This window comes from Prunus persica, chromosome G6, assembly GCF_000346465.2.
Source record: "Prunus persica cultivar Lovell chromosome G6, Prunus_persica_NCBIv2, whole genome shotgun sequence".
NCBI lineage: Eukaryota > Viridiplantae > Streptophyta > Magnoliopsida > Rosales > Rosaceae > Prunus > Prunus persica.
In genome coordinates this window covers 26,642,945-26,712,576 of record NC_034014.1, presented here as the reverse complement: position 1 = coordinate 26,712,576, position 69,632 = coordinate 26,642,945, and the positions used below count along the sequence as shown (strand labels likewise).

The 69,632-nt window shown below is 38.2% G+C and overlaps 8 protein-coding genes and 1 long non-coding RNA gene across 15 annotated transcripts in view; 5 read left to right on the top strand and 4 right to left on the bottom strand.

Annotated features, from left to right (window-relative positions):
- The window catches only part of LOC18772274 (G-type lectin S-receptor-like serine/threonine-protein kinase SD2-5), a 2,029-nt gene extending 22 nt beyond the window's left edge, over window positions 1-2,007 (bottom strand). Inside the window, exons 1-2 of the mRNA XM_007207601.2 lie at window positions 1,464-2,007; window positions 1-1,325 (exon numbers count right to left, since the gene is read on the bottom strand). The exon at window positions 1-1,325 is cut by the window's left edge and continues 22 nt beyond it. Of these exons, the coding sequence (XP_007207663.1) occupies window positions 291-1,325; window positions 1,464-1,847 (1,419 nt within the window). The 5' untranslated portion in view covers window positions 1,848-2,007 and the 3' untranslated portion in view covers window positions 1-290. The remainder of the gene's footprint in view (window positions 1,326-1,463) is intronic.
- Window positions 3,018-7,139, top strand: LOC18775375. 3 transcript variants are annotated; one of them, XM_007205222.2, is made up of 9 exons: window positions 3,018-3,376; window positions 3,560-4,240; window positions 4,634-4,978; window positions 5,149-5,806; window positions 5,979-6,250; window positions 6,352-6,422; window positions 6,521-6,590; window positions 6,697-6,835; window positions 6,932-7,139. In XM_007205222.2, exons 1-4 carry the CDS (start codon window positions 3,206-3,208, stop codon window positions 5,422-5,424), a joined length of 1,473 nt encoding a protein of 490 aa, XP_007205284.2. In that variant the 5' UTR covers window positions 3,018-3,205; the 3' UTR covers window positions 5,425-5,806; window positions 5,979-6,250; window positions 6,352-6,422; window positions 6,521-6,590; window positions 6,697-6,835; window positions 6,932-7,139. The 3 variants fall into 3 exon arrangements, with proteins under 3 accessions (XP_007205284.2, XP_020421893.1, XP_020421892.1); XM_020566304.1 differs by having other exon boundaries at window positions 5,149-5,866; window positions 6,935-7,139; XM_020566303.1 differs by having other exon boundaries at window positions 5,149-5,866.
- Window positions 6,934-7,798, bottom strand: LOC109949805. The gene is made up of 2 exons (XR_002272097.1): window positions 7,642-7,798; window positions 6,934-7,521 (listed from the first exon to the last, which is right to left on the bottom strand). It is a non-coding gene; the product is annotated as an uncharacterized LOC109949805 (long non-coding RNA).
- Window positions 11,391-18,528, top strand: LOC18774330 (receptor-like protein 12). The gene is made up of 8 exons (XM_020565893.1): window positions 11,391-12,702; window positions 12,986-15,625; window positions 16,729-17,017; window positions 17,119-17,192; window positions 17,323-17,594; window positions 17,696-17,766; window positions 17,864-17,933; window positions 18,040-18,528. The coding sequence occupies exons 1-2, from the start codon at window positions 11,391-11,393 to the stop codon at window positions 14,584-14,586; spliced, it is 2,913 nt and encodes a 970-aa protein (XP_020421482.1). The 3' UTR covers window positions 14,587-15,625; window positions 16,729-17,017; window positions 17,119-17,192; window positions 17,323-17,594; window positions 17,696-17,766; window positions 17,864-17,933; window positions 18,040-18,528.
- On the top strand, window positions 22,738-27,203 carry LOC18774891 (alanine--glyoxylate aminotransferase 2 homolog 2, mitochondrial). Its single transcript, XM_007207375.2, has 9 exons — window positions 22,738-23,365; window positions 23,458-23,688; window positions 23,887-24,057; window positions 25,559-25,702; window positions 25,845-26,024; window positions 26,159-26,384; window positions 26,502-26,615; window positions 26,725-26,811; window positions 26,911-27,203. The coding sequence occupies exons 1-9, from the start codon at window positions 23,129-23,131 to the stop codon at window positions 26,952-26,954; spliced, it is 1,434 nt and encodes a 477-aa protein (XP_007207437.1). The 5' UTR covers window positions 22,738-23,128; the 3' UTR covers window positions 26,955-27,203.
- On the top strand, window positions 27,299-30,321 carry LOC18774413. Of its 2 annotated transcripts, XM_020566335.1 has the most exons (5): window positions 27,299-28,595; window positions 28,704-28,934; window positions 29,043-29,102; window positions 29,214-29,633; window positions 29,745-30,321. In XM_020566335.1, exons 1-5 carry the CDS (start codon window positions 27,972-27,974, stop codon window positions 30,126-30,128), a joined length of 1,719 nt encoding a protein of 572 aa, XP_020421924.1. In that variant the 5' UTR covers window positions 27,299-27,971; the 3' UTR covers window positions 30,129-30,321. The 2 variants fall into 2 exon arrangements, with proteins under 2 accessions (XP_020421924.1, XP_020421923.1); XM_020566334.1 differs by having other exon boundaries at window positions 29,214-30,321.
- LOC18775272 (zinc finger CCCH domain-containing protein 1) lies at window positions 34,923-67,954 on the bottom strand. Of its 2 annotated transcripts, XM_020566903.1 has the most exons (6): window positions 67,849-67,954; window positions 37,388-37,626; window positions 37,245-37,314; window positions 36,419-36,567; window positions 35,521-36,332; window positions 34,923-35,348 (listed from the first exon to the last, which is right to left on the bottom strand). In XM_020566903.1, exons 4-6 carry the CDS (start codon window positions 36,453-36,455, stop codon window positions 35,244-35,246), a joined length of 954 nt encoding a protein of 317 aa, XP_020422492.1. In that variant the 5' UTR covers window positions 36,456-36,567; window positions 37,245-37,314; window positions 37,388-37,626; window positions 67,849-67,954; the 3' UTR covers window positions 34,923-35,243. The 2 variants fall into 2 exon arrangements, with proteins under 2 accessions (XP_020422492.1, XP_020422491.1); XM_020566902.1 differs by lacking the exon at window positions 37,245-37,314.
- LOC109949931 lies at window positions 41,459-48,884 on the top strand. Of its 3 annotated transcripts, none has more exons than XR_002272253.1 (4): window positions 41,459-41,736; window positions 44,667-44,772; window positions 47,332-47,411; window positions 48,433-48,884. XR_002272253.1 is itself a non-coding variant. In XM_020566904.1 (3 exons), exons 1-3 carry the CDS (start codon window positions 41,543-41,545, stop codon window positions 48,504-48,506), a joined length of 342 nt encoding a protein of 113 aa, XP_020422493.1. In that variant the 5' UTR covers window positions 41,460-41,542; the 3' UTR covers window positions 48,507-48,875. The 3 variants fall into 3 exon arrangements, 1 of the variants encoding a protein (XP_020422493.1); XR_002272252.1 differs by having other exon boundaries at window positions 41,461-41,736; window positions 48,465-48,875; XM_020566904.1 differs by lacking the exon at window positions 47,332-47,411 and having other exon boundaries at window positions 41,460-41,736; window positions 48,465-48,875.
- LOC109949748 (zinc finger CCCH domain-containing protein 1-like) lies at window positions 54,080-54,519 on the bottom strand. Its single transcript, XM_020565892.1, has 2 exons — window positions 54,483-54,519; window positions 54,080-54,396 (listed from the first exon to the last, which is right to left on the bottom strand). The coding sequence occupies exons 1-2, from the start codon at window positions 54,517-54,519 to the stop codon at window positions 54,080-54,082; spliced, it is 354 nt and encodes a 117-aa protein (XP_020421481.1).

Here is a 69,632-nt window from a genome sequence, read left to right as displayed (position 1 = left end):
GGACAATGTCTTTTCTCCTACATAACGCAACTTTTTGAGTCGAATCCTTGAGAAATTGCCTAACCCAGAAAACAAAGTACAAACCAAAAATTGGTTTTAGCTGTTGAATTGCAAATTCTAGTGTTTGAACAAAATCACATTGTTTCTCTTATGAACATTTCAAAAACAACCAAAAGTGTGTTTTCCTTTCTTTTCCAACTTGAATTCGGAAAAGATAAAAATAAAAAAAATAAAAAATTGTATCATGGCCTTGAAATCTGACTGACAAGAAAACCTGGTAACAAATACAGTCAATTGTTATGGCCATTAGGCAATGTCTGTTTTCTTCTCTTCTTTATCAAGTAGTAGCCAAGGCCTCCAAAAACCAGAAGAATAATCAACCCATCAACCACACCCACCAGGACCAAAACCCACCTTTTCAAATTGGACTTTCCATGGCCCCCATGAGCTCCTTTTCGAACCTTAACCATGTAGCTTAATCCACTTCCCCTTTCAACCTGTTTAACCCCAATTACCATTCCATAAAGAAAGCACTCTTCTACTTCCATGCCTCCTTTTGCAGTTGAATACAATGCAGATGTACAATTACAGTCTTCTAAGCACAAATTAGCACATGCTTCTTTGCTCACATTAACTATTTTAGGAGCACCCCTCAAAACACTACCAACACCCTTTAATTCAAGCATCTCTGCTTTAGTCTTGCCATTGCCACAAACACCTGAAATTCCTTGACTGCAATCAGAATTACCACTTATACTGGTCTCATTTTCAGCTATCAAAACTTGAATGCATGAACAAGCACTGGACAAGGTGCAAATCCCATAAGGCTTACAAGCCAATGGAAGATCACATGTGGTGTTGAGTGCTTGAAAAGCAACATCAAATTTAGCAATGCTGGGTGAGTAAAAATATAGCTTCAAATTTCCTGTTCTGTTCCCCAATGCTAAGAACCTCAGGGGCTGACCAAACTGAACTGTTTGATGATCAGATGGATGAATCTGCGCAATTTTCTTTAGTTTGTCATTGAATAACTCCAAACCCTTGCGACCCAGTTGAACATAAGCGATGTTTCTGTTCTTGGTAGGCTTAAATTCCCAATAGGAATAGTTCCACTTACCAGAATTCAAGTAGAGAGCAATCCTGCTCTGTTCAATTTCAAGTGAGTAGTATGAAGTGGAGTTGGTTGGAAATGAAATCAACCTAGAAGCCACACTTAGTCTCTGACCCCAAAGCATTACATCAGTTGGAAAATTAAAACTCTGCCACTTGATATTGCCCAACCCATCTAGCAGAACTAAATTTCCTGTCCTTAATATCTCTAACCTCTGCATCAAAATGACCAAAAAAGCAAAAAAAAAAAAGAAAAAAGATATATTTCAACATTGATCACATATATTGTACAAACAGGAAAAATAACATAAATTTCTTGGGTTTTTTCTTTTTCTTTTTGGCTATTGCTTTACCTGCACACCTTGTCCAGAAGTCCCAGTTCTCCATCCGACTCTGTCTTTTGGACCCTTCAACTTCAAATCTCCATCTTGGGTAAGTTGAAGGACGCATATATTTGAAGTATAAAACTTTGAGTAATGACCAGAGTTCCAAACCTTGACATCTCCAAGAAAGACTTCTAAGGAGCATGAGTATTTGTCATTCACAGCTTCAACACTCAATGCAGTTTTAAAAGTTGGTGTGATTTCATTTGTCTCCATCAAAAAAGCTCTCCCAATGAATCCCAAACTGTATTCAATAGGCACTGCCACAGTGAGCTGGTACCCAAGAGAGATATCTGTTTTGGAATGGCCATAAGTGAAGAAAAGAGAGAGAGAAATGAACAAATAGAGCTGCATGTGTGAATTTGCAGTCTCAAATTTCGCTTAGCAAGGCATTGAGATTTCCCTTTTCTTTTCGTTTCTTTTCTGGCAAGAATTGAGAAGAGAGGCCGAGAAGGACAAAGGGTAGGTATAAAATGCGCAGCTTTGCTAAAAGGGTTTGAGCTTTCATTTTGCTTTGTTTAATGTCTGCAAATGTGGGGAATTTAGTGGGGTTACTCATATGGCACGCTGGAATGGCTTATGAATATTCTTGTTAAGGTATAATAAAAAGTGAAGGTATTAAAAGGTGATTCTCTACAGGCTGCCCACGTGAGGATGTTTTTGGTAAAGAGCATTAATTCACCAAAAATTCTCCTAAATTTTTGTACTCTAATTTTTGGTAAATTTGTGTTAGATTGTGAAGATTTGGGAAACTCCTAATCCTAAATACATAAAAAAGAATTCCAACACTATAGGGATTCACATTTAAAAGAGTTGGCTTTAGAAATCTATACAAGGTAAGGCAGCATTAACCAAAGAGAATTAAGATGGTCTAACCAATTATAATCTCTTAAAACAAAATTTTGTTAAATATTGACAAATCTTTCTAAACTATTCAATTGCATAGGAGGGAGAGAGGAATCGAATTTGAGTGTAAAAAATAAACACACTGTCTTTACCAATTAATCTACTCGGATAAAACCTCCTCAAATATGAACCAAAAATCTGATTTATAGTGAAATAACTTAATATTTGTAAACGATTTTGCTTGTATTATTGTGCAGTAAAAATAGCGTACAAGTGCAGCTTGCGCCTGCTTGAGGGACCCCCGCCCATCTAAATGCGTTGGGTGTTAAAACATTAATCGAGTGCCATTCTCTCTAGTGGGCAGCAGCAGGGTCCTCTAAGATTTTGAGTGGCATAATGGAAAAAATGGGGCATGTTGCCACGTGTACACTCAGGGTGCGGTACACGTGTCAGAATATATCGTGCTGACATTGTTCTCGCGCCACAATGACGTGTGGGGTTTGCAAAACTGATGGGCTGGCTGAGGTTGATTGAGTCTGCAACTAAATTTGGGCCACCATATCTAATAGACTAAGTTCTTATGTTTTTATTGGGCTTTTGGTTAAGCCCATATATTTACGCTGGCTTTCGTATTTGGAAGTATGTCACACCCCCTCGTGATTGTTCCTACGTATGCTGGCTTTCTGGCTCCATTGAGAAACCCGCAGCAATAAGAATCGGACCCTACCCGATTACAGTAGAGTAAAGTAACCGCCAAAAGCCAAACGACCAAACCAAGAAACAGAGCATTGAATTCGAATCTCCCTCCCCGACGATTCATCACCGTCGTTCAATCTTCTTCGTTTTAGAATATTAATGGCTCGAGCATGTGGCTCCTGCGCCGTTCGATATCGGGGCTGTTCTTTCTCCGCCAAGTACTTTCTCCACTGCCAGTGCCAGAGAAGATGACTTGTAGAAATGACAGGCTTCCTGCGAGCTCTGGAGCACCAGCATCACCCGCCACCCCCAGTGGCAATTCTGTAGTTCCTTACGATTCCGTGAGTATTTTGTTTTCTAATTTGGGTATAATTAGTATGACATTTTTATTATTTTTCTTTTCATTTATTTCCGTTTGTTCGTTTGTTTTTTTTAATTTTTTGATTTAAAAAGATGATTGATACATGCTGTAAGAAGCAAAGCGAGAAGAAATTCACTAGCAATGTTGTTAAAATGTATAACAGGTGTCAAGCTGTGGGTCTTGGTCCAATATTTCTGCTGGTTTTAAGAGTGGAAAGCCCCATAACAGAAACGAAAATTGGCAGATGATAATGGTCGGAAGTTTTGAGATTTATTACAAGATTTCTGCTGTTGCATCTGGTATTAGATTAAGGCAACTTGTTCCCATGTCTGCATCAGGTCCTACTGATAAGGGAATATCAAATAGTGCTTATATTAATTTCAATAAAAGGAAATATCAAATGGATTCAATATCAAAGCTAGTTAATATGGAAGATGCTGCTGCAAGTTCAAGTTCTGAGAATGTAACTAAGTTTCCACATGAGAGCCCTATGTCTGATTGCCGAAGCGAGATGGAGAAATATTGTTTGCCTACAGAGTTTGGGAATAAAAGAAAGCATTTCAGTGCAGTAAAGCCTCATTCTGAACCAAGAAATATGAAATATGGATGTGCTTCCAAGAATTCAGATTGTTCCAAGGGTTTTCATTATAATGAACCTTTCGATATATGCTTGTCTGGAAGCAGAAGTTATGAACTTAAAGCTTCTTATGCAAGAAATATGGAAAACCAGAATGAAGAAGATCACATGGTTGAATTTACAAATCCAGAAGCACTGAATTCCACCAATCTAATACTGAGGCCGGGGATGGTATTATTGAAACATTATGTCACCCACACTGAACAGGTATTGCTTTCTTTCATTTTAAATCTTAGTCTAGCAAATTAGCAATTCTATTCAAGAGCATTAATCAGAAAATGATATGAAGTTTTGCGGACATGTATGCCTTTGATCAATAATATAGTATTAGTAGTGTCTTTTGTTTTCTGAAATCAGAAAATGGCATTCGGATATGTATTAATGCCCATTAACTGACTCCTAAGTTGACATCTCAATTTTTTTGTCTCTGATGGTTATTCAGAGACAATGTCTGGGTTGATCTTTTGGTTGTCCCTGATGGGGTAGTACATTTCTGTTTTGTGAATGAAGACTCATTTTTCAGTTCTTTGAAAGTTTATTGTTTCGTATTCTTCGTCGTGCAAGCTTGTTTTTAATACCTCTGTACCATCTAAATTACAGGTTGAAATTGTGAAGAAGTGCAGGCAGCTTGGTCTAGGTCCTGGGGGCTTTTATCAGCCTGGTTACAAAGATGGAGCAAAACTTCGTCTGCAGATGATGTGCCTTGGCCACGACTGGGATCCTGAGACTAGGAAATATGGCTCTAGACGAACAATCGATGGTACTCAGCCTCCTGGTATTCCTCATGAATTTAGTCTGTTGGTTAAAAGAGCAATTGAAGAGGCGCATGCCCATATTAAAGAGGAACTCAGAGTTAGCAGTGTGGAAGAGATACTCCCTTCAATTTCTCCTGATATATGCATTGCCAACTTTTATACAACCAGTGGACGACTTGGCCTCCATCAGGTATGTTTATGCATGTTAGTTAATGAGCATATTCATATATAACTTTGAGTCAATGCAGTTAATTTTGGTCAATCGTATTCATAATTACTCTATGTGGGTTTCAAAGATTCTGAATGTTTCTTAATAACAACAATAGCTGTTTGGTGCTGAAATGAAGTTTTTATTTTCAGGATCGCGACGAAAGCGAAAAGTCTCTCAGAGAAGGATTACCTGTGGTCTCCATTTCTATAGGTGATTCAGCAGACTTCCTCTATGGGGATCAGAGAGACATTGGAAAGGCAGAGAGTGTTGTTCTGGAATCAGGAGATGTGTTGATATTCGGAGGTCGTTCCAGACATATATTTCATGGTGTGACATCCATCATACCAGACTCAGCTCCAATGAATTTGTTGGAAGAAACTAAGCTTCGTCCTGGCCGTCTTAACCTTACCTTCAGACAGTATTAGAGACACTTTGTTTTCTATCGTACACATTGTTTAGTTTTCATTATCGAAAGATCACAATCCAATGGATGGAGTAATTTATTTCTAATATTTCTACCAGTTCATGTCCACCACAAGCTTTCTATAGAATCTTTTATTGAGCTATGTTTATAATCAACCCTAATCCAATTGTCGAATTTGAGATTTACGCTGTGACTGCAACATGTTTTAGTAGTTCTAGAGAAGCCAAGACGGTGAGCTCAGTTCTTCCCTCTCTCTTACACTGTGGTGAAACAATTTGATCATGGCGGATTCTGCGAAAGGCGAATTCCAGGAGATCAAGAAAATGGTCAGCCTAATGATATATATTATTACCAGACAACTGCATGGTGTTGTACGCAAGAAGGTTAGATGTCACGTGGGGTTTCCCTCCATACTGGGTTTGGAATTGTTACAAAGAAACAAGGTACCATTTAATTTATATATGACTATCGTCATAGATTTTGATTCTTAATTAAGGACAGTACTAATCCATCATTATTGGTGAAACGGCGATTAACTATACGTTTGATTCGCAGTGAGGACAACGTCGAGGTAGTCAAGCTATTGTCTGTATGCTTTCTGAATGTGAGGGGACAATTCAAGATGTCAGAGCTCTCAGCAGGAGTTGTTTATGTGGGTGGCCCGAAGAAGTGCCAAGCAAGAACTCCATGCATAGTCTGCACCTGAACTTCAATGCATATATACATATGTGGATTTACATATATGTATGCATATGCTGGCTTTCATGATGGTGTTCAATATATGAATTGCTAGCTCGAGTGTTTACTGTACCACTCAGGCTCATGAGGTACTGAATGGTTTCTGATTTTCTTTATCAGCAGCATTTTTGTTACAAGTTATCCTGATGTTTTGCCAGTGGCCAATGAATTTGTGCAATTTCTGTTGCAGATATTGACCCTTTGGTATAGGACTCCTGAAGTCCTTCTGGGAGCTACACATTACTGTTGGCTGTATATTTGGTACTTATCCGTTTCCTACAGAGTGTGTTTGAACTTCAATATAATTGAATTGTACAATTGTGTCATTGGTTTAACAGTATATTCTATCTGATTTATAGCTTTACTTGTAACAAAACAAGCACTCTTCTCTGGAGATTCTGAACTGCAGCAGCTCCTACATATATTCAGGTTCAGCAATATGGCATCCACTTCTTCCTTACCCAAAAAGGTGCCGTTTACTTTGTTCTTTGTCATTTGGACTAATTGGAATTCATGGAATTTTTTTTTTCTGTAGGTTGATTAGGTGCTCCAAATGAACAAGTGTGGCCAGGTATAAACAACTCATGAACTGGCATGAATACCCCCAGTGGAGCCCTCAAAGTTTGTCCAAGGATGTCCCCAATTTGGATGAGATGGGGTTGGATCTTTTGTTGGTATGTCAGTTTGCTTTACTCAAAGTGGTTGTTTGGTGCTTCGTTATTCTGCGTTGGAAGTAATACCTGCTGTAATTTAAATGTTTGTGCTTGCAGCAGCGAATGTTGCAAAATGAGCCTGCAAAACGCATTTCAGCAAAGAAAGCTATGTAACACCCTTACTTTTATTTGTTTTCCTCCAGCATTTTTGCACTTGTGTTAAATCTTATGATCCGTATTGCTTTTAGCCTAAATTTATAGTCGGTAGTACAGATTTTCAGTTTAAATGTCTATTAATTTGAGCTTTGAATATTACTTTTAGGAATATTGGGATTCCAAAAATCTAATGCCAAAATAAATTATTCATTAGGCAAACGACAGTGAAAAATAAAAATACAGCTCCAATTATTTTTTTCATCAGAGCAGCATCAACTCTGGTTTTATACAATTAACAATGGAGGCTGATTAACTGCGTCCATCCTGTCCATATCTTTGCAGTTACTTGACATCAATCATCATTTTCGCTCCCTTAATACAGTAAGCTTTAGTTATAGCTACGAAGTAGATTGTGCCTTGCTGTAATACCACAAGATCGTTTCCTGATCCGTGAAATGTCCGGGTCAAGTCTAAAATTATGTTACAGTTCTTATACGCATCGCTATTCGTAAGAGCAACTACGCCGAGGTCTTCTGAGGAATATTTGAAAACTGTTTCAAAATGGGCAAAAAAAGAAATTAAATAAGTAAATAAACGAACTAAACAAATATACGTAATTTGTAAAGAATAAACTTGAAACTTGAAGATGCATGGAAAAAATAATATCTTACATAAAACATCTCCAGCCTTGAAACTCATGTCTTTGGGCCAGTCTGTAATGCTAGGATCTGCCCTCCATCCTTCTGCACCCCCCACTGTATAATATGCTTCACATTGGAGCAGCAAGCAGACTAAAATGCCAACTCCAATGACGAAAAGGTCGCTCATTCTGGTCGACATCTTTGGGCCAAAAACAAGTGAAATAAGGTCAATTTCAAATGCAAAACCACATTGCTTATCAATTTATAGAATTGTTAGTCTATACTGCATTTAATTTTCTTGAATATATGGGTTAGTGGGTTTAATCCTAAGTATGTACAGTTGTATAATTTATTAATTTAACCAATATTCTCATCCCATAACCGTCGTCAATTCATGAAACGATGAGTCCAATTTATTTCCTTTCTATTTATTATTATCCATAACTCCTTTCTATTTATTATTCATAACTCATTTTATATATATATATATACACACACACACTAGTCTATCTGCGTGTGCAAGAGAGTTTTATTTATTCATGTGACTTAAAATTTTCTTATTTTATTTCTCGTTTTATAATACTCTACTCTAACATGTAATGATGATCAAGACAGCTAATCTAAAACTAACTACAAAGGATTATACAACGACCATCTGTAACTTATATGCTTTGATTTGTTGTCACTTCATAATGTGTCTTCATCTGTAAAACACGAAGATCGGCCCAGTAAAATAAAATATGTTCATACAATCATAATGTATTTGTCCATATTACATATATATATATCGACATAACAATATATAATGTCGTTTATAATCAAGTTTAATAACAAATCTATGTAGAAAAGAAAACAACAAATTAATCTGCTCAATCAGGATGGATATGTCGGATGCATATTGGTCCAATTAATAGTCCAAAATGGCCTTTAAAGTTACTCATAAAATCTACCGGCACATACTTTCTCCTAAACATAGATTACTTAAAAATAGACAATAAATAAAATTATTATCCAATCATCACGAAAATTTTCAGTACTTAAGAAGACATGTATATGTTCAACATATCAAAAATTCAAGTCATTTCATGATTTGTAGATGAGTCGTTCATCAATATTGAATCATAACACAAAATCTGTCAGGAAAATTTCTTTTCAACAGTCCCAACTTCATAAATTTCCATAAATTCAATTATAAACATGTTTTCATGAAATCAGTGCGTAAAGAAACATGAGAAAGTCTACTTCATCACCTAATTTTATCATGAATTAATTTGAATTACAACATTATCCAAATAGACATCATAGTAGAATAGTTTTTATATAAATAAATAAAAAACTAAAAAAAAAAGTTAAGTGAGCCGGGCTCAAGCCAAGCCCCCATGTTGGGCCACAGGCCGGCCTGGTTCATTGCACCTCATTTTTTGATCCCAATTCGGCCCAAGTTTTCGTGCCGTGCTGAGCACGGCCCACTAATATTCGTATTTGTGTCGTGCCATGGCTCATTTAAGCGGACTCCGTGCTAGACCAGCCCGTCTCGTTTGACACCTCTACCTCTACCACACACTCTCTCTCTTAATAGAGTTTTGAAAATCAAGTGATGTTAAAACAAGAAGAGAATCAATGTTCGTTGCACTAAGTCATGGAACGGACACCTTGAGACGCAGCCCACTTCGGAGTTGAAGAATAGCAGCAACTCGAGCTTTGGGGGAACCACCTTTGGCATTCCCATTCCCCAGGCCAAATACATTGGCTTCACCGGCTACAAAGTTTCTAGGGTGTGCAACCTTCAATTCAATTCAATTTTAATCAGTTTCGATGATTTGTTGGATTAAATTGGATTGGACTTTTAATTTCCACAACTAATATGATTGGATGGAATGACGGATTTTCTTGTGAGAATCCAATACTTTTTTGCTTGTGTATGTATTTTTAATTAAAAAGGATATGAATATTTTAAGTCATATGATGGAGTTATGCTTAATATATTATAGAGTCAAAACAAATTTCTCTAGCAATTCATTTATATTTTATATTTTCGCTTATTAATATGTTTGATTAGATTAAACCTCACGATTATAGGTATATTGTAAAGTAGACATACATAAGTATCAAATCTTATAAGTCATAACCAGCTGCACCTTAATTGCATTTATAACTTGTAAAGTTTGTAAAAACAAATTCAACCTTAAAATCTCATAAAAAAACTCAACACACTAAAAATAAAAGGGTAAAACCAAAAATTAGTATGTTAAGTAAACTCACAAAAGAGGACAACTAACAATCATAGTCTTTTTTTGGTTCTGTTTATGAAAACTAAATGATATAGTATTTATCTATAATATTAGTATTAAAAATGAATATAAAACTAAACATCGCTTCTTTCTTTTTCGGCGAGAGCTTGTATTAGTGTAATGTATAGTATTAGATGTTACTCGAGATTGCCATTCTCTCTCTCTCTCTAGTGGGCAGCAGCAGGGCAGGGGGCCCTTTCAGATTTTGAGTGGCACCATAAAAAAAAATGGAGCATTTCGCCACGTGTACAAAACAAGGTGCGTCAGAATAGATCGTTTGTTCTCGCGCCATAATGACGTGTTGGGTTTGCCAAGGTGGACAAAGTTTCGCGCCATTTAGTTGGAGGAAAGACTTCGAAACATGTTTACAACCAGAGTCAAACAAACAAAGAAACAAGTATGAATGGATGCGAGGTAATTAAGGACTAATAAGGACCTCGTACGTTGTTGTTGGTATGACTGAGGCTTAATTTCTTGCTGACCCCAGTGGCAACGGCAGCCCCAACAAGATCATTCTTTGGTTCTTCTACTTTTGGAAATATTCTCTCTTTCATTTCAAATTCAAAGCTTGTTTTCAAAAATTAGCCAAAAAGGAAAGCTTCTTATCTATTCTTCTCATGTGTTTCCTCCACATATTTAGTAAGTTAATACAAGATTGGGTTGCTTGTGTAGGTAGTAGATATTAAGGCTGTTGAAAGCGTGTCTTAGTCTTAGGTTAGATTAGCTGAGTTTTTAGATCAAACGTGTTGAATCCCCATTCAAAGTTTTTGAGAGATCTTAACCAAACCCATACTAATTAAGATGAGGAGGAAAAACTGTTGTAACATTAAGATGATGGAAATACACTAGTATTCACATCTCTGGTCTTTGAAGACTTCCATTATTGTTATTGATAATGCAGACCAACTCTTGAACACTTCTTGCTTGATCCTCAGTCAACCACCATAATTGATCTGAATTCTAAAAAAATAGGAGTTTTTATTTTTAGATTTTCCCAAATATGGGCAAGTATTATGTTTTGAATTCTCTATATGACCCACAAGCTATATATGCCACATTTTGTTTTTAGTTTCTTTTCTTTTGTTAAAAACAGAAGGGGAATTAATGCATATAGATTAGCTCTTAGGTACTTTGACCATTTGGGATTATCACTGTAATCACTGAAAACAACATCCTGTTATAATTATTACGTTTAGTTAGAGCAGAAGCTCGATTGTTGTCTTTGACCCAAGAAAAGCTCGATTGTTAACTCTGTTCTATATATAGCCATAATCATTGTAATCAGAACAATCAACTTAAGTTTCCTTCAGCAATCTCAAACCAGTTTTAAGCACCTGAGTTTCCTTCAGTAATCTCAAACCCTCGTAAGCACCTCACTTTCTTTCCTTCTGTAATCTCAAACACCTGTAAGCCCCAGAGTTTCCTTTAGTAACCTCAAACACTTGTAAGCACCTGAGTTTCATTCAGTGTCTCTAAGAGTTGATCAAGATGAAAACTTTGCTCCATTTCGTTCTCTTTTTGATCCACCTCTGTGTTAATGTCATCTCAGTTCATGGCCAATGTATTGAAGGCCAGAAGTCATCATTGCTCCAGTTGAAAAAAAGCCTTATATTTGATTCTTCTGCTTCCTCCAAACTTATATCATGGAATTCAAGTACCGACTGCTGTTCTTGGGTTGGTGTTACTTGCACCAGTGGGCGTGTTGTTGGTCTTGACATTAGCAGTGAATCTGTCTCAGGTGGAATTGACAATTCAAGCAGTCTCTTTGATCTTCAACATCTTCAAAGTCTCAATTTGGCCTATAATGGATTAGGCTATGGCTCTCAAATTCCATCAGCAGTTGGAAAGCTTACAAATTTGAGCTGTCTAAACTTATCTTATACTGCTTATTCTGGGCAGATTCCTGTTGAGATTTCACGCTTGACAGGGTTGCAAGTTCTTGATTTATCCAGTGACCCTTCCTTATATGGAACAACAATACTCAAACTTGAGAACCCAAATTTGAGTTTGCTCATTCGGAACCTTTTGGAGCTTACTGAACTTCATCTTGATGGTGTAAGCATATCAGCGCAGGGGACTGACTGGTGCCAAGCAATATCGTCTTCACTGCCAAAGTTGAGGGTCTTGAGCTTGATCAATTGTAACCTATCAGGCCCTTTTGATATTTCATTACTGAAGCTTCATTCACTCTCAGTCATTCGTTTAGATTACAACGAATTGTCTATTGAAGTTCCAGAGTTCTTGTCAAAATTCCGAAATTTGACTTCCTTGCACCTTAGTGAATGTGGGTTACATGGCTCATTCCCAAAGCAGATCTTCCAAATTCCTACATTACAGACTATCGACCTATCTTTTAATCCACAGCTCCAAGGCTCCTTACCAGAATTTCCCAAGAATGGATCTCTTCGTTCTTTGGTTCTAAACAACGCAAACTTTACAGGGCTTCTTCCAAACTCTATCGGCGAACTCAAAATGTTGTACAATATAGATATTTCAAGTTGCAATTTCACTGGATCAATACCAAGATCAATGGAAGGCCTTACACAATTGAGTTATGTGGACTTGTCGTCAAACAAGTTCAATGGTTCTGTTCCGTTCTTCAGTATGGCCAGGAATCTGACCGACATAAATCTTTCATCCAATCTTCTAATGGGTCAGATTAATTCCTCTCACTGGGAAAGCCTTACTATTCTCAAAAGTCTCGAGTTGAGTTTCAATCTACTTGATGGTACTATTCCTCCGTCTCTGTTTTCTCTTCCCATGCTGCAGAACCTAATGCTTTCTGACAATCAATTCTCAGGTCAGTTGCCTGTATTTTCTAGTAGCATCTCTCTTTTGGAGACCCTTTATTTGAAAAGAAACAAGTTGGAAGGGCCTATCCCAATGAATATCTTTAATCTCCCAAGGCTTAGGACGCTTCAACTTTCTTCAAACAACTTGAACAACTCCTTCTCTCTTAATGTTATTCAGCAATCGAAAAATCTTTTTTTTCTTGATCTTTCCCACAACAGCTTGTCGATCAGTTAATGATGATACCAATCCCTCTTATTCTTTATTTCCTCAACTTTCCATATTGAGATTAGCTTCTTGCAAGTTGAGAAGATTCCCAGGTTTCTTGAGAAATCAATCCGAATTATACAATTTGGACCTTTCACAAAACCAGATTCATGGGGAGATACCCAACTGGATTTGGAGGCTTGGTTATCTTGCTATGCTAAATCTTTCTTGCAACTCTCTGGTAACTCTAGAGGGTCCTTTCCTCAATCTGACTTCTAACTTGCTTCTACTTGACCTTCATTCCAACCAGCTTCAGGGACGAATCCCAATTTTCCAACCAGTTGTCAATTATCTAGATTACTCAAAGAATAATTTCAGTTTCAACATACCATATGACATTGGTGATTTTCTTACTCAAACTAGGTTCTTCTCTCTTTCAAATAATAACTTGCACGGGATCATTCCGGGATCACTGTGCAATGTGAAGTCTCTTCAAGTTCTTGATTTGTCCAGCAATTCTTTGAGTGGCATGATTCCTCGATGCTTATCTGCAACGACCAATCTTGTAGTACTTAATTTAAGGAGAAACAATCTTGCTGGCACAATTTCTGATAAGTTTTCAGCAAATTGTAGTTTGGGAACTTTGGACCTCGGTGCAAACAAAATAGGAGGCAAGTTTCCAAAATCTCTAGCCCGGTGTGAAATGTTAGCAGTGTTAAACCTTGGACACAATCAGATAACTGATGTTTTCCCTCACTTGCTAAAGGAAATATCCACTTTGCGTGTCCTTGTCTTGCGATCCAATAGATTCTATGGGAACATTGGATGTCCCAAAACCAATGGAACCTGGTCAAAGCTTCAAATTATTGACCTTGCTGACAACCATTTTAGTGGAGAAATTCCAGGAGATTGCTTGACAACATGGCCAGAAATGATGGTTGATGGAGATGATCCAGCTCAAGTGCTCAACCACCCTGAATTTCAGGTCAATACCTTCCCCATGGTTTACTATCAAGATGCTGTAACTGTAGTGAGCAAAGGTTCAGAGGTGGAACTAGTAAAGATTCTCACTATCTACACCTCCCTTGACTTGTCGTGCAACAACTTCAGTGGATCAATACCTAAGGAAATTGGAGAGCTCAAAGCACTTTACATCCTCAACTTGTCCAGCAATGCTCTCACAGGTGAAATTCCATCCTCATTGGGTAACTTGTTGAAAGTGGAATCCTTAGACCTCTCAAACAATAGCCTGAGCGGGGAAATTCCACCACAGCTTGCAAGACTTACGTTCCTATCATTCTTGAATGTGTCCTGTAATCACCTCGTTGGGAGGATCCCAACCAGCACTCAATTTTCAACGTTTCCAGCAGCTTCTTTCACTGGTAATGAAGGGTTATGGGGGCCTCCTTTGACAGGAGATAACACAACAGAGCTGTCACCACCACCACCATCAGAAAAAGGGTTTTCCCATTCTGGGCCTGAGATTGATTTTGATGTTTTAAGCGTTGAAATTGGATGCATCTTTGGGTTTGGAACTGTGGTCATGCCACTTGTGTTCTGCAAGAGATGGAGGAAATGGTATTACAGAAGTGTGCAGAACATTTTCTTCAAGATGTTCCCTAGTCTGGACAAAAGAAGGGATAGCCGAGGACGACGTGTTTCGAGGAATAGAAGGAGGAGACATTGATGTTTTCCTGTGTCCTATTAATCAGTGATAAGGGTACTAGTGTTTCCTATAAATCAGTGAGATTTTTCCGTTTGCTGTTTGTTTCCGTTTGCTGATCGTTAGGTGTGGTGGCTTCTGTAACTTTTGGATGTTCTGTTCTGTTCTGTTCGTTCTGTTCTGTTCTGATATATGTAGTTGTTGGATATGAAGTGTTCAGTGTTAGAGTTTCGATTGAGTCGATATGTAATTCACTACCTTTTATTTGAATAAAATACCATGTTCTATATGATCTGGATATACCTGTAACTGTAACCTAACTTGGACTTATCTGTGTGGGGTTAGTTTTTTGCTTGTCTTATCTGAGATTCATATTTAATATTCGCATGGATAGTATTGTAATTGAAAAATAAAGAACAGCAAATAAATAATAAATAAAAAGGAGAAACATGGGAGCGCACCAGAAGTGAGGAGGTTTTGAACATCATCTCGCGTTCTGGAGGTTAGTGAGTCAATGGGCCGCCTACCCACGCCACTCCAGTCTCCTCCAATTCGTTTTTCTGTAAGTGGCTTCTTCTCCAATTCGTTTTCTGCATCAGATTTTTCCTCCCAAGAGAACTGAAGATTTTGCCTCTCTTTAATTTTCTACTACAAGAAAGAACCGAGTAAAAGGAATTTTCTACCATCAAATTTGAGCGAGTTAGTTGGTCTCTGTAATTTGAGCAAGTTAGGAATTTTCTACCATCGAATTTGAGGAAGTGAGTCCGAGAATGGTTTTTAAGATTCTCAGTTGCCAAGTGTTGCTGCCTAGGTGTTTGATGAAATGCCAGAACGCGATTTTGGGTCCCTAAATGGAGAGGATCCATCTCAGCTTCGGTAATCCTGCGCCTATTGAGGTAATCAGTAGCATTTCTTTTTCATCTTAAATATGTTTATGTTTAGTGCAAAGGAATTAGCACAACTGCTATAATATTATCTAATTTTTGTGTGTTTTAAATTAATTTTCTAATCTCTGGAATGGCCAACTGCGTGGGGGACGGGGGACTGGGGACATCCTGTCATGGTAAAAATGATTTCTCCACTCTCTCACTTGATTCTGACATGCTTATTTGTGTGTTTTGAAGAATCTTTCACTGCTTCTGTTTATATAAATTGGGTCTTGAGTTATCTCGGGTAAGATTTCTATATAAATAACCTTTGATTCACTTGGTTGTTTTGGCCAATTTGGAGTGTTATTTTTTCTGTAACTTCTTGGTAAGCAGAGCATACAAATGTATTTATTGCCCTGATGTTTTGCGAATTTCACAATGGTTTAAAAGAAAGTAGATGACAGAAACACAGAAGAAAACCAGAATCATACAGAGAAAAAAAGAGAGAGGGAGAAAGTAGACCACTCTGCCTTAATTAAAGGATATATAGTGCCTTCTTTTCTAATAGACTTTTGGTATGGCTACCTTGAAGAAATTTGTTATGTTTGCCTATTTTGTCATGCTGAAGAAATTTGTACAATTGTTGTTTTAAAGATAGTGATGTTTCACAAAGCTTCTTTAGTTCAACCCTTCTCTAGCAGTCAACACAATATATTGATGGATAGGCATTTAGGATCAGTCAACACAATATATCCTTCAAGTTTGTTGCATTATCTTCAATCATGCTCTCTAATATGTTGTCATGACATCAATGCTTCTACTGTTTGATGTTTTGGAGTGATAGATGAATTGTTGGGTTATCTTCAGTCTTCTGATTTATATTAATGAAAAGGGTCAGGATTATTCACCCCTAATAAATCACACAAGTTGGACGCCATTTTGACGCCCTTGGATACATAATTTTCAATAGTAAGCCTGAATTTGTAACCAGAAAAAGGGATTTAGACTAACGCTAGTGAAAAGCTTTATGTCTTAGTCTCCTATTCAGTGTAACTAGTTGAGCTAGTGTTAGTAGATATTCTTTATTCACTTGATTTAGTTGGGTAGCCATCCTCTGGTCATCCAACTATGTTCAAATTGTTCACATGGTCTCCCTAAGATTGTATTTAGGATCGCCAAGCACAATATTTTTCTGTGCCCTTTTAGATTCATATCCTTGTAGGTTTATATTTTTGCTGGCTGCACTATGGCAAGCTCTTGCCGATAAGACAGTATTTACCTGCTGTTTTCTCCTCAGGGTGGCGGGGAGGCAGGGAGGCGGGGGCAGTGCAGAGGTGAGGGAATATGATATCTCTCTATTTTTTTGGTTCTGTTAAGGTCTTGATGTTGATGGAGCAAAATGTAACTGAAGATGCCCGAAGAAGTGCCAAGCAAGAACTCAATGCATAGTCTGCACCTGAACTTCAATGCATATATATATGTGGATGTACATATATGCATGCATATGTTGACTATCATGATGGCGTTGAATATATGAATTGGTAGCTAGAGCATTTACTGTACCACTCAGGAAGTATACTCATGAGGTACTGAATGCTTTCTGATTTTCTTTTTCAGCAGCATTTTTGTTACAAGTTATCCTAATGTTTTGCCAGTAGCCAATGAATTTGTGCAATTTCTGTTGCAGATATTGACTCTTTGGTTAGATGTCACTTGGGGTTTCCCTCCATACTGGGTTTGGAATTGTTACAAAGAAACAAGGTACCATTTAAATTGTTTCCCTCCTTTAAATTATATATGATTATCGTCATAGATTTTGATTCTTAATTAAGGACAGTGTTAATCCATCATTATTGGTGAAACGGAGATTAACCATACGTTTGATTCGCAGTGAGGACAACGTCGAGGTAGTCGAGCTATCGTCTGTATGCTTTCTGAATGTGAGAGGACAATTCAAGATGTCAGAGCTCTCAGCAGGAGTTGTTTATGTGGGTGGCCCGAAGAAGTGCCAAGCACGAACTCCATGCATAGTGTGCACCTGAACTTCAATGCATATATACATATGTGGATGTACATACATGTATGCATATGCTGACTTTCATGATGGTGTTCAATATATGAATTGCTAGCTCAAGTGTTTACTGTACCACTCAGGCTCATGAGGTAATGAATGCTTTCTGATTTTCTTTATCAGCAGCATTTTTGTTACAAGTTATCCTGATGTTTTGCCAGTATCCAATGAATTTGTGCAATTTCTGTTGCAGATATTGGCCCTTTGGTATAGGACTCCTGTAGTCCTTCTGGGAGCTACACATTACTGTTGGCTGTATATTTGGTACTTATCCGTTTCCTACAGAGTGTGTTTGAACTTCAATATATTGAATTGTACAATTGTGCCGTTGGTTTAACAGTATATTCTGTCTGATTTATAGCTGAACTTGTAACGAAACAAGCACTCTTCTCTGGAGATTCTGAACTGCAGCAGCTCCTACATATATTCAGGTTCAGCAATATGGCATCCACTTCTTCCTTACCCAAAAAGGTGCCGTTTACTTTGTTCTTTGTTATTTGGACTAATTGGAATTCATGGAATTTTTTTTTTCGGTAGGTTGATTAGGTGCTCCAAATGAACAAGTGTGGCCAGGTATAAACAACTCATGAACTGGCATGAATACCCCCAGTGGAGCCCTCAAAGTTTGTCCAAGGATGTCCCCAATTTGGATGAGATGGGGTTGGATTTTTTGTTGGTATGTCAGTTTGCTTTACTCAAAGTGGTTGTTTGGTGCTTTGTTATTCTGCATTGGAAGTAATACCTGCTGTAATTTAAATGTTTATGCTTGCAGCAGCAAATGTTGCAAAATGAGCCTGCAAAACGCATTTCAGCAAAGAAAGCTATGTAACACCCATACTTTTATTTGTTTTCCTCCAGCATTTTTGCACTTGTGTTAAATCTTATGATACGTATTGCTTTTAGCCTAAATTTATAGTCGGTAGTACAGATTCTCAGTTTAAATATCTATTAATTTGAGCTTTGAATATTACTTTTAGGAATATTGGGATTCCAAAAATCTAATGCCAAAATAAATTATTCATTAGGCAAACGACAGTGAAAAATAAAATACAGCTCCAATTAATTTTTTCATCCGAGCAGCATCAACTCTCGTTTGATACAATTAACAATGGAGGCTGATTAACTGCATCCATCCTCGGAACAAAAAAAAACAAAAACACTGCATCCATCCTGTCCAAATCCTTGCAGTTACTTGACATCAATCATCATTTTCGCTCCCTTAATACAGTTAGTTTTATTTACAGCTACGAAGTAGATTGTGCCTTGCTGTAATACCACAAGATCGTTTCCTGATCCGTAAACTCTCGGGGTCCGGTCTAAAGCGATGTTACAGTTCTTAAGAGCAACAACGTCGAGGCCTCGTCCAGCATGGAATATCTGAAATCTGTTTCAAAAATGGACAAAAATAATAAATTAAATTTCTTGCATAATTTTTTAGGGCCCCAAATTCTTCTATGTGTATATATATTGAAATGTTGTATATTGTTGACACAAAGATGTTTTCTCGTTGTGTTGGTTTGCGAGGCTTCCAATGCGGCTTCAAAACCTGCTATGTGCATCATAGTTTTAGGTTTTTTACTTTTTTACTTTTTTACTTTTTATTTTTTATCTTTTTTTATAAAAACAATTATTGTATGACATTATGTAATGGTGTAAGTTTGTATTAGCTTATGTGAGATCTCAGTTTAAATTTCGCACAATACCTTCAAAATTTCAAGACCAGCCTTGATAGGCATAGGCAGAGTCAATAAAAGCCCACAAGGATCAGCTGACCCTTCTGAAGTTCCTTAAATAACCTTTTTCTTTTTATTATTTATATTTACCCTTTGTTTATAATTTATTCTTAAAATCTGACTCTTCTGACTGAAGTTCCGCAAGTTGTTATAACTCTCTTTTTTTGTTTTCTTTACTTCTTTTAATAACTTAAGAATTACTAACCCAAAACAACTTCTTCTTTTTTTTTTTTTTTATGATTTCTTTATTATCTCAAATTAAGAACAATAATGTTTATATGATTTCTTTATTATCTGAACTATGAAATTTGATATTATTGATAATGAAGTGGTTATGAAAATATTTCAAGAGATAAACGATTGTGAATATATTAGAATGACATATATGAGTTATTACTAAAGACTTTGTATTATTAGATAAATTTATCTTGTTTTGCAATGATTCTATTATTTGAGGTTGACCCTCCTTGATTAATTTTCTGGCTCTGCCCTTGCTGATAGGTCCCAATCACAAGTGGTTCTGTTCCTGTGGAACCATACCAAGGGAGGAAACTCAAAGAGAACCTTCTTCTGCTGTGTAGTTTGGATAACGGGTGCTTGTTTATAGAAAAATATTATCTCTTCCGCTCAATATATTATTTGAGAATATCATGGTACGGGTAATGCGTTTTTCCTCCTCAAATTGAATACATAGAAAATGGAGAACAAAATATGGATTAGAGATGAGAATATACCAACTTTTCGACACACACTTGGAGAAACGACAGGCTTGCTGCGAGCTCTGGAGCACCAGCATCACCCCCCACCCTTCCGTGAGTATTTTGTTTTCTAATTTGGGTATAATTAGTATGACATTTTCATTATTTTTCTTTTCATTTATTTCCGTTTGTTTTTTATTTAATTTTTTGGTTTAAAAAGATGATTGATACGTGCTGTAAGAAGCAAAGCGAGAAGAAGTTCACTAGCAATGTTGTTTTGTCCACTAGCGGGAAGAATTTTTTGGTTACGCTACGTTACTGTGACTTGTTTTGTTCACTAATATCAAATTAGAGGCTTCAATCATTTACGTAACATCTGAGCATAAATTGTTTTGTTCTTCTTGTCTAAATTGTCGATGGTCTACTTTCTTATAGTATTATGAGTTCCCCATTTGTTAATGCGTTTTCCTACAGGGTCTTTTGGCTGTATAGCTGTTTGATTGGTTCATGAGTTGGCTTTTAATAATCTTGAACACGTCAGAAATCTAGATAATCTGTGGGAATTATAAAATAAAAATTATCAAGCCACATTGTAAGGCATCTAATTGGAGCTGTCAAGATAAGATACTTGTCCCAAAAACAATATGGACTTTGATCTGACATAGGCCCCTTGTCCTCTGACTATTTGCTATCGGGCATCAATTCTGCTGTTCCAAATCCAGTACGTTTAACATGCTGACTGTGTCAATGAGTCATTGGCGTGGCTTGCATTGATACATGGTTTGAATAGATGAGTTTCTTTGGTTGGATATGTTGATATGCGATTCAAATTGATAGTCTGATAACATAATATGTTAGATTTTTCAAAATTCGAAAATATCACTTAGACACGAATCAAAGGGATTTCCATGGAGGTCTTTAGTTTAATTTGTTGACACTTGTTTTTTTAAGTAACTTAGCCTCCATGATAGGGATGTGGAAATCCTACGCAGAAAACACGCAATGGTGGCATCTGATTAACTTGGATGTCGAAATCCATTTTGTTATTGTAATGATGACTTCAGGGTTACACAGTTTCGTTTGCACTTGGGTCATTCTGCTTATAATTATCTGATTGAATCTTTAGTTTAAGATTTTCAAGTCCATTATTGTCCTGCTTACCCTTCAACCACAGCCACAATTTCAAAGCCTCTGCTTTATATATTAATCTATTAACTATATTATTTAAACCAGTTTATCAATTTTTTGTTGCACCCCCGTGAAGCCAAACTTGCATAAACCTCCCACCCACCTCACTAGTGATTCTCTCCCAGATATACATGGTGTCGTGACCCCATAGATAAAACAGTTGCATTACATAATATACCAACTTAGCTCTCACTTGGCCTAAATTTTCGACCAAGTTCATTATAGGCTGATTAGTCAGGGCTTCAATTATTGGCTAATCACCTTTTTTAGTGGAGTTGGGACTAAGTGCATGCTTTGCTTTGCTAGATTAACATAAACCCTTTTTTCGTCAATTGCTTTGCTTAATTACTCCACTCCATGGCTTGTTAGGGTTGTTTGGTTGGGAGGCACTTGTAACTAAAGTAAAGAAATTAACTCCTTTTATTGGTTTTTGTAGACTTGTCGTTTTATGTCCAAAGAGAATTCCAATCAAGTAAACGCAATGTTGAAACCTACATATCAGAGTCTTTGGAAGTGAAACATCTCTGAAAATGACTTTCACCTTCATCTCACTTTCTTTTTGGTGTTTAATGCGAAATATCTTTCGTATGGTTAGACAATAAAGAAAAAGGTGAACCCTAGCTTTCCTCTACATCATAATCTATGGTGCTTTTCTGGACATTTCTTTTGGTTTCTCACATCATTATTTATTTGGTTTCTCACATCAGATCACATGCCATTTCAGTTTGATTGAACTTTAAACAGAATTATTAGGCTGGTGTCACATTTTTTGGATGCGTCAAGCAAACCATCTATCCTTCCTCCTCACGAAACTGAAAGCACAAAAAAATATAAAAAATTCGATGCGTTGAGAGAATAATTGACTAGAAAGTAGACCATAAGAAACCAACGTAGTGAATGAATCGAAGGAAGCACTAAAGCAAAGCATGGCACCTTTTTTTGACTAGTGCGCACCTTACCTGATTACCATTTGGCTACCATTTTCATTCCCTAATATGCTTAGATTTGCAATATTTGTTTGATATTTTTCCTCTCATTTGTTTGGAATATCAACCACCTCCATCTTACATTTACCCCAACCAAAAATATTATTTAATTATCTTTCTCAGTTATTTAATATTAATATTAAATAATTGAGAGAACCATTTTAATGGCATTCCTCCATGTAAGGAATCATCCAAGGCTCATGTGGGGACTATGATGACTAACAGATACTAAATATAAAAAGATATTTTGAGTTCAATTCCTTTTTGAGAGAAGCATTTTGTTTTACTCTATGTTGTCAAATTAGGATATAAAAATATTTACCAATCAATTAAATTCTTATAATCTAGACTAATTCTAAAATATCTTATCTATTCATGTATGAAAAGTGTTAAAAATTCACGACTCTTTTGAGGACATGTAAGTTCTCAATATCGATATGTACAATTTAAAATTAACAATTTGACAATATAGTGTGTGATGGATTAAAAATGCATTCAATACAAATATATCTTGAATTTGATCCATTTGGGCTTGAAACAGTTGTTGACAGGACGTGTGTTGCAATGTGATTGAAGAAGGAAAAGCACATCCCCCATATTTTTGCAAAAACAATAAGTGACGTTAGGGTGCAGCATAATTTGAAGATGGAAGACGAGTCATAATTGGAATGTGCAGCAGTAAACCGGATAGATTCATCTCACCAAATAACAATACACATAGGGCTTGGTTGGTCTCTCAACTCAAATGGCCATTTACTTATTTTAAGCTTTTCAACCCTTTTTCCTTTTTACCACCATAGGATATTAGTTGTAAAATTTTAAACGCGATTACGAAACTAATTAAGCTAATTAACAACAAACCAACACGTCCAGCTATATAAACCCCTCTCCGCCTTCCCCTCTATTAGCTCCACTACTCTCTCTCTCTCCAACCTTCCCATATTTTCTCTGTCTCACAACCAAAACTCCTGCATTTTCGGAATCTTCAGAAACCAACACACACAGAGGCAGCCAAAAAAATATGCAGGGATTAATAGGGAGAAGGGTATTATCTGGAACAGCACAATCCCTGCTAAGGCAGCGCTGCTTCTCTCAGGTGGCCCAAAGCGAAGTTCTCCCAGACAATGGCGTCGCTACTCCGAAAATGCCCCTCTTCGATTACACCCCTCCTCCCTACACCGGCCCCACCGCCGACGAGATCTTGGCCCAGCGCAAGGAGTATCTCAGCCCTTCGATGTTCTACTTCTACAACAAACCAGTAACCCCTCGCGCACCTGATTCCACCTCCTCGTCCTTCAATTTCATCACATGTTTCACGTGCTTAATTTTTTTTTTTTTGGGTGTTTGCAGCTAAACATAGTGGACGGGAAGAGGCAGTACTTGTTCGACGAAAGCGGGCGGAGGTATTTGGACGGTTTCGGAGGGATTGCTACGGTGAGCTGCGGACACTGCCACCCCGATGTGGTGGAGGCCATAGTTAACCAAACCAAGCGCATCCAACACTCCACCATCCTCTACCTCAATCACGCCATCGGCGATTTCGCTCAGGCGCTCGCCTCCAAGTTGCCCGCCAATCTCAAGGTCCCTACCCAACTCATTCTTTAATACTGGATTGAGGATCAGACGGTCCCCATTTTTTTGATTTTGAATTAAGTGATAATAGCTAAGCAACTTTGTGAAGAATTGTCATTTTCAGTGACGAGTGATGCTATCTTTTGTTGTTATGCGTCGAGAGATCATCATGAATTTTGTTTTTGTTTTTAAAATTTTTTTTGTTAGGTGGTGTTTTTTACAAACTCGGGGACGGAAGCGAACGAGTTGGCGATGTTGATAGCGAGGTTGTACACGGGGAGCCATGACATTATCTCGTTGAGAAACGCTTATCATGGCAACGCAGCTGGCACCATGGGGGCCACCGCTCAGGGCAACTGGAAATTCAATGTCATCCAGGTTATTTTCTTTTATATAAAGTGGTATAAGAATGTGGTATATAAATGTGATAAAAGTAGCATTATTCTATCATATTTTTTACTACTTCACTCTCAATATTTTTCTTTTTCTAAAGAAAGAAATTTTATTTATTTATAAAATAAGTTTTAATTAGCTGAAACATTAAGTTAACTAGAGTTGCAGTCTTGATCTCTTGGACTACAGGGGTCCAAGAAATTTGTGGTCACTCACCATTGAAACATCTTGGATTATCACAATCTCTTGGATTCTTGTGGTCTAAGAGATCGAAAATGACTAGAGTTAATCTTTTTTTATAAAAATGCGATAGAATTTTATTAGATAAGCAAGAAGAAAAAGTTACAAATGACCGACGTCATCCAATAAGAATATAGCAACCAGAGTAAACCTTCCCCATTCATATCTAGCATTATTTTTGCTTTAGATATAATTTAACTTGGTCAATTGTATTAATTGATTAGAGCACCATTAGTGATGCTAATTGATGAGAGGTTAAAGTTTGTGACAATTTAATTTAGTAGCTCCATTCTATGAATCTACACATGGTCTTGTGGAATACAGCATGAAAATAATAACAATGTATTTTCATTGATGATCAGGTATAAGGTAAAGAGCCCCATGATATGATAGGATATATATGGACAGCACCTAATGTCAGCCGAATTGGATACTTTAATCATACCCAAATTGAACCCACTACTATATAAAATTAATAGGGCCAAACGATAAGGATGTCCAAATCAATGCTTTATGAAAATAAAATATTTTCCTCTATTATTATTATTATTTTATTTTGGGATGGGGCAGGCTTAGATCATTTGGGGTCAATTTCTATACTGAGAAAAAAGTGGACCGCCCATAAGCAAATCGTTTTTCAACTACATACTGGTGAATGAAAAACGTGACACATACTTACATTTTATTTAATATCATGTTAAATTATGGCACATATTTATAGGATCTGATTTAATAGCAAAAACGTGACTCTATTATTGACACACCAAAATAATTTATTAGGATGTCCAAAGAGAAAGTTAGGTGTTCAAACCAAAACTCAATAATTTGTTAGATTAAGTGAGAGAAGGAGACATACGCAAGTTTGGTGTGCATTCTTAAAACTCTTTTGCTTCTCCAACAAAGATATTAGATGCTTTTTTTTTAAGACCTCAAGTTCAGTGAAGTTCTATTTCTGAGACGTGCAATGAAGAGGAGTAGAAAACCCACTGCATTTCATTTGTCCAATTCTAATTCCATGAATGAGAAGTAAAGAGGTGCATATCAATTATAACTAGAAATGAATTTTCACAGAGATTTTTAATTCATAAAAAGAAAATACCTTATGCACGTATTACTTAACTGCTAATAAATTGATAAGCTTTACTTGCACCATATATCTCAATGAATGGAGGACTTGCTGTTGTATTTTTCTCTTGCAATTGTATGGAGTTTGCTAACATTCATATTATGTGGGTTTGACCTACAGAGCGGAGTTCATCATGCCGTAAACCCGGACCCATACAGAGGAGTTTTTGGTGCAGATGGAGAGAAGTATGCCAATGATGTTCAAGATCTCATAGACTTTGGAACCTCAGGTCATGTTGCTGGTTTTATGTGTGAAGCCATACAGGTATGTCATCCCCTTCTTACTCAAATTATCACTAACCATTTTATTATTACTTGATGCTCTCCTTCCGTACCCTTCTTAACTTCTTATTTATGGAACAGGGCTCTCCTTCCATACCCTTCTTAACTTCTTATTTATGGAACAGGGAGTAGGTGGAATTGTAGAATTGGCTCAAGGTTACTTGCCAGCCGTTTATAATAGTGTGAAGAAAGCAGGAGGCCTTTTCATTGCTGATGAGGTCCAGTGTGGTTTTGCTCGCACAGGAAGCAACTTCTGGGGATTTGAGGGCCATGGTGTTGTGCCTGACATTGTAACAATGGCCAAGGTTAACCAACTTAATCTCATCATTCTTTTCTTCCACCCCATGCAATATAATATCTTGCCTATGCTTATTTGAGCTGTATGGTATCAGAAGCCCCTTTTTCTTTGTTTGACTTGTTCTTTCTCTGGCTTCTGCAGGGTATTGGAAATGGCATTCCTCTTGGTGCTGTTGTAACCACTCCTGAGGTTGCAGAGGTCCTGACTCGCCGCAATTACTTCAACACCTTCGGTGGGAATCCAGTATGTACAGCCGCGGGACTTGCTGTTCTAAAAGTGATTGAGAAAGAAAAGCTTCAGGATAATGCTTTCGTCGTGGGATCATATCTGAAAGAAAGACTCAATGCCCTCAAGGATAAATATGAACGTAAACTCTCTTACTACTGCTTTTCTGTTTATGCATTAAGCAATATTTGGCTCTAGAGTTGGAATATATATCACAAATTATCTTTATCTCAACCTCTGGCGACCGTTGCTTACCCAGTTATTGGGGATGTGAGGGGAAGGGGATTAATGCTTGGAGTTGAGCTAGTCACTGATCGTGAGCTGAAGACACCTGCAAAGGCTGAAACTGTACATATAATGGAAAAGATGAAAGGTGTGTTACTTTGTGTTAACTTCTCAACCCAACACCGCCCCCCCCCCACTCCCTCGTCCTCCTCAGTGCTTTAATGTTATATGATCTACTAATTCATCTTTATTATTAGATTTGGGAGTGTTGATTGGCAAAGGCGGCTTCTATGGAAATGTTTTCAGAATCACACCTCCTCTGTGCTTCACCAAGGATGATGCAGGTATAGCTCTTTTTCAACCAGCTTTCTTCTTCTTCTTTTTGTCCTACCAGTTCTAGTACCAATTGGGTTGCGTTTTTTTTTTTTTTTTTTTTGCTGCAGATTTTCTTGTGGATGCAATGGACTACACAATATCTAAGATTTGAAGCCTCAAGTCTAATTGTACATAAGGTGTCTAATTATCGTTCACCAATTGGTCTAAGCACCGTTGTACTGTTATCTTCTGAAAAGAAAAAAAATTATCAATATATATAGGTTTGTGCTTCAATAATTCACTGTGATCCTGAAAAACGAAGGGTCAACAACTCGTTGTCTCTCACTCAGATACCCTTGCTATGTTTACTTCTTATGATCTTATAAATATTTTATGGGTGTCTCTCTCTGTTTAAATATTATGCATATGTTACAATTTTAGCTTATGTAAATTGCGTCACCAATTTTCGAAGTTTTGAGATTTGTATTTACTATCAAATTAAAATGTTTAAATTTAAAACAAAAAACAAAAAAACAAAGAAATTATTTTTAAAAAATTGTGATTGAAACTTCTACTCTGATGCAAGCTTTGCACATTCAGGTTTCCAAAATGAATAATGTTAGTGAATGGCTCTCGTTAGAGATGTGGTCAAGAGAATAGTATTTTCAAATCCAATTTCAGTTATGCAAATACAAGCTTAGATAACTATGTTGATATTGAAATTAAAGACAATTTCCTGACCTTTTCCGTCGGCCAAGGGACAACCGTGGTGCATCAGCGCCGAAGTTTCGGTAGAGCATAACTTTGCTGTTAATCATTATCAGAAGAAGAAGAAACAAAACTGATGTGAGCTTGGGACTAAAATATATTCATCTTCCCGCTGTACTTGAAAATGAAATGGAAACTCCAAAAAACAATTAGACAAAATTGTGTGAAGGCTGGCTCTCCAAGGGGAACCATTGAAATCAACAACCAAAGCGTTGACATCATATTTTATTTTGGATTTGTGATCCCTCATGATCTTTATCCATAGCTGACTTGTATAAGGTGGTGCAATTACTAATTTGCCTTGTATATAACGGCAGTTTTTTCCTGAAGTTTCCGTTGCAAACAAGGAGCAAGTAGCTGACTATGGTATGCTATAAAAGTCCATTGCCGTAAGTTCGTTCAATTCCTGTTTTGTACAACCATGGCATGCACTTCATTATCAATTCCTACCTCTCCGGCTAACTCAACCAAAAGAACAAACCCCATCTTCAAAGACCACGTTCCCATCCGCAGGTCTTGTTCAGATCATAACCATCTTTGTTCTTACACCAATCGTATTCGTGCCGCATCATCAACACAACCAAACAACAGCCGTTCCATAGGAATTTTCCCTTTTAAAATTTCAAGTTCCCTTGTCCCAAATTGTCTTGGCTCATTTTTGTTTGGTCCGTATAAGCCTATGGACGTGGTGGAAAAGAACATGAACATGAATATGGTGGAGAAGTCTGGGGAGAGTACTGGTAATGAAGGAGAGGAGATAAAGAGAGCTAATTGGATGGAGTGGCTTGTGGAACTCAGAAGTAAGTGGAGCAATATATGGCAGCAAAAACAGGTTGAGGATGAGGAGGAAGACAACAATAATGGAGAGGAGGGTTGCTGTGCAGAGGGTTGTAGTTTAGAAGAAAAGAATGGAGAAAAGGGATACAAATCATATGATCCTGAATCTTTCTCAAGATTTTTGGTTAGAGTTCCATGGTCTGAAACCAAGCTATTTTCTAAACTAGCTTTCTTGTGCAACATGGTTTATGTGATACCAGAGATCAAGGTATGTTTGACTGTTTTTAGCATATATAGATTTACAGTTATAGTTTATAGCCAGACAAAAGTTTAGGTATTTCTAGCATGAGAAGTAAATTCACACTACAATGCGCAGGGTGAGGTTTTGCAGAGATATTATGACCTACAATTTGTAACATCTTCATTCGAAAAGAAAGCCGAGGCAGCTGCTTACATGGAAGCTTCAACAATGACAGTAGTGGTAGCAGCAAACGAAAGTGAAAAACATGAGACAACGAAGGACTTTCGAGCAAGCCAGCATTCCTCACCATGTGAATGGCTTGTTTGTGATGACTCTAGTACTTTTACTCGCTGCTTTGTGGTTCAGGTAACTTCTAATAAGTCATTAACTGATCTGCCTTTGTAGAATTCACATGGCACATTAATCTCGTTGTTTTTCACCCAAGAAGATATTTGTGCAATTCTTGACTTGCAGGGACTAGACTCCCATGCATCTTGGCAGGCATACCTCTTATTCGAACCGACTAAATTTGAGGTAAAGCATAGAGAGTAGTGTTATTAGATACATAACTCTTGTTTTGAAAGGGAAGAAAATAAGAAATTAGCCATGGATAATCTAGGCCTAGCTAATAACATCCTTGTGTAGGGGACAAATGTACTTGTTCACAGAGGAATCTATGAAGCAGCAGAGGCAATGTACGAGCAATTCATGCCAGAAATTTTAGACCACTTAGAAAGAAAGGGGGAGCAAGCGAAGTTTCAATTTACCGGCCATTGCATTGGAGGAAGCATTGCTCTTCTAGTCCACTTGATGCTACTAACTAGGAACCTTGTCAAGCCCTCCACTCTTCGGCCAGTTGTCACGTTCGGCTCACCATTTGTGTTCTGCAAAGGGCACAAAATATTTGAGCAGCTGAGTTTGGATGAGAGTGATCACATCCATTGTGTGATGATGCACAGAGATATTGTCCCTAGAGCGTTCTCTTCCAACTACAATAACCAAGTGATTACACTCCTAAGGCGTTTAAATGGTTCATTTCAAACACACCCTTGTCTAATTAAAAGTGTAAGTACCATCCCTAAAATTCATAAAACATCCAAAAAAACACTTATATTGGTTAATTTGGATTTAAAACATGAGCTGTCACTGCTTCTAATGTCTTTTTTTCTTGTGCAGAAACGTTTGTACTCGCCAATGGGCAATCTATTCATTCTCCAACCTGATGAAAAGTCATCTCCTCCACACCCTCTGCTCCCTCCGGGGAGTGCCCTCTATGTTTTGAACAAAACACAGTGTGGGTCCTCTTCAGGTGTCTTGATGGCCTTCTTGAATTCCCCACATCCACTAGAAACCTTTAGTGACCCTGCAGCTTATGGTTCAGAAGGTACAATCTTACGGGACCATGACTCTTGCAACTATCTAAAGGCTATGAATATGGTTCTAAGGCAACACACAAGGATGGTTGTGAGGAAAGTGAGGAAGCAAAGGAATCTCTTGTGGCCGATCCTTACTTCACCATCTCCACACTCATGGAATGATGAAGATAAAAGTGACCTGTAGAGAACCAAATTGGTAACACGGGAATGATACTGATAGGAACTTAATTGTTTTTTTTCTCTTTCGATTTCTGACGTATAAATGTAGAGGATGTTCTTAAGAAATTTATGACTCGCTGATTCTCTCCGTTTTAAACAACCACCAAATCCGGTTCATGAGATATTATTAATATATAGATTCTAATCTATTCACATTAGTTATTGATTAAATTTACAATCATTTAACCAATAAAATCGTTACAATAAGTTTTTTTTTTTTTGGACGAATTACAATAAGATTTAATCTTGATATAGCTAGCAATATTAAAATAATCAGTCCCGATCTCTTGGACCACGGGAGTCTAAGAGATTGTGATCACTCACTGTTGGATATTAATCAAATGGTTTTAAAAAGTTTCTTAAAAAGAGTGCAAGAGTGAGTGAACAGTTGAATTTACATCCAATGATGAGTGACCACAAATCTCTTGGACCCCTGTAGTACAAGAGATCAAAAATTTTAGTTGGATATTAATCAAATAGTTTTAAAAAGTTTCTTAAAAAGAGTGCAAGAGTGAGTGAACCGTTGAATTTACATCCAATGGTGAGTAACCACAAATCTCTTAGACCCATGTAGTCCAAGAGATCAGAACTTTTAAAATGATATCATTGTTAAAAAGGTAATGCCAATTTGTTCAATCTGGACATAATTTTAGAATACTTTAATTTGGGAAAAACCAATTAGTCGAATTCTATATAAATAGTGTACTCTTATTCTCCTCCAACCTAATAAAATTACTTGATTTAATTAAGGGAGATTCACTATTATACCCAATATAGGGGCCCAAATTATAAAAATACCTCATATGAAATGGACTTTAGAAACACACTCAAAACTCATTTACAACATAACAAAAAAGCTTTTAACTTCTTATAAATTACAAAATTGCCATCAATTTCTTAAAACAAGCTCAACCCCAAAATCTTATAAAAATACCCAAAACACTCAATAGGGCATCAAAGTAATTTAATAATCAATATTAAATTCAATAAGGTCAACTGTCATTTTTTGGGTTTTTTTTGGGTTTGTTTATAGAAGTTCAATTGTGTAGGGTTTATTTATAATATTAGTGCTAAGAATGGATATATCACTAAATATCTGTATAAATAATTGTCCTACATTTCCGAAACTCGCAACCAAAAACTCCAATCACATTGCTCGATTCTTGGAAGTTGAATTTTGTTGGAGAACAAACAAGTCTTTATGGTGTGTTCAACTCCCCCATAGAAGCTCAAACTTTATGGTGTGTTCAAATACAGATGTTATATCACATGTACTCAAGATGTTTATAACAACCAATACTTGAACCTCCACAAGAATCAATAGGAGAATTATTATTTAAAAGAAAATGTATTACAATAAACAATTGGCCTTCAAAATAACTTTAATGTTGTTTGACCTTCAAAATAACTAATTGACTCCAATATCTTATAGTAGTTGGTCAGAACAAATGAATATACATGCTTAGATATTAAGCATATCACTCGTCCCAAATGAGCATAATTTAAACATGTGAAGTAATTTTGCATTTTGCAAGTTTATATATTGTTGTTTGATTAAGAGATATGGTAGTTACAATAGTTTCAAATTTAAATAGCAAATGTGCTTGAATAACGCAATCCTACTAAAATCATATTTTCTGCTGAAATATCTAATTCACGACTGATACATGACATAAATTAGTTGATTTGGCTCATACATAGAAAACTTGTTCTACAAAATTGTAGCATGTAACCTATGTGCAATTTCAAAAATTCCAAGTGAAATTTTAAACAAACTAGTAGATCCAATTTAACCCTTTTTCTTTTTGTTCAATAGGATTGGATTTGATGTTTGAAAAACTAGTAGATCCAAAATGGTACCATCTGTTGTCGGCTTTTAAGGATTGAAACCTACTAAAAACAAACCATCCAATCGCATATCATTGAGAGATTTGAATCCAAGTCAAAGCAAAACCCAAACGACCAGAACAACTCAAAGCAGAAACTCAAACAAAGTACTTAAAACCAATCTAATTCGACCTTGACTTAGGTTGTGAAGCATTAAACTCAAGTGTAATTGATGTTCAAAAATATTCTGAAAATATAGTAATAAGTTTTAAATAGTGAATACTCTTCAAATTACATAAAAATTTAGAGCCACTTTTTATAAGGGAAGCATAAATTCATCATCCTCGAGTTTTTTTTTTTTTTTTTCAAATTAAAGAGAGAGAGAAAATCATTGAAGAAACATTGGAACATAGATTACAAACATCAACAATTGACTTAATTTAAAAATTAAAAAAAACAAGTGAGTCCTAAGTGGCCTCATTAAAACCTCGCCATAAAAAACACATAAATAAGGAAATTCTGGTTGAGAAAAAAGACAGGGATATATCGAACTCTCTTATATATGAAAGTACTTATTCTTATTTCTTTCATATGTTAGCCATCCCAAATCTTTAATATACTCTTAGATTACACAACAACAACAACAACAACAACAAAAATGAAAACTTTTTGCATTTATTACTTGGGTGTGGTAGTAGCAAGTAATTAGTTTCATCTATATAGGGTTGTAGGGTGCTCAAATAATCTGCAACCAGTTGTACTCTTTGTGCAGAATTGGGGTTTCGTCAAGGAGCTAGCATAGCATGCATGTTGATTTTCTAAAAGTTCATGAATCAGTAATGGAGCCAATTGGTTCAATCATAAACAAAAATTAATGCATGCAATGCAATATCCAACAAAAATAATGAAACACATGAGAGAAGTTATAATTAAGTTGCAAAGATTTAAATAAATATATAATAAAAATACGAACTGACAATAATAAACAACGCTCACAGCTCCAACACCAAAATGGAACATATTGATCCACTTACAGTTGAAAAACTCACGAATTTAAATTTTGAAGAGCAATGTAGCTACCGATGGGGTCGAGCTAACATAGAAGACATGGGAGAGGTCCTGCCTATGTTTCCGTTGCAAACAAGGAGCAAGTAGCTGACTATGGTGTTCTATAAAAGTCCATTGCCGTAAGTTTGTTCAATGATATATTTGTGATGACTATTGTACTTTTACTGTTGCTTTGTGGTTCAGGTAATTTATAATGAGTCATTAACTAATCTGCCTTTGTATGCCAGAGTTCACATGGCACATTACTCTTTCTGTTTTTCATCCAGGAAGATAATTGTGCAAAGGGAATGGTGAATGGATGACATGCAAATTGATTGTTCTTGACTTGAAGGGACTAGACTCCCATCCATCTTGGCAGGCATACCTCTTATTCGAACCCCAAATTTGAGGTAAAGCATAGAGATTAGTCTTATTAGATGCATAACCCTTGTCTTGAAAGGGAAGAAAATAAGAAATTAGGCACGGATAAACTATGCCTAGCTAATAATATCCTTGTGTAGGGGGCAAATGTACTTGTTCACGTAGGAATCTTTGAAGCGGCAAAGGGAATATACCAGCAATTCATGCCAGAAAAATTAGACCACTTGAAAAGAAATGGGGAGAAAGCGAAGTTTCAATTTACAGGCCATTGCATTGGACGAAGCATTCTAAAAGTTCATGAAGCAGTAAATATGGAAACAAAAATTAATGCATGCAATGCAATCCAACCCAAATAAATATTCATATTTCAGCTGTGTGCCAAAAACGAACTGATAATAATAACATTTGAATCTAAAACTTCAAAATAAACGAAGCTCACAGCTCCAACACCAAAATGGAAAATATTGATCCACTTACAGTTGAAAAACTCACGAATTAAAATTTTGATGAGAATTGTAGCTACCGATCGGGTCGAGCTAACATAGAAGACATGGGAGAGGTCCTGCCTGTAGAATTAGAGACCCTTGTACTTCTGTGGAAAACAAAACCAGAAACTTGGATGGTGGATGTTACAACAGAAACGAAGTCTATTAACAAAACCCCGAATTCCTCGTACACGTAAATGCTCTTCCTCAGAAATATTACGGCCATGGCTGTCGACATGACATCCTTAAATCTAGCCATACTCTTTTGCTTGCTCAGCTGCTGCTCCCTCTGATGGTCCTAGACTTAGATTTGAGTGTTCATGTTACGTCAAACACTGGTTATGTTAAAGGACCAGATTAACAATATAGTATAATATATGCCCAAAAAAAAGCCAAATTACTGATGTACCCTTTTGTTTTATCACCTGATATATATGTTCATCATGCTCAAATTTGGGTGCAAGGAGGCGAACTCATTACTCTAGCCGAGTAGCTTAACCCACATCTGGTTTAGATATATTACTTGATATTTACTTAAAACGTCTCAATGACCAGCGTTTTCTGATGAGCTTCTTGTTTGCATGAGGCAAATAATACCTACAAACTTCAAACTGTTTTTTCTTTCCATATTTTGTAGAAAATTTTGAGGCTAATATAGTAATTGCACGAGTCCATGTCAGAGAAACAATCCTTCAACAAAGATGAGGACATTGTGGAGACATTTTGTGGCAGATGTAGCTTATGCATCACTGTCAACACTGAAAGTTCAAAAACCTTCCTTGAAAAATGTCGACACCCATTGATTTATTTCAATTTGACAGTTCAACAACTTTTTGTTTTACACCACCAAACCAAACCAAACCTTCCGTAATTTTGTTAACTTCATTTTGTTTTCTCTCAAACCTCATGTACTCTTTCGTCTTGGATGATCAAAGGTTATTTTAACAACTTCGAAATAGCAAATGGATTTTATTAATTATTATTGTTTATTTATTTTGTATTGATGATTGCTACCTACATATTGAACGGAAGTTCAAATTTAATAAATCAATAATCTGCATAAGATGAATAGAACAGCTACATAGGTGACGCAAAACTTGAGGCCCTGCTACGGGCAACGTTGATATACCACCAAAGAAAGAAAGATTAAAACAGATTTACATTAACAAAGTAAAACGAATTTCATCTAGCTCTGCCATGGAGTGTGGAAATGTTACTGCTCACATGCCTTGAAAGAGTCACAAGTGAACTTTCTCTTCAAAACTTGACCATGGAGTGTGGAAATGTTACTGCTCACAGGCCTTGAAAACAAAGAGTTCAATAAGTGAATTTAGTGGCTGTTATTTGCCCTCTGCGGCCATCCTTTTGCGTATCTCATGAGCTGTGTTGAATATGCCAAGGGTAGGCTTCTCGCACACAAAGCACTTCTTGTTCTTTGAATGATGCTGTGAATGAAAAACGCAGATTGACGTTAGAAAATGCTGGAAAGAAACCCAAAATGGAAACAAAAAGACTCGATTATACTTGATTCGCAAGTCTAAAACGACAACTGAATTCCACAAGAGTTATTGCAACCACAGGAGTTAAGATGATGATACATTAAGAAAGAGGACTCACCTTTAGTGCACAGTGCTCGCAGAAGTAGTGGTTGCATTTAGTCACAACAGGATCAACAAATGGTTGGCGGCAGATGAAACATGCAAACGGCAACGAGCCATCCTCATCATCCTCGTCATCTTCGTCAGTCTGGTCCACATCATCCTCACCCAAAGCTAAATTTCTCTTCCTTATTTTCTCTGCTTCGTCCCACTCCCTTTCCATCTGCCACCCAGACTTGTAGTCTCCACGATCATGCATAAACTTGCAGGAATCTCCATAACCACAGTAGCCAGTCTCTTTGTAATCCTTACAGATGTCTGGCTGGTAATCAAATCTTGTGGTAGCTCTGATGTGAGCAGAAGCCCTGAGAGGCCCATGGGAACCTCCCGCTTTCTCACTGGCCACTGTTAGCTCTCTTCGGAACCCAGCCTTGTAATCAGTATATCCATGGATCCCTTTATACAACTTGTCGTTCTCAGTGCCTTTGCTCTTCCCCTTCAAAGCTTCCTCTGCCTGCTTAAGAACTCTCTCACGAACTGCTCGAGCATCTCTAGAGAAGTCTGTCTCAGTCTCCAAAGTCGCAGTTGCTCTACTATCATGTTCAACTTGGATTTCTTTGGAAGACTTGAACTCAAAGATTGCACCACTACCAGGAGTAGAGCTCTTAGCAGGTCCACTAGAAAAATACAGCTTGCCATCAAGCTTTGAGGCTTTTCTTTGACTTGGTAATGATGTGCCCCCAGATTTTGAGCCGTCATCCTCCTCATCTTCATCAACCCTTCGCTTTCTAATGTTTTGCTTCTTTATTGGCTTCCGGAAGAAGTTGCAAACTAGAAATGCAAAAGAACAATGTCAAAAACTTAATAGTGTATACAATGGAAACAGATGGAAAAAATCCAAACAGTACTAAACATACCTTCTCCAGGTTCTGCATTTCCACCTGAATCCGCCATATAGACACAAGCAACCAAAGCAAGGAAGCGGTTCAATCACTGTTACTTGGGCTATTGCAGCTGAGTCGCCTAATTAGGGTTTTGAGGGGTAATTTTTCCCTTTTTATGGCCGCTGCTGACAAAAAAACAAATTTCACTTAATAATTTAACAAAAAAACTCAAACAAACAGAGAAACCATCATACATGGATTTATACAAGAATGTCATAAAATGCAGTGAAACTCAACCAATTGGAAATCAACCAACTTAAAATTTATTGGAAAAAGGAGAAAAGATATGTATAAATTCCATTATATTCTGTGGTTTATCAGTACTCTAAAATAAAAAAATTCAGAAAATAAATACCTCCTATATGAAGATGAATCAATCAAGCAAAATATCATTCAATCATCAAATCTTTCAAAGGTATGCACTATCATATTTCCTTCTTAGACTCTGTCTAACAAGCCTTCATAGAACATAATCTACATAGAACCCAATTTAGACAAGCTCATGCCAAGTCTATTCAAAGCTTGATTTTTCATAACAGTAGAACAACTTTCAACAGCCTTCAATGGAAAAAATTGCAGAGAAGCATCAAATGAACAATTCAACATAAGCAGGATCTCAGAAATTACAAGTAACCCATGAATAGCATCACTGAGCAAATATCATTCAGACTTCTGAGTACTAGAGACTTCAAATGAGATTTAAAAAAAACAAAAAAAAGAACTGAAAAAACTGAAACCAAAGAATTCTATAACCAGAATAGGAAACACAGTGGACCCATAATGCCGGAATTGGACATACCCTGAAAAATGGGCGGAAGTGGCCGGAATTGCGATTCCAAAACCGGCCAAACCCTAACTCGAAAATTAACCTGCCAAACCTAGAAATTCTCAAATCCTACCCAACCATCAAGTAGAACACGAAAAATAGTCGAAAATCCATACCTTACTCAACTGATTTGGTGCCGGAAGACGGCGTGCAACGGCGGCGAAATTTCGCCTGAAACCGGTCGGATTTCGAGATTTTCCGACGAAACTGTGAAGGCAGAACGGCAGGGGAGGGTCGGGCTTGGCGGCGGAGCTGAAGCCGGTGCGTTTGGGTCCGATCACGATGGTCGGGGTGTGGTATGGCGGTGGTTATGAGGGTTTGGCCGTAACTGTCGCTGGGGGGTGGGTTTCGCGAGCTAGAGGAGAGAGAGAATGAGAGAGAGAGAAGAGAAAGTCAAATTTTAAAATCTGATTTTCTGCCTAATTACGGTTTTGCCCCTCCCTAAGCTTGGATTGGACTAGACAAATTTTTATCCCATGTTTGTTTTGACTTGCTCCAATCCAAGCTTAGGGAGGGGCAGTGAGTCTTTCTTTCAAATTCTGCTTGCACCGTTGCATAGAGAGATAACGAAGGAAGCACGAGGTCAAATTTTTACTGACCCATGGGCCAAACCGACCAATACTGCGGTTCTCGAGTTGGATCGGGTCAAAAATGAAACCCGAAGTTGGGCCGACCCGAACATACAAGGTTCGGTTCTGGTTTTTTAGTCGGTTCTGGGTTGAGCCCAAAATCAATTTTTTTTTCTTTCCAAAAGCCCAATATTGTTGAATTTTCAAAAGCCCAATATTGTTTATTTTTTTAACAATACCAGTTTTTCAAGCAGCCCATCAATTAAAGGTTTTCCTTGCCCAAATTATGTAAATTCAACTATAACCTGTTTTTTTTTTTTTTTTTTAAAAGTATCTAAACTATCAAATTAAATTTCACAATCATCATAAAACTACGAAATTAAATTTTAAAACCCATGACCAAAAAAAAAAAAAGGTAAAGCACCAAATATATTCACTTGTATCAGTTAAGGGAGCTGCAAACAAAACATGTTTTGCAGCTCCCATGGCTTCTCCATCATCATTGTTCCAATTCGACAAAGTGTCAAACCTGCATCCTGATCAAATATCACAACTATAGAATATCATAGCAGGAAATGATTAGTTCAGCACAAAATGACAGAATCTAAACCTTTGAAAAACAAATATAGACCAGTCATTCAATCAATAAATAATTATTCAATAAAAAAACTAATTAACCCAAATATTAGCATTCATTCATCAATAAGATACTAACACAAACATGCTACATAAGGAAAAAAGGGAGAAAACAAATAAAAGAATGAATGCATTTAATCAACAACAAGTTAAGTAGATTCATGCCAAAAATACAGATTCAAGACAACTCAATTAAATAAATTGAAACAGATTCAAGGCTAACAATCGAGCCTAAAATACACAGATAAAAAAATCAGAAATTAAATCTGAAAACAATAAAGAAAGCATCCAAACATAAACAAAACTAAATTCCATGTATGTCTACGTCTAGGAAAATGTAGTAATAGAGTGCAGAAGGGCAAAGCTAAGCCTGAATTTCATCTTTCAAATTGATGAAAACCACATTGCTAATTTATTCATAAATTTTATCACATCGAAATCAATTATATTAATACGATACCTCAGTCCAAAGACACAATTCGAGGCACTTCGGACCACTGTGATCATGTTACAAAGAACAAATTAGATAATTCACAACACTGAGTACAGAAAAATTGAACAGAGTATACAATGAAATCATTGACATGAAAATGTCATAGTATAAGAGTGCTTACCAGAAAGCTGCAACGCAACAATCTGCAGAACAAACAGAACACAGGAAGATTAAAATTGAAGGTCAGATCATATTCACATAAAGAAAGAAAATACCAAAAATCCATACATCTAGAGTAAAGCCATGTGGAGCTGATGATTTAAAAATATATAATTCTAATTCTCCCATTCCTTTTAAGCCACACACAGAGATTGAGATAGAAATATTTATACCTTCAATTTTGCCTATTAATCCAAACCCACAGAGACTAAGCACAACAACTGCAAAATTAAGAAAAAATTGCGTTAATTTCAACAGAATACCAAAATTTCGAAACCCTAATAATCTACTAAATTAGGGAAAATGAAAACAACTAAGAATCCAAACCAAATACATACAAATTACCTTAGAATGAACCAGAGCCCTCCAAAATTTACAAGGATTCGCTCCAAAAATCAATGATATTGGATTGATGTTTGGTTAGGTTTGGAGAAAGAGAATGAGTCTCGCGTCTCTAAGGGCTCGTTTGGTACACAGGACTGTCTTGGCATGGACTATGTTTAGGGACTGGTTTGGCTTGGCTTGGCTTGGTCTAAGTTGGATAACACTTATCCTGCGTTTGGTGTATGCTTGGACTATGATTAGAATTTTTTTTATGTTTTCAAAAATATCTATATATATATGTATATATGTATTTTATAATATATATAATATATATGTATATATACATACATATAATATATATATGTATATATACATGTATATAAGTATATTATAATAATATTATATATTTTAAATAATATAAACGTACATACATATATATATATAAGTGTATATAGGTGTATATATGTATATTATAATATACATGGGTATAATACATATACATATATTTATATATATGTATGTATAATATAATATATATAATATATATGGGTATGTTATAATAATAATAATAATATACATGTATATAAGTGTATATATGTATATTATATATGTATTTATATATACATATACATTATATATATTATAAAATACATATGTATATATAATATATGTATATATATTATATATTATAATATACATATATATATACGTATATACATGTATATAATATATGTGTATATAGGTGTATCTATATATTATAATATATACATGGGTATAATACATATACATATATATGTATATTATAATAGATAATATATATGGGTATGTTATAATAATAATATACATGTATATATGTATATTATAATATATATACATATAGTATAAATATATAATGTATATGTGTATATACGTGTGTATATGTATATTATAATACATACATGGGTATAATATATATACACATATATGTATATATACTTATATATATATTACATATATACATGTATGCTATTATTATAATATTAATATGTATTTGTATATGAGTATATTATAATAATAATATACGTGTATATATCTATATGTATTTATATATTATATATGTATATATGTGTTTATATATATATATGTATATACGTGTATATATGTACATTAATATATAATATAATATATATTACATATATACATGTATACATGTATGTATTATTATAATATTAATATGTATGTGTATATGAGTATATTATAATAATAATATATGTGTATATATCTATATGTATTTATATATATTATATATGTATATATGTATTTATATATATACATGTATATGTGTATATACATGTATATATGTACATTATAGTATATGTGTATGTAATAATAATAATAATAATAATAATAATAATAATAATAATATATGTTATTAGTATTACAATATAATATATGCATCTTATATATTGGTGAACATAGGACTAGCTAATCCTCCCTTTCTACATGGGTTTAGTAGTCCCCTCCTAGTGAGGTATTTTTGGTGGGCCCGGTATCTGCAATCCCATCTAAGACTAGAATTAAATGAAACAAACATGATACTAAATTTAGTCCAATCCAGTCCAAGCCAAGCCTGTGTACCAAACGACCCCTAAGAGACTTAAAGATGTGACTAAGAGAGAGAGAGAGAGAGAGAGAGAGAGAGAGAGAGAGAGAGCGAGCGCGATAGAGACGAGTTGAGAGAGAGACAGAGAGACAGAGAGAGCGCGCGATAGAGATGGCGGCCGATGAGGTAGGGTTAGTCTCAGATCGGGAGAGAAATAGTGTAGGGTTTCGTGAGTGAGTCTAAGAGGGTTAGTGAAAAAATTTATATATACTAAAGCCCAATGCAACTAAACACTGTAGCTAAGGACAGTGTAATGACGGAAATGCCCCTCATTTTTCTGCTGTTTCTTTTTTTTTTCCTGCTGCACAGTACATTGACGAAAATGCCCTTGACTAAACAGCTTCTTTTGTTCCCGTTTTTGCCCCTCCTCCTTCGTTGAGAGGGTTTGGTTCGCAGAGACAAAGCCCTGGCTTCAGTTTGTTTCCAACCAGCTGGTTGGGGGGCAGCCATGGGAGAACAGTGTTCGTTGCTGGAGATGCGTTGGAGGCCGTCGATATTTGCTTGGGAGGTGAGCTGCAAATCCAGCCGCGCTTTCAATCTTCGTGTCACAGATTTGGGATCGGGAGATTTCTTCTTTTCTACACCCTTCGACTCAGGCTTCCATCTTTCTTCCTTGCGAATATTTGCATGGTTTGTCTTCAGGTATGCATCTCATCAACTTTTTAACAGATCTTTGGGTCTTTATTTCATGAATTTGATTGTTGGTTTGTAGAGTTGTGTTGATTTTTTTGGTTATTTTGATTTCAGATTCTTGGTAATCTCTAATGGTTTATTTAGTTATTTTTTAGGAATTTGGGTTCATTTATTTGATTCCTTTGATTTTAGGTTTTTGGATAAAGCATTGGAAAGCAAAGACTGAGCATGTTTTTATTTTTTTTTTATTTTTTATTGAATTGATGGCAGCTTTCCAAATTGATAGATTTCAGGTTTGCCAAATTCTGTAACGAAGCAATAAAGGATCAAAAGCTACAGAATTTTTGTCCTTTTACAGAGGAAAAACTATTTTGACAATATATATAATGGATAGGAATAATAAAGAAACAGTTATAAGGCATCAATATTTTTGTCCTTGGTATTGACCATCAAATTAGTCTTTGTACCCTAATAATGGTTGATCTAAGGCATAGGTCTGCAAAATGGAAAACTCTTTCTAACCATTCATGTGATACTGCATTAGACAATTGTCTGAGTACTCAGGCCTCTGCATTAGACATTGTATTTTAGGAAAATTTGACAACTTTGAGGCAGACTGCATGTTTTGACCCAGTACCTCAACTCTTTTTTTGGTACTGAACTCTAGCCTTTTGAAGGATTTTGGATGGTGGGGTAATGCTGATTTAGAAAACTTAGCCCATTGTGAACTATGAAAGCAATAGAAGAGCTCTTAGCCTATTGTTCACGTTTTCCCCAACTCATGCCACGGCTTGGCACCAGAATCTATCCAGGGACCTAACAGAGAGTATAATCGTTACATTGTAACATGGCATTCCCATGTCCTTTATGCTTTCATGCCCAATGTATGAAATTATATTCAACCAAAAGCACCAAACAGAACAAAAGCTGTACCAACCTACAAAAAACACAGATACAAATGAAATAAAAAATTGCACAGGAAGTTGCCGCTTAAGCGTTAAACATGCTCTGTTGTATTTTTCTTTGAAATTGAATCTTCATGTGAGTAGTTGATTCTGATTATGCTCAGACTTGAAAATTTTGGTGAATTATCTAGCGCTTCTCCATAGCCAGATATAGTATACATAAGCTGATCAAGCTATCAAACTACAGTAGAGATTTTTCTTTCTTTTAGTTTTTTGTCAAGGAATTTTTTGTCAAGAGACTTTTTTTTTTTTTCTTATTATTTTTTTTTTGTCAAAATAGAAATTGGCAATTATTTTATCTTAGATGGAAGAATCAAATAGAACTGACTTGCTTCTATCAGTACGTATGCACATTCATCTTTCTAACTATGTACTCCACAACTATGATTGTCTTGCCTTCGCCAATCGGTATTCGGTACTAATGAGTTTTTGTGCGGACATGTTCTTTAATTTCTGCAGAATTCAGAAATTTCAAGGATTAATATATAGAAGCTGATACAATGAGGCCAACCATTTTCTTGCATTTTTTGGTGGGAATATTCGTTAGCTTGAGTGCTTTCTGCATCATTAATGCAGAAGACCCATATTTGTATTATACATGGATAGTTACATATGGACTTGAGTTGTAGTTTCATTTAAGTTGCCAAAACAATATAAAGTAGGTATAAATTAGGTATAAATTAGGTCAAAATGCTTCTGTAGAGGACTGTTCTGTATGTATGGAATTTTCATCTTTGTGGAAATATGAATGGTATGTTAGAAAGTGAATTCATATAGACTGCATAGTTGGAATTTTGAGTCCTTAGGTTTATTTTTGTGCAAAGTCTTCTGTTAGAAGATTGATTGAAGAGCTATTTCTTTCCTTTTTCAGTCTCTCTTCTATCACTTGAAAGGCTAAAGCACCTGCAAAGGCATAAATTATAGCTCATGAGAGCAATACTTTTTTTGTATAAATATTTTTAAAGGATGAGACATAGGAGGATCTTTGAAAATGATGGTCTAGAATGGATATTTTGCAGACCAAAGTTTGAGAGGTCTGTTATTGGGAATGCATAATTGTATCCGAAAGCTTCCCGTGATGAACTTAAGATCTTTGAAAATTATGCATAATTGCATAATTGGTTGTTGGTTAGGAGATTTTTCGTCCTTTGTAGAGTTGGGTTCATTTATTTGGTTATTTTGATTTTAGGTTCTTGGGTAATCTATAATGCTTTATTTAGTTATTTTTTACGAATTTGGGTTCATTTATTTTGTTACTTTGATTTCAGGTTTTTGGATAAAACATTGGAAAGCAAAGATTAAACATGCTTTTTTTTTTATTGAAATTTTTTTCTGTTTTTTATCTGCTGTTGGCTGTTGCATTCTAAATTTTTTTTGTTTTTTATATGCTATTGGCTGTTGCATTCTGCTGTTTCTGTTTTTTATCTGCTGTTAGAATTGCTGTTTGCTGTTGCATTTTAAACAAGCAAAAAAGAAGTGGACATTAATCAAGTTTTGCTAAAATAGAAACTAAGAATGATTAACTAGCAACCATGCTGATAAAGTGCTATCTATGTTGTAGAGTTCTTGCCTGAATGTGTATGGTTTGTCCTTTAAAATTATAATTGACCATAATATTCTAGATATTAGAATTGCTGCAGACTTATGTAGATCACAGTCTGTCCAACAATTCAATCCTGAGTGAGAGAGTGGTTTTGTGATTTTGATTGTTTAGGGTGGCTTGGTGGGCTTGGTTGATTATGAGTTTTGAATCAAATGTACTCATTGTGTATATCTGTTTAACTAAGCTTGATATTAATATACGCATATTGTTTTGAGCCATGTTCTATCTTTAGCGTATTTTTTATTTATTTTTTACAAATTTGGATTCATTTATTTGGTTACTTTGATTTCAAGTTTTGGGGTAATCCCTAATGTTTTATTTATTTATTTTTTACGAATTTGGGTTCATTCCTGCTGTTACTTTGATTTCAGGTTCTTGAGTAATCCCTATTGCTATATAAGAGAAGTTGAGGTATTTAAATTTCAGAACATATTGGGTTCTATCAGGAAGGGAATTGAATCTCACAGATTAGCTCAGGTATTTCCGTCATTGTTATTATTAATTTTTTAAATCAATTGTCAATTCAATGACTTTGCTCTCTTTGAGAAATCTTAGAAATGGAAATCATTCTCAATTTCTGTTTTTATTGCAGATAAAACATTAGAAAGCAAAAACTAAGGATGCTTTTTTTTATTGAAAAAATTTTCTTTTTTGTTCTGCTGTTGGTTGTTGTATTCTAAATATGGAAAAAAAAATTAGTGATAAAACACAAGGAAAAAAGAAGTGAAGACAAAATAGAAATTAGGAATGATTAACCAGCAACCATGCTGATAAAGTGCCATCTTCCCTTCTTAGATTGACTCTCCAGCATATGATGTCTGGGAAAACATATGGTTTACTTTCTTTGTTCAATATGCTTGATACATAAATTCTGAAAATTGTATGGCCTGATTGAGTAGGCATGCTGTAGATTTCTTGCTTGAATATGTATGGTTTGTTCTTTAAAATTACAATTAAACATAATATTCTAGATATTAAGATTGTCGCAACCTTATGTAGATCACAGTTTGTGCAACGATTTGATCCTGAGTGAGAGAATGGTTTTGTGATTTTGATTGTCTAGGGTGACTTTTGATTGAGATGTTTGATTGAGTTGTCAAGACAAAGGGAATGTAAATCTAGATCAACACTTATAGAAAATTAAAGTTATATATTGAAGTTTTGGGTTTTTAGAATTAGAGAGGTTGAACAAACAGAAATCATGCTACAATGTACCTGGAATGAATATTTGTGCTGCCTCCTTTAAGAAATCTATATCTGTTATGTCTTCGACCTGTCCAAGTTAGCATATATTAGTTAAACTGTACATTAGTATTTATCAAGCAGTTTAGAAAGTGTCACCTTATAAAACAAGGCTAAATCCTCTCTCTCCCAGTTTATTCGCTACATTGAAGTTGTTTGTTACAACTAACACTCGTTTTCAATTGAAGAGTGGTTGTTCTACATCATTCTTCACAACTTCAGCTCTTTCTTTACATATACTCTCATTCATATAGCCTTCTGTGTTCCCTGTTTCATTCTTATTATCAGAGCATTGATTGTTTGCAACAATAAAATATATGTGTTTGTGTGAGTGAAAAAGAGAAAAAAAAAAGAGAAGGGTGGTAGCACTATACCTTCCATTCTCAAGTATTTCTTTCATATGAAGAATTTGTTAGCTGGGAGATTTTTTGTCAAGAAACTTTCTTTCTTTCAGTTTTTTTGTGAAGAGATTTTTTGTCAACAGACTTTTGTTTTTCTCAAAATAGAAATTAACAATTATGTTATCTTAACCTCTTTTATCTTAACCGCTTTGGTGTACATCTTTATTGTTTCTAGCAGCGGACAGATCTAGAATGCTTTTGTATCAATTCTTTATTTATGTTCTGTAGAATAAAATTGTAGTCACAGACCATTTAGATTGATTAAAGAGAGAAAAAAACACATTGGTTTGATGAAAATACTAAATGCAAAACATACCTGGGTATAACAACAGCACACAACATGGTTGAGGTCATTTGGGACCGTTGTCAGAGTAAAGGCTTTAGCCTATCAGACAGTAAATTCAATACCAGTAACTTGATTCCCATATGTTACTACCACTGAACTCTTGCATTGGTCATCATTGCTTGGGTGTTCCATTGTATAAGTTTGATAATCACATGGATGCTGCAATGCAAACCCCAAAATATTACGATTGCAAAAGGATTATTTAGAATATCAGAATAAAACCAACAAGCCATACAAATGTTATAGATTGAAAAATCCCAAAATACTGATAAAGTGCCATCTTCCCTTCTATGTGTACTCTCTTTATGGTTCATGAAACTGTAGTGAAGTATCTGAAATTCAATTTGGTTTAATGATATACCAATTTAAATTTCTCTATCTGATTAATGTCATAGTTTGAGATATGCAATGGATTTCTTAGGTTCTGACTTCTGATCTCTTTGCACGATTTGATTGTTAGTTATAGTGTTAGATATGGAATTGATTTTTAGGTTCTGACTTCTGATACCATTACAGTATTACTATAGGCATCTATAGTATGGAATTGATATCTTCTTGGTTGAATTACTTGCTATTTACTCATGAGATTTGAAGTGTTGTATACTAATGACTGATTTGATTGGAAGCTACAGATTTTGAAATGAGGTATTTCTTCCTTAAAAATGTTTATCAATTATGTTGTTTGATAATTAAAAAAAAATGAGTTTTCTAACCCTAAACCCTCTAATATCTGAGTATATTGTTGAATCTTTTGGGTGTTTTGTTGAGATTCATTTTAGGGTAGAGCTTTTTGTAATTTAACGATAACTATAGAAATATTACGGAGTACCATTGTTTTATTCTATTTTGAGCTTATAAGAGCTGCATATTTGACTTTTGGAATGGGAATTGATTTGAAGAACAAATTTTTTTCAATTTCAAACCTTATAATCCTGTTTCTATGTTTCCTGTTTGTATTATCTGTTGCTGCTCCTTTATCATGTTTTATGGAATATATACATCTACCTTGATTTCCTCTTCCACCTTGATGCAAAATCGAGGTGACAGGGTGTTAAAAGGTTCTTAAGGGAAAGGCCATCCATGGTTGAAGAAGGGCAATGGATATACCATACACCCACCTAAATGAGGTCAGTTTCTTGACTTGCTGGTTACCAATTGGTTTGGTAGATTGGCAGGTGTTGTTTGTGTTTATCATTGTGGTTGTGTGTTTGTTTGACTTATGTCTGAAAAATATATAGATATATATATTCAGCTTTTACTTTGTGGTTTTCAAATGCCTCGAAGCCATTCTTTTCAGCTTTAAAATTTTTATTTTCAGTTTATTCTTTTGCTTAATTTTTTGTCTTTGGTTTTTTTAACTGTTTGCTGAAAAACTATGTAAGAGAGTTGAATTTTGCACAGATTTAAATATCTGGGGAATCTTGCATAAATTCATTTACTCATGTTTATTCTTTTGTCTTCCTCATTTAATATTGTTATGCAAGAGAGTGAATTTAACAAGATATCATTTCTATGTCCTCCTGTTTGCGTTGCTATTTATTATACAGGATATCAATTTATTTTCTTTCCTCAGTTTCTTCTCTGTCCTCTTCTTTGTTTTTTATTTGCTTAATCGTTTGCTTTATCACATAACCATTAGGAAAATGTCTTCATTCTCATCTTGACAATAATAACTAATGTTAACACAAGTATTATTTAAACAATTAATATATCCTAAAATTATCAGTTGCAAAATAATGCATACATTGTATGAAATCTTTCTTCTGAACAAAAGCAATGTAGAGATTTTCTTAATTTGATTTTGCTTTTTCCATTTGCCTTCATTTGGAATGGATGAAGATGTACAAGATTGCATCATTGTTCATAGTGAATTGTATTATTTTATTATGCAGAATATTGTTTCAAATGCATGTTCACCCTTAAATCCGTATTATCTTTGTGGTTTTCATTAAATTACTACATTTCTTTGGGCACTTCTCTGTCTCTGTGATTCTTATTTTTCATTGTCAAGTAAACATTTTATGTATGATTATCTTGGTAGTGACCTATTGTTTCTTCGTTTAGCATTTTGAACTATTTGAAAATTTTAACTATGTTTATATGAAGATGCTGATACTTCCTTTCAATCATGTGACATATCAATAATAGTCTTTAATTTTCTGAGATTGATTCAATGGCAGCAAAGGAAGATTGATGTAACAATTAGCAGGGAGTTGCTATAGGATTCTATGCAATGAAGTGTTTCCACTACTTCAACAACAAAATAAATGAGGTGGGAACAAAGATTGCTGCATAATTGAAAGAACAGAGGAAATCTGATTATTCAGGAGCTGAATATGGTCATTAAGTCTTCATGCTCAACAAAATCACCCCACTCTGTAAACCGGAATTTGTATGAAGTTAGGTTTCAAATATGTTAATGAGATATGAGTACATGCTGTTTTGTGTAGTATCCTGGTATTTGTAGGTATTTTTAATCGCGATTTTATATGGTTAATTTTACTTAAAAATACAGGAATGGGTCGACTGTGTAGCAAATGGAGATGCTAGCATGTTGACAATAAAAATAGATGCGACAGAAAAATAGATGCAAAACCAAATGTTGATATATGCACTGTAGTAGAACATTTGCTTTACAATGGTCCGAGAATGCTTTTCTTTTTTTTTTTTCTATAAAAAAAAAAAAAACTATAAAAGCACCACATTAAGAATTACAAAACAAAACTAAAGGATTCTTAATGTACTTTATTGCACTTAAGTGAAACATAGAAAATGCCTCTACTTTATTTGACATAGTATTTGTGAGGAGACTTAAATTAATATATATAAAAATTACTTTTCTGCATTATCACGCAATTGTAGTCCTCCTATTTTACACTGTTAAAACCTCTTCAGGCCCAAAATTGTGTTTATCATGGTGTTAAGGTAGCACACAATTGCATGTAGTCCTCCTATTTTACACTGTTAAAACCTCTTCAGGCCCAAAATTGTGTTTATCATGGTGTTAAGGTAGCACACAATTGCATGTAGTCCTCCTATTTTACATTGTTAAAGCCTCTTTAGACCCAAAATTGTGTGTTATCGTAGTGTTAAGGTAGCAAATCATGAAATTGGTCCTTTAATCCTCTAACAATTTCTTATTAATTGTTTTATTGTTAAACGTGGCTTCTTATATACGAAAGGATTTTCCTCAAACACCACATATTTCCCAAACCCGTCTTCTTCAAGTCAACTATGCTAAAACATTGCAATCAGTTCCTAGAATCACACTCCCAAATTTTATTTCCCTTACCAAAACAAAAATTATCAAATTCAAATCCCCAGTCCCGTTAACCGTATAAGAACGAATTTGAATTAAAACCCTGTAGTAAAAGAACGAACATATCTTTAAACAGAGTTACCCAAACAGCAGCATATCATCTTTACCAAAAAGGAACTATCCTAAAGCAAAGAAGCGAAGATAACGTTTAGGTTAATGTTTCTTCATTTTGATTTATTGACTTTTTTTTCCTTTTGTGTTGCCTCAAAATTCCTTCACAAAATTCGACTTGGCTATACTACTACGTGTTTTCTGCTCTCTTTCCTTCTGTTTTTTTCCCCCTCAGGCTTCCATGAAATTTTGATTGTTTCAAGAGATCTTGGGTACGAAATCCAAATATGAGAAGCGGTCATTCAACCAAATTGTTTAACGATTCTTCGCTTTAAAGGTATAATTCATGATTGCCTCTCTATTCCTTATACTCTCACTATTTTTTTGGTACTGATTTCTTTATTTTTGTAATGTTTGTTTGCTCATCATTTCTACATTTTCTTTTCTTCCACAACATTATACACATTTGATGTAATTTCATAACCCACAGCATCGCGCGGGTCCTTTTGCTTGTAATAAATTAAAACTTGAGAGAGGTTCTAATATAGTGCAAGCAAACCCACCCAAAGTTCTTATTTAAGCCAATGAGACAACGCCATGTGTCAAATGTTTATATAATTAAATAATGGTCAGTTCGGGTCAGGTCTAACGGTTTAAAAAATTTTGGACCCGAAGCCTGAACCAAAGTCAACGGTTCGGTTCAAGTCCAGCGTTGACTTTTTCGGTTTGGTAAAAAAAATCTTATTTTTCGGTTTGGTTTGGTTTGGTTCGGTCGGTTTAATCGGTTTATCGGTTTTTATGCCCACCCCTAGATGGGATCTAGAGACTGGGTCGGGTCATGTTACAATTAATGGGCAGCAGTATAATGCCGTATGACCGAATACAAGGTTGGGCCTGACGGATAGTATGGCCCACTTGTTGGCCATCGAACCCAATTTTTATTTTATTTTTATAAATGAAAAAGTCAGGGCTTTTAATTCGGCCGAACAAATTGTATACACATAAGGCCCGAGTTGTGTTTTATTTTTTCTTTTTCCTTTTATCAAAGTTTGAAAGGGAGAAAGGAATGTGTCATAGGTTCGAATTTAAAATCACAAATACTTCAACATATATGATAATTTTTTCACGTGTTATTAGTCAATAATAGCAAATCAGCGTTATTTTCATTATATAAGTTTTTTTTTTAATGAAATGCGGATCCCTTGACGTTTTATTATTTCTTTTTTCTACTTGTTATATTTGCTATTAATTACTTCTGATTAGGCCTCATCATTTGGCCCGCGGACTCATGGGCCGATGGGGGCCAGCCCGGCCCAGCCCGTTATGGGCTTTTAGATGCCCCGGCCTGCCTTGGGTTGGGCTAGGCTTGGGCTTGGGTGTCTGAAGCCCAGCCCGACCTTGCCCGATTAAGCCCAAGAAAGTTTGGCCTGACCCGCCCACAAAAGCCCGATCCGTTAGGCCCGCATATATATATATATATATATATATAAATAAGAGTTTAAGTTTAGGATTATATCACTTAAATCACATATATAATTTTTTTAATTTCATTTACTTTTCTTTACTCATTCCTAGTTTATAATTGGATGATTAGCACATTAATTTGTGTCAATTATTAAATCAACAATTATATATATAAAAATAAAATGAACAACATATCACATCACCAAATATAATCATATCACGAAACATAATCGTACCACCCAATATAATCATGTTTTTCTTGAACACATAACCAAATATTTGCATATTTCTTCATACCATCCTTAAAAATAAAAATAAAATTTTGATACTTATTTTTTTAATTATTTTTTAAAACGTATTATGGTCTAATTATATAATAAACTCAAAAATAATACTTTATTTTATTATTTTTGTGAAAAATCTTATTAATTTGTGTGACTTTATTGGGTGTTTTATGAATTTAGTTTGATGTGAAAATATTGGAATTAAGTGAGTTTAATCTCAAATTTGGCTAAAATGCCTTTATGATTAAGTTTATGATTTTTTTTTTCATGAAGTAAGCCCGTTTAGGCCCGGCACGTTGGGCTTAGCCCAGCCCGACGAGATGGGCTTTCTCAAACCCGGACCATGGGTCGGGCCCATCGGGCTTGGGCTTTGAATTTTTTTTTAAAAAATCGACCCGACCCAGCCCGGTATTTTCTCTCTCCTTTTTAAAGCCTGGCCTGATCCAACCCAAGCCCATTAAATTTGGGCCGTGATGAGAGTCTCAAATTACATATTTGTAATTTTATGATATAATTTTGGCTTAATAAATATAATTTCACTTGTTGTTACATTTTATTCTCACCAACCAGATTTATGAATTTTCTATATTAATTTGGTGAACTTATTAGGTGAATTTATTTTCTGTAGTAAGTTGTAAAGCCAAAAGATGAAGACATACATTTGTCCAAGTTCAAGCTAAGTGTGAAGAGAATTATTGGTGGATTTTATTGAAGAATTGATTGTCGGATTATTGTGATTATAAAGAGAAGTAAAAAGGGAGAAGAGAAGACAAAACCGTTGAAGCTAAAGAGCCTATTTCATGTCATTCATAGCCATTTAACGCCCGCTTACCTCACCGTTATTTCTTTTCCACTAACTCTCTACTATCAACACATGTTTAATCCAATTAGTCCCCCAATTAAACCCTTCATCACCCACCACGAAGGTATTAACTTCCCAATCACCTCATTGACTACTATAAATCACCCATCAACTTATTTGGCAAGGGCACCCCTACGACATATTTTTTTATCCATTTCATTCAAAATTTAGTTTATGTTTTCCTTTGCAATGAGTTGCTAGAACTCTAGTTAAGGCTAAAGGGAATGTTCTTTGAGTAAGTTTGTGAATTGTTCTTTAATCCAATATACGGTACGAATTGCTAAATTCTTTTATTTTTGGTTGTTCAATATTTTCATGTCCTTTTATTTTGATTGATGTTAAGTGCTATTATCTTTTCATGAGTTCAATTATATTTTTCTCATTGTTAAGAATTGATTAGCATGCTTTTAAATTAAAAGAGTAGATATTAAGCAATTCCATTTTCTGAACAATCATTAATAAAAGATAACATTGAAAAATTAAATTGGTTTTAATTTCTTTATCTTCCGGTTAAGGTTTCTGAATGATGATTTTAATCGAATTATAATTTGGATTAAAGAGCATGAAACATACTTTGTTTAAAGAATTGAACCTTGATACCTTAGCATTTCCATTATTGATATTTCATTTTTAGACTTAATTTCCACAACAATCAAATCAAATTACTTTTCCATTTTGCTTGTCACTTTTATTGTGGTACGTTTAATTATTTCTTTGTGTGCAGATATTTGCCTACCTGCTCCTTGAGGATACGATACTTGGACTTCCAAGATTATTACTACGTGTGACTACTTGCACTTGGGTAGACGCAACAGGCCGGGCTAGCCTGGCCCATTAACGAGTCCTACCCCTCAATTTATAACATGCTTCACATTGGAGTAACAAGTAGACTAAAATGCCAATTCCAATGACGAAAAATTCGCTCATTCTGGGCCAAAAACAAGTGAAATAAGGTCAATTTCAAATGCAAAACCACATTTCTCATCAATTTATAGAATTGTTAGCCTATACTGCATTTAATTTTCTTGCATATATGGGTTAGTGGGTTTAATCCTGAGTATGTAGAGTTATATAATTAATTAATTTAACCAATATTCTCATCCCATAACGGTCGTCAATTCATGAAAAGATGAGTTCGATTTATTTCCTTTTTATTTATTATTATCCATAACTCCTTTCTATTTATTATTTAGGGTTAATCTTTTTATTAGTCCCTGAACTTAGGCCTGATTTGCATTTGAGTCCCTCATTTATTAAAATTATTTTTGTGGTCCTTCAACTTCAGTTTCGTTAGGACAAATGGTCCCTTCGTCAATTTTGTTAACTTTTCGATTAAATGCAAGGGAAAAATGGTATTTTGTATTAAATTGATTAAAAAGTGAATAAAAAATTTTAAAACTAAAAAATTAAAATTAAACTCTCTCCCTCCCCTTCTATCCCGATTTCTACTCCCCCAAAACTTTTTTTTTTTTTTGTGGTTTTTTATTTGGTTTTCTTTTATTGTTATTTTAAAGATATAATTTTTTATTCTTTTATTTTTTGTTTTAATAAAAAAATATAATTTGGCCCTGCATTTAATAGAACATTTTAAAAAAATTGACGGCATGACCATTTGTCTTTACGAAAGTGAAGTTAAATGACCACGGGAATGATTTTGAAAATTGAGAGACGCAAATTCAAATCGGGTTTAAGTTCATAGACTAATAAAACAATTAACCCTCTTATTCATAACTTATTTTGTGTATATCCATGGATCCCTTAATACAACTTGTCGTTCTCAGTGTCTTTGCTCTTCCCCTTCAAAGCTTCCTCTCCCTACTTAAGAACTCTCTCACGAAGTGCTCGAGCATCTCTAGAGAAGTCAGTCTCAGTCTCCAAAGTCGCAGTTGCTCTACTATCATGTTCAACTTGGATTTCTTTTGAAGACTTGAACTCAAAGATTGCACTACTACCAGGAGTAGAGCTCGTAGTAGGTCCACTAGAAAAATACAGCTTGCCATCGAGCTTTGAGGCTTTTCTTTGACTTGGTAATAATGTGCCCCCAGATTTTGAGCCGTCATCCTCCTCATCTTCATCAACCCTTCGCTTTCTAATGTTTTGCTTCTTTATTGGCTTCCGGAAGAAGTTGCAAACTAGAAATGCAAAAGAACAATGTCACAAACTTACAGTGTATACAATGGAAACAGATTTAAAAAAATCCAACCATTATTAAACATACCTTCTCCAAATTCTGCATTTCCACCTAAATCTGCCATATGGACACAAGCAACCAAAGCAAGGGATGGTTCAATCACTGTTACTTGGGCTATTGCAGCTGAGTCGCCGAATTAGGGTTTTGAGGGGTAATTTTTCCCTTTTTATGGCCGCTGTTGACCAAAAAAAAATTTCACTTAATAATTTAACAAAAAAAACTCAAACAAACAGAGAAACCATCATACATTCATACATGGATTTATACAAGAATGTCATAAAATGCAGTGACACTCAACCAATTGGAAATCAACCAACTTATTACTACGAGTTTTCTCCAGTTTCCAGCGAGCTCCGTGGTCGGCAACGGGTGAAATTGGTCAGGACAGGATGGGTGAAACTGGTCGGGATAGGACGGGGGAAAGACGGTGATTCAAATGGGTTCGGTCTCATGGCCAGTGGTTCACGGTGGCGACGGCGATGAGTCTCTAAGCCTTGCAGCTGCGTCACGGGATCTACTTTGAATTTTGGCGGGCGGAAAACTCCAAATCGCTAGCCAAGCTTCCTACCCTAGGTGTAAAACCTCATTTGGAAACACATTTGTTCTTGGACATACCCCGAAAAATGGCCGAAAGTGGCCAGAATCTTAACTTGAGATCCAGTCTAGTTTTGGGTTCGAAATTGGATTACCTACACTACAAATTGATGAAAAACTACCCAACCATTAGCTAGAGCACCAAAAAAGGGTGATAATCCATACCTTACACTTCAGGTTTGGTGGCCGGAGGAGAGAGAACAAAGAGGTGAAAAATCGAAAGAAAATCGACGAGTTTTCTCCAGTTTTCGACGAGCTCCGTGTTCGGTGATGGGTGAAACTGGTTGGGACAGGATGGGGGAAGGACGACAATCCAATTGGGTCTGGTCTCGTGGCCGATGGTTCACGATGGCGACGGCAGTGAGTCTCTAATCCTTGCGGCTACGTCACGGGATATACTTTAAATTTCGGTGTCCGAAAAACTCCAAACCGTCGGCCAAGCTTCCTACCCTAGGTGTAAAACCTCATTTAGAATCACTTTTGTCCTGGACATACCCCGAAAAATGGCTGGAATCTCAACCCAAAATCTGACCGAGGTTTGGGTTCAAAATTGGATTACCTACGCTACAAATTGATGAAAATCTACCCAACCATCAGCTAGAGCACGAAAAACAGGTGAGAATCCATACCTTGCACGTCCGGTTTGGTGGCCGGAGGAGAAAGATCGAAGCCGTGAAAAATTGAACGAAATTGGTGAGTTTTCTCCAGTTTCCGGCAAGCTCCTTGGTCGACGACGGGTGAAACTGGTCGAGATAGGACAAGGGAAGGACGACGGTTCAAATGGGTTCGGTCTCGTGGCCGGTGGTTCACGGTGGTGACGACGGTGAGTTTTTAAGCCTTACGGCTACGTCACAGGATATAATTTAAATTCCGACAGCCAAAAAACTCCAAGCGGCCGACCAAGCTTCCTACAGTAGGTGTAAAACCTCATTTGGAAACACTTTTCTTCTTGGACATACCCTAAAAAATAGCTGGAAGTGGCCGGAATCTCAACCCTGAATTCAGTCAAGTTTTGGGTTCGAAATTGGATTACCTACGCTACAAATTGATGAAAACCTGCCCAACCATCAGCACGAAAAACATGTGAGAATCCATACCTCACACGTCCGGTTTGGTGGCCGGAGGAGAGAGATCGAAGCCGTGAAAAATCAAACGAAAACCAACGAGGTTTCTCCAGTTTCCGACGAGCTCCGTGGTCGGCGACGGGTGAAACTGGTCGGGATATGACGAGGGAAGGACGGCGATTCAAATGGGTCCGGTCTCGTGGCCGGTGGTTCATGGTGGCAACATCGGTAAGTCTCTAAGACTTGCGGCTGTTTCAGAAAATTGGGGGAGGGGTTTCTGGTAGTGGGGGAGAGAGAGGGAGTGAGAGGGATACATAGAGAAAAGAATCATATTTAAAAATCTGACTTGCAAAAATTATGATTTTGCCCCTCAATGTATTTTGATCGTATTTTCTTCGTTATAACTCCGATTCGAGCCCACTACGTATCTATGGAATCGATTCGATGCGATTTACACAACCGTACAATCGGAATTTCCAAATTCCTTCCGGTCAACAAGTCAACTTTAAACCTAATAAATTATTTATTTTAGTATTTTTCCTCCAATAAATTAATAATTAGTAATTAAATTAGTTTTGGTTATTACTTTTCTAATTTCTACCGCGTTCAATGTGAAAAATCAACAGCTCGCAGGAATATTCGTTCTACCAACCAAAGAAAAATATGAGCAACAGGAGCAGACTGAAGAAAATTTGAAGAAGGAAAAAGAACAGTTGAGGGTTGAGGACTGTTTGTTTTGACGGGTTTGGAAATACTTTTTCACTGGCTCTCTGCAATTCGGTTGAGTGTTGGCGGGTGATTAATGTTCCAATTCCTAGTTGCTGGCCATTGAACGCAATTTTTATTTTTATTTTTAAATGAAAAAGTCAGGCCTTTTAATTTGGCCCAACAAATTGTATACACACAAGAGTCCAGGAGTTGTGTTTTATTATTTCTTTTTTCTTTTTATCAAAGTTGAAAAGGGGGAAAGAAATGTGTCATAGTTTCGAATTTAATACTACAAATACTCTAACTTGTAAGATAATTTTTTCACGTATTATTGTGTTATTGGTCATGAATAACAAAACAGTGTTATTCCCATTACAAATAAATTTTTTTGACTGAAATGTGAATCCCTTGGCGTTTTATTATTTCTTTTTTCTACTTGTTATATTTGCTATTAATTACTTCTGATGCATACTATGCAAAGAACGGGTTCAAATCAAATGATGTCAATAGTCAATGAAACCAACACCATAATCTGCTTTGTTGCCACACATAGGTCGACAGACTACTTTGTTATAGGCAATCATCCCAGTTTTTCGCCTCAAACGGCTCCAAGAAAATCCTTCAACATGGTGATGTGTGATAACGTCACCACTGACCTGCACAAACGCATCAATGCAAAAAATTAATAGTACACTAAGCACTTTTCTGTTGTCAAAATTTCTAGCATGAGATTTTAACTTGGAACTTCGTCGACGTTTCACCAACATAATTAGATGAGTTGGTGTCGGTCAGAAAATTAAGCAAACCTATAATTGTTCGCATTTAGCACCATTGACATCTCAACTTTCACTTTGTTTATTAGTCAAAATACACTAAGAAATGAAGGACACACAACAGCAGGCATTGGGGTAGTGCAATATGACTCATAGGCATCTTCTTCTTTTTATTTTTAAATGTTCCAAAAACATGTGAAGCACTGTACGAGTGAAAATTTTTGTAATCTTTTTTCGTTTCTTCCACTTTATAAATTCTCACACTCGGAGTTGGTTTTATGCATGAACCCCAACAATGTAGGGGCTGCAGAATGAGACCCCAATGGTTGGGATTTTTTATTTTTTATTTTTTTAATACACATACGTGCTAGCTGGGCCAAGTTTCTCTTTCTTTCGGTGTGTGATGCACAAAAAGCAATGGAGAAAAAGCTGGGTATCGAAAAGGTGATGGCAAAGTTTATTATAAATGTTGTGTGTATGTGTATAAAATTGTAAAGACTTGTAGGTCAACCTTTCACCTTTCTTTCTTTGTATGCAGAGAGAGAGAGAGAGAGAGAGTGAGTGAGTGAGTGAGTGAACAAGGAGGACGGCACTTATCTATGTCCACTTCAGCTTGATTCTTGTAGACCCCAATGCCTTTTTATTCGAATTAATACCTGTTAGTGGTTTATTTATGGCTGGCTGGCTCTCTCAGCCTACATGCAGCAAAACGACCTCGTTGCATTGCAATCCGGGAGAGCTATGTCCCCTGTTTATGCCGGAAATAAACAACCTGTGATTGCCAAACACGTGGACGGAATCGATATTTATCACAATAAATCCTTCGGCATGTACCCTACCGAAGCTATACATCTTGACTCTTTTGCCCTAGGACACGTGTCATGCTCACAATCCGCTTCTACAGTCCCACATCAGAAATATGAGCATAGTGCACGCCTCCCAAGGCCTATATAAGAGGACCCCTATCCCCAAAAGGAAGGGGGAGAAATCAACGGTACGCTACCGCTTGATCTGTAATCTGATATTTACTAAATCCGTACTTACTTAAGCATCGGAGAGCCTTCGGCCGGTACCACACCGGTATCCCAAGGTCTTACCGAACGTGTCCTTTTGTAGGAACTTAATCTTCCGAAGGCAAATTCCCTTCCGAAGACATAATATCCCTAAGTTGGGCGAGCCACGTGTAAAACCACTTTTTCGCATCAACAGTTTGGCACCGTCTGTGGGAAACGAAATAAAAATCATCAACCCACTATCCCCTAGACACATGGGGACCACTTCAGTACCCACTTTCCTATCAGAGGAAGGGGTGCCGTTCGGAAGGCAAATTGGAGCTAGCCCAGCGCTACCCCCATGCACTCCCTTCGGAAACGCCCCCTTAACCCAAACAACCGCCGAAGCCGAGCTGGTAGTCCAAATCGCGTCCCTACGGAAGGACATGGCAAGGCTTCAGGAACACAACCACCTCCTCTCGTCCAAGGTGGATGAAACCCAACAGCTGCTGCACCAGCAGCACACGCAGAACATCCAGACAACTCACTCTTCCCAGAGCTTGCAGACCCCTCATAGGAAGAGGAAATACGGAAAGGTAGCGAGGGCAACGCCCGCGACTTCCAAACAGTTGGTGGTGCCGACACCCCGGGACAAACCACATGTCCCTAAGAAGGTCTACTCTGATTGCCGACATCGGCTTAACGATCGGGAGGCAGAGAGACAGAGGTCTCCGATCAGGGTTAACGCCCGACTAAGGGAATCTCGGATGAACGTCTTAGGAAGCAAGTTGCCTATTCGAAGGGTCAGATGACTGGACTCCACGGAAGAATCGGCATCCGAATACATCCCTTCCAAGACACAAGCGTCAACCTACCGTTCGGCAACGCCTAGGTATTCGTGGGATAATTCAGTGAGCCCGCGAAGACGCTCGGAAGACTATGGTTCCGAGGAAATCCCAAGCCGGGACCCTGTTGTCCGACTCCTTTTTCAGAAAGTCCAGAAAATGGAAAACGACAAAGCTCGCTCCCAAGAACCGGAATGGGGAAAGCTTCGGCCCGGACCATTCACCAGACGCATCCGGCGTTCTCGGCAGGATAGGGAAGTGCAGCAACTGCGTATACCGTTCTATACCGGAACCGAGGACCTCTTAACCCACCTTCATTCATTTCAGTCCGCCATTGGATGCAAGGGCCTGAGCAATGAGGGGCAGTGCCTGCTATTCCCATTTTCCCTTACCGAGGCAGCCCTGAACTGGTTCTACCGGTTGGAACTGGAAACAGTAGACTCTTTTGACGAGCTGAAATAAATTTTCCTCAATCACTTCATGATCCAAACGGACCGTCTTTACTCCGCCGATGATCTGTACACGATTCGGCAAAGGGAGGACGAACCGTTGAGAGAGTACGCGGCGCGCTTCAGTCACGAATACTCGAGGTGTCCGGAAACAGACGATAGGGCAGCCGGCGCCTTCAAGAGTGGCCTTCGGTCCTCGCACTTCCGATACCTGGTACACAGCAGCAACTGGCGCACATATGACGAGCTGATGAAGCAGGCAGCAGTCCACGCCAAGGCCGAGTACTTCAACTCGAAACCCAGTGTTTCGGCACGCCGAGAGGATACAGAACCAAGTGCTTATCCGGCGAAGACGCCATCCTACGAGAGGGTCGACTCATATTTGGCAGACCATAAGAGGAAAGACAACCGTGCGGATCGAAGGGACCAGCCGAAGAAGGGTAAAGGGCGGTATGGTCGCAACGACAACCGAGGACCCTTACCTAATCGAGACCACGGCAACGAGGTCTTTACCCTATTGAATACCACCTATGAGGCCGTTCTGATGAACGAACAAGAAATAATACCCAAACCGAATCTGCGAAGACCCAATCGGCAAGACAACCGGGAGACCGGTAAATTCTGCCGATACCATCAGCACAACAGCCACAATACGGAAGATTGTATAAGCCTGAGAAAGATTGTGGAACGGCTGATCAGAGAGGGGAGGCTAGATCAGTATATCGCCCGGCAACTGCCGGCACCAGTGCCGAACCCAACTCGGCAGATAAACATGATAAGCACTACCATTGCGGGAATGAGCAACCGTTCGATGAAGTAGTACGTGCGCGCCGCACAGTTCCCTCAGGTATTCAGTATAGAGGTGAATCGGCACCAGGAAGTACCAAAGGTTCATTGGGAACCGATCACATTTTGCGAGGAGGAGGAAGACGGAGTCCTCTATCCCCACGACGACCCGATGATCATCCGAGCTGAAATTGCCGACTACGATGTAGGGCGAGTACTGATCGATACCGGCAGTTCCGTGAGCGTGATCTTTGCCGAAGCTTTCAGAGAGATGGGACTAAATGACAACCAAGTCAACCGGTAATTGACACCTCTGTTAAGCTTCTCTAGGGACCTGGTCCAACCGATCGGTAGTGTAAAACTGCCAATTACATTTGGCACAGCGCCAAGAAAAACGACGACATACGATCAGTTCCTCATCGTTGACTGCCCGACAGCGTACAACGTCATCGTTGGCCGAACGGCACTTACGAGGATTAAGGCGCATCTTTCGCCCCACATGCTATTGATGAAATTCCCAACCCCGAATGGCACGGGAGCTGTCCGCGGAAACCAGTTAAGTGCGCGGACTTGCTACGCCACGGCTCTCAAGGCAACCTCTTTCAAACTCCCCAACGAAACCATGTCTGTGCAGGGGTTACCGAACGGCATGGGACCGGTTGACGACCCAAGAGATGAGTCCCCGACCCCCCACACACAACCCGCCGAGGAGTTGGAGACGGTAACCTTAAGCGATGAACAGCCCGATCGACAGGTTAGGATCGGCACAAGACTCACTGCGGACCTCCGAACGCAATTCATAGATTTCTTGCGGCACCATTCGGAAGTGTTTGCATGGTCTTACGAGGATATGCCTGGCATCGCCCCAGAGGTCATCAGCCATAAACTCAGCATTTCCCCCGCTTATAAGCCCGTAAGGCAGAAGCGCCGATCGTACGATGCCGAACGATACGAGGCCATGCGTACAGAGGTCGATAAACTCCAAACCATCGGCTTCATCCGGGAGGCAACGTATCCGGTATGGCTGGCAAATTCTGTGATGGTGAGAAAGGCCACAGGCGGGTGGTGAATGTGCCAAGACTATACCGATCTCAACAAGGCCTGCCCGAAGGACAGCTTTCCGTTACCACGGATAGACCAGCTTGTGGACGCCACTGCCGGCCACGAACTGCTGAGCTTCATGGACGCCTATTCCGGCTACAATCAGATATTCATGCACCCTCCCGATAGCGAACACACCGCATTCATAACAGACAAAGGTCTGTACTGTTACAATGTCATGCCGTTCGGTCTGAAAAACGCGGGGGCAACATATCAAAGGCTTGTCAACAAAATGTTCGCCGGATACATCGGCAACATCATGGAGGTTTACGTTGATGACATGTTAGTAAAAAGCAGAACTGCCGAAGAACACCTGCACAATTTATCCATCATGTTCGGCATACTGAAAGACTACCGGATGAGACTGAACCCGAAGAAATGCGCCTTCGGTGTATCTTCCGGGAAATTCCTTGGATTCATGATCAGTCAAAGGGGGATCGAAGCGAATCCCGAGAAAATAAAAGCAATCATCGATATGGAGAGGCCGAAGACGACGAAGGACATTCAAAGCCTTACCGGACGCGTGGCCGCCTTGACCCGCTTCATATCAAAAGCTACTGATAAATGTGTACCGTTCTTTAAAGCCTTGAAAGGGAGCAAACATAATATCATATGGACTGCCGAATGCGATAAGGCATTTCAAGACTTAAAGAACTACATGAGCAAAGCCCCCTGTTGTCAAAACCACTGCCCGGGGAAATTCTCTACCTATACCTTTCGGTATCTAGCACTGCCGTCAGTTCAGTATTGATACGAAAACCGAAAAAGGCCGAGTTACCGATTTTCTATGTCAGTAAGGCACTCCAGAGTGCTGAACTTCGGTATCCCCCATTAGAGCAGCTTGCACTAGCCCTTGTTGTCTCGGCAAGAAGACTTCGGCCATACTTTCAGGCGCACGGAATCAAAGTCCTTACCAACCAACCGCTCCGGCAAGTGCTCCAGAAACCAGAAATTTCTGGCCGATTGATCAAGTGGGCGATCGAACTCGGATAATTCGACATACAGTTCGTTCCGAGGCCCGCCGAAAAGGGCCAGGCTATTGCCGATTTTATCTCCGAGCTTACCCCATCAACAGCACAGTCGACTCCCGAGGCAGTGACCGAGACCGGATTGCCGGTTGAGCTAGACGCCGAACGCTTCGACACCTCAACTCCCGTATGGGGTCTGCACGTCGATGGCTCGGCAAACCAACAAGGATGCGGAGCAGGCCTGGTACTGACAACACCAGACGGACTTAAGATCGAGTACGCCCTTCGATTCGACTTCCGAACCTCCAATAACGAAGTAGAATATGAGGCTCTCTTGGCCGGCCTTCGGTTAGCCAAGAGCATGAATGCAAAATAAATTAGAATTCACAGCGACTCCCAGCTCATCGTGAACCAGGTAACGGCAGACTTCGCCGCCAAGGATGCCTCCATGTACGCCTACCTTTCAACCGCCCATCGGCTACTCCAAAGCTTCCAAGCCTACGAGATCAAACAGATCCCCAGAGGCGAAAACAGCCATGCCGATGCACTGGCACGCCTGGCTTCGGCGATAAACGACAAGGTCGGAAGAAAGGTGCCGGTGGAGATTCTTGCTCAACCGAGCACGGTAGCCTCCGAAACGTGTACCGTACGGTATGAGGATACGTGGATGTCTCATATCTACTTGTATCTGACGAACGGCACCCTTCCTGAAGATAAGGCCCAGGCCCGGAAGTTTAGATACCGATCAGCAAGGTACACTGTCATCAACAATGTGCTTTACAAGCGTGGCTACACCACCCCATATCTCAAATGCCTTACGGCAGAACAGGGGGACTACGTCCTTCGGGAGATTCATAACGGTGTGTGTGGCGACCATTCCGGGTCCCGGTCCCTTGCCTACAAAGCCTTTCGGCATGGATACTTTTTGCCGACCATGCATCGGGACGCTAATTCACTAGTAAAGAGATGTGATAAATGCCAACGTTTCGGTAACGTCCCGCATATCCCTGTCGAACCTCTGACGCCGATTGTAAGCCCTTGGCTTTTCGCACAATGGGGACTAGACCTGATCGGCCCAATGCCGCAAGGCAAGGGGCAGGTAAAATATGCAGTGGTTGCCGTCGACTACTTCACCAAATGGGTGGAAGCCGAACCTCTAGCAACCATAACGGCAGCAAAGATGGAGAATTTCGTCTGGACTCACATTTGCTGCAGATTCGGTATCCCATATGCAATCATTACCGATAACGGCAGACAATTCGATACGGAACTCTTCAGGCAATTCTGCACCCGCCTGAAAATCAACTTGTTTTTCGCATCACCAGCCCATCCCCAGTCGAACGGTCAAGTCGAAGCAATAAACAAAATAGTGAAGAAGCTACTGAAACGGCAACTGGACAAGGCCAAGGGAGCCTGGCCGGAAAAGCTTCCCGAAGCACTGTGGGCCATTCGGACGTCTTACCGAACGTCCACTGGTGAAACACCTTTTTCCCTAGCTTTCGGTTCGGAAGTTGTGGTGCCTGTGGAAATTGGCGAACCTTCCTACCGAACGGAAAGCTTCGCACCAAAGCCGAACGAAGAAGTCATCTCTCTGAGCCTTGACCTACTCGAAGAGCACCGGGCACATGCCAACCTTCGGAATGAAGCCTACAAACAACGTGTCTCTCGGTATTACGACTCCAGAGTCAGACACCGCTCATTCCGAATCGGAGACTGGGTCATGCGCAAAGTATCGCTAGCAACCAAAGATGCCACGGAGGGAACCCTCGGACCTTCCTGGGAAGGACCCTATGAGATCATCGGTATCCTTCGTTCAGGAACCTACCGACTAAGAGACTCCAACGGCAAGACCCTCGGCCATCCTTGGAACGTGGAACATCTCAAATACTATTACAAGTGACCTAGCCTACGGCACGTCCGAACTGTAACCGCTCACAATGTATTTGTCCAACTGAAATTAATAGAAAGTCTTCGGCACTATTCCTTCAGCCTCTCTTTGATTGTTCTAACTAGCCCACGGCTGTTTATAGTGTTAAGTTAACGTCCTACGGCATCTATATTAGCCTACGGCAATAAATGATTTTCGAGGTTTTACCATACAGATCCCATCGGGACTTGTCAAATTCGAGGTTAACATTCGACAACGTCTTTATTAGCCTACGGCAATAAGCGGTGTTCGATCGGCAATTAGCCTACCACAATTATCGTATGTTATAGAACAATCGGCAACTATAACATATTCAAAACACACTTGGATAAAATTGCTCAGACAATTGGATAAGAAAAGAGCTTAAATTCAAATTAAAGGATGCCCTCGGCACTAATGTGTTCGGAATAAAAGGAAAACTAAAAACTCAAGTTACAAGTACAAAAGAAATAAAATGCCCTCAAGCTTCATCACCGGCGGCGGCCTCGGCAGCGTCCTCCCCTTCATATTCCTCGATCATTTCCTCGGTTATTCCCTCTGCAAGGGGAGGAGGATCGGCAGCAAAGTTCAGGTTCAGCTTCTGCCCAGGGTTGTACCGTTTGAATCGGTACAGCAGGTCCGCCATCTCCGAGCCAACTTCCCCGTCTAGTAGGGCAGTGAACTCTTCAGACGAGCGGTATCCCTGGATAGCTGACCGAACGGCAGCCTCGATCTCCGCAGCCTTGGTCCGCTCAGACTCCTCCAAGGCATCTTGAACCGCCTCCGAAGCCGCCTCGGCATCCCTCGCCTCCGCCTGCGCTGCCTCCAAGGCCACCCGCATCTCCTCCGCCTTCGCCTCCGATGCGAGAGCCTGCGGTTCGGCAGCCTCTTTCTCCTTGAGCAGCTGGGCGTGGTCCTGGAGTGCCTTGCCCGCTTCGGCAACCTTGGCTCTGCCATCGTCGTAGGCTTTCTTCGCCCGCTCGGCAGCAGAGATGGCCCGCTTGACGCAGAGCCACATGTCCATGGACGCCTGCGCAAAACAAAGAGAGAGTCAGAAGGGTGCCCCATAGCACAAAAAAGAAAAGGAAAGGACGGACGAAAAAAGGAGGAATTCTTACCGAAGCCTGAAGACGGAAGGCGCGTCCGGCCTGCTCCCGAAGAAGCTTCTTCGGCAGTTCGTCAATCTCCGGCAGCTCCATTTGAGAGCCGAGGATCATGTGGTTGACGAACTGCACTGTCTTCGATGGGCAGGCAATGGTGACGGCCTCGGTAGGTCCGTCCTCGTCCTCCACCACAAGGACGGCCCTCGAAGCCTCCGACGGACGGCTCCGCTTGGAAGCCGGCGAGGCTTCCAAGTCCACTGTCACCGGTCGCTTCCCGGCAGCTCTGGAGGCAGCAGCATCGGCATCGGACTGCCTCGGCGCAGGGGCATCGGCAGCCGGCCATGCGACGGGCTCAGCGCCCAGCTGTCGCAGGCGCTCCGCGAGGGTCACGTCCTCGGGATCCGTTGCCTGCCGAACGGGAGATTCCACGGGCTGTTTTTTCTTCTTCTTGCCCTCCAGGCCCATCATAAGGCGCCTCCTGGAGGATTCGTTCATCTTCTTGGCCTCGGCAGCTCTCCTTGCGTCCGTCACTTGTCAAAAACAATCGGTCAGTCGGCATGCACAAAAAAACAAACAAACAATACAAGAAAGGGGGAGCATAGTATACTTACTCTCGGCAGGGTTGACGAGGCCGGCTCTGATCAGATTGTTGGTGAAGAGGAAGCGCGGATACACTTGCTCGGCAGCAGGCACCTTCAGCCTCACTCTGTCGAGCTGCCGAATTTCACTCTGGTTAGGGTTCGACTGCTTGAGTTTACCTGTCCGAAGAAAGAGTGAGTTCAAGAGTTAGTTCAAGATAACATAAGAGTGAAAAGAGGCAATGGTCAGCCCACCGATCGGTAACTCGGAAACCTACGGGCAATTTGAAACAGCGTGGGTACCGAAAACCGTGGGGGTACTCCCGATGGCGATTCCCAATCACCGGAGAGTTGCACCTGTCGATTCCTCCACGACTTCTGGGAAGTCGGCACCGAGCTGATAAAGTGCCCCCGCTCGGAAGCCTTCAGGCAGTTCGCCTGAACCCAGCCGCCGTGATCGGCACTCTTGTATTTGGTGATGCTGTACAGATACGAGAACTGCTCGTAGGAGGGCTCCCCCTCCCCGGCAATCCCGAACGCAGCTATCACCCCCATTAAGGCCACCCAAAAGTTGGGATTGTACTGGCCTGGAGCGTACCCTATCTGGGCGAGTATCTTCTGCACGGCAGGCTGCAACGGCAACCTAACTCCTTGCAGAAGCACATCGGTGAAGAAGGTGACCTCACCATCCCCAGGGTCGCTGAGGGACTCGGTAGGGCTCGGAATCCTCATCTTCACCGAGTCCGGGATGAGGTACTCGGCCCTAATCTTCTCCAGCTCCCATTCGGTAATCTTGTTGGGCTCCAAGTAATCGACCCCGAACGGGGTCTTCTTCGGCACACCCACCGGTATCCTAGACCGCTCCCGGTGGATGATCGTCACCCTTGGCCGAGAGGGACCAGCAACGCCTTCATCATGACCGGAAGGTGGAAGCCTCCGGCTGATGTTCAAAGGTACCGAAGCGGGTACCATCCTTATAGACCGCGGCCAAGGGAAGCGGTTGCCCCGTCATAAGTCCCTTGCCGATGCCGTGGGTGGGAACGGAGTTCACCTCCTCACCGATTATCTCAACATCGGTGTCCTCTCCACCCTCGGCTTCGAGGCTCGCAGCCCCGCTGTATGTGTCCCAGCCCGATGACAACTCCTCATCGAATGCATTGGGCTCACTGCCGAAGGACGACTCGCTAGCAGACATCTACAAAACAGGGAAAGGAAGGCTAAGGCCGTGTCATAAACTACCCTACCGATGCCTACGTCGCTACCTATGGCTCACTAGACCACCGAAGGAAAACCTTACTTGGATTTGGGGAAAATGGTTTAACTATAACCTAAAACCACATATTAATTCCATGTCCTTCAATACCACACTACTCATTTCATGTCAAAAGAACAAAAACATAAACAAACTACCAATAAATAAAGTTTAACATGCTCTGTCATAAAAGAATTCCAGCTACCAATACACCTAAAACCAGAAACTAATTTCACTAATCTAATAGAGATCAATTTTTTAAAAAGAAATATACCTCCTGGAGCATATGCAGTCGAGAACAAAGTTAGGTTCTTCTTCTTCTTCATCCGTATCCTTCTTCCTCGTGATGCCACTGAAACCAGTGTGAAAAAACCTAGCCCCTGCCGAGAAGAAGAGGTTGGGTATTTTACAAAATGAAAATTTTAAATTTATGTGGATAGAAAATTTCTTCAACCACTTTGCAAAACAAGAACTGATAAGAACCGTAAACCAATTTCCCCAAATCCAAGTAACCCAACAATAAAATCACAAAATAAACCAAAATAGAGACAGAGAAACATACCTTTGTTGATGTAGAAGAAGGGAGGAAAGGGTTTTCTAATTTCTGCCGCATTCAATGTGAAAAGATCGACAGCTCGCGGGAATATTCGTTCCGCCAACCAAAGGAAAATAGGAGCAACAGATGGGCCGGAGGGAGCAGACTGAAGAAAATTTGAAGAAGGAAAAAGAAGAGTTGAGGTTTGAGGACTATTTGTTTCGATGGGTTTGGAAATACTTTTTCACCGCCTCTAAGCAATTCTGTTGAGTGTTGGCAAGTAACTGAATGTTCCAATTCCTAGTCGGAGGAGATGATGAAGAACTGAAGAAAGGGATGGGATCTAGAGACTGGGTCGGGTCATGTTACAATTAATGGGCAGCAGTATAACGCCGTATGACCGAATACAAGGTTGGGCCTGACGGATAGTATGGCCCACTTGCTGGCCATTGAACCCAATTTTTATTTTATTTTAATAAATGAAAAAGTCAGGGCTTTTAATTCGGCCGAACAAATTGTATACACACAAGGCCTGAGTTGTGTTTTATTTTTTCTTTTTCCTTTTATCAAAGTTTGAAAGGGAGAAAGGAATGTGTCATAGGTTTGAATTTAAAATCACAAATACTTCAACATTTAGGATAATTTTTTCACGTGTTATTGGTCAATAATAGCAAATCAGCGTTATTCCCATTATATAAGTTTTTTTTTTTAATGAAATGTGGATCCCTTGACGTTTTTTTTTTTCTACTTGTTATATTTGCTATTAATTACTTCTTATTAGGCCTCATCATTTGGCCCGCGGCCTCATGGGCCGATAAGGGCCGGCCCAGCCCGTTATGGGCTTTGAGATGCCCCGGCCTACTTTGGGCTGGGCTAGGCTTGGGCTTGGGTGTCTGAAGCCCAACCCAACCTTGCCCGATTAAGTCCAAGAAAGCCCGGCCTAACCCGCCCACAAAAGCCCGATCCGTTAGGCCCGCATATATATATATATATATATAAGAGTTTAAGTTTATGATTATATCACTTAAATCACATATATAATTTGTTTAATTTCATTTACTTTTCTTTACTCATTCCTAGTTTATAATTGGATGATTAGTTGACAGGACCCGACCCAATTTCCGCTTTGGAATTCGAGCCAAGTCCTGTGCGTGTTCGACACCTGGCGAATGTCGGGCACAAAAGACCCTTTTACCCTTCTCGTAACAAATTCCCTTTAAAATTTCCCTTAGACTTCTGCCGAAAATTCGGCAGTCTCCCCTGTATTTTGACCAATCCCAAAATTTTCCACCTGTTAAACAATCAATAAATTCATACCAACTGCCAGAATATCTCGAGTAACCAATCTCAACTCTAGTTTCTCAGTTTCAACTAGATATCAGAGCATTTTCTAAATGTTTCAGGGTTGTAAGGATTTTCTACAACACTCTACCTGACTTTAAAGCGCGGAAGCTATGAATGGCCCGGTGGTGGATCCCGCGTACTTCTACGGCCTGGGGGCGAAAAACAGGTTGAAAATGTGA

Bases quoted from the DNA above. Each gene is read 5' to 3' on its own strand.
- LOC18774413 (XM_020566334.1), top strand. From the start codon at position 27,972: ATGGCATGCACTTCATTATCAATTCCTACCTCTCCGGCTAACTCAACC. The intron at 28,935-29,042 runs GTAACTTCTAAT...CTTGACTTGCAG, and splicing joins CTCGCTGCTTTGTGGTTCAG to GGACTAGACTCCCATGCATC. The intron at 29,103-29,213 runs GTAAAGCATAGA...ATCCTTGTGTAG, and splicing joins TCGAACCGACTAAATTTGAG to GGGACAAATGTACTTGTTCA.
- LOC18775375 (XM_007205222.2), top strand. From the start codon at position 3,206: ATGTGGCTCCTGCGCCGTTCGATATCGGGGCTGTTCTTTCTCCGCCAA. The intron at 4,241-4,633 runs GTATTGCTTTCT...TCTAAATTACAG, and splicing joins ATGTCACCCACACTGAACAG to GTTGAAATTGTGAAGAAGTG. The intron at 4,979-5,148 runs GTATGTTTATGC...TTTTATTTTCAG, and splicing joins GACGACTTGGCCTCCATCAG to GATCGCGACGAAAGCGAAAA.
- LOC18774330 (XM_020565893.1), top strand. From the start codon at position 11,391: ATGAAAACTTTGCTCCATTTCGTTCTCTTTTTGATCCACCTCTGTGTT. The intron at 12,703-12,985 runs GTCAGTTGCCTG...TATTGAGATTAG, and splicing joins TTCTGACAATCAATTCTCAG to CTTCTTGCAAGTTGAGAAGA.
- LOC109949748 (XM_020565892.1), bottom strand. From the start codon at position 54,519: ATGGCAGATTTAGGTGGAAATGCAGAATTTGGAGAAG. The intron at 54,397-54,482 runs GTATGTTTAATA...TTGCATTTCTAG, and splicing joins AAATGCAGAATTTGGAGAAG to TTTGCAACTTCTTCCGGAAG.
- LOC109949931 (XM_020566904.1), top strand. From the start codon at position 41,543: ATGGGAGAACAGTGTTCGTTGCTGGAGATGCGTTGGAGGCCGTCGATA. The intron at 41,737-44,666 runs GTATGCATCTCA...CTTTGATTTCAG, and splicing joins TTTGCATGGTTTGTCTTCAG to GTTCTTGAGTAATCCCTATT. The intron at 44,773-48,464 runs GTATTTCCGTCA...ATTCAATGGCAG, and splicing joins AATCTCACAGATTAGCTCAG to CAAAGGAAGATTGATGTAAC.
- LOC18774891 (XM_007207375.2), top strand. From the start codon at position 23,129: ATGCAGGGATTAATAGGGAGAAGGGTATTATCTGGAACAGCACAATCC. The intron at 23,366-23,457 runs GTAACCCCTCGC...GGGTGTTTGCAG, and splicing joins TCTACTTCTACAACAAACCA to CTAAACATAGTGGACGGGAA. The intron at 24,058-25,558 runs GTTATTTTCTTT...TTTGACCTACAG, and splicing joins GGAAATTCAATGTCATCCAG to AGCGGAGTTCATCATGCCGT.
- LOC18775272 (XM_020566903.1), bottom strand. From the start codon at position 36,455: ATGGCGGATTCAGGTGGAAATGCAGAACCTGGAGAAG. The intron at 36,333-36,418 runs GTATGTTTAGTA...TTGCATTTCTAG, and splicing joins AAATGCAGAACCTGGAGAAG to TTTGCAACTTCTTCCGGAAG. The intron at 35,349-35,520 runs GTGAGTCCTCTT...TTTCATTCACAG, and splicing joins GCGAGCACTGTGCACTAAAG to CATCATTCAAAGAACAAGAA.